Source organism: Hydra vulgaris, chromosome 01 (assembly GCF_038396675.1).
Source record: "Hydra vulgaris chromosome 01, alternate assembly HydraT2T_AEP".
Taxonomy (NCBI): Eukaryota; Metazoa; Cnidaria; class Hydrozoa; order Anthoathecata; family Hydridae; genus Hydra; species Hydra vulgaris.
The window spans coordinates 9715020-9775055 of NC_088920.1; the positions used below are offsets into that span (position 1 = coordinate 9715020).

Sequence of the window (60036 nt, forward strand, 5' to 3'; positions counted from 1 at the left end):
AATGACTTATTTAAAAACGAAGCTTTTCTCTTAAAAAAGGAATCATTAAATGCAATATCATAGATCATTTCCGATTTTTTTTCTCCATACCCCTATAACATTTTAAAGTTACGTTACGTCTTAATCGGTTACAATTGGTAACAAGGGTGCGGATTCACAACTTTTGCGTAACTCTTGCGTAGCTGAGCAAAAGTTACGAAAAACTTACGCAAAATATTTTTTGCGTAAATATTTGGTATTCACAACTTTTTCGCAGCATTTGCGTAAAGTTAAGGTTGCGCATGAGTTACGCAAAACTTACGCAAAAACTTTCGCAAAATTTAAGGCAAACATTTTATAACTATTTGTATAAAGGAAGTAGTTAGTATTACTAATTCTTTTTTTATTAAGACACACAGGGCAATGTGATCAAACACTGAATGTTTCTTTTTTAAAGTCAGGGCTTAAATTTACTTACAATTATTATTTTGTTGTTGTTGCTATATATAAAAATGTAGCAAAACCGTATAGGGGTTATTCAAATAATACGTGACATTCTTATATAGGGTGGAGGTGTTTGAAAGTGTCACCAAATATCACATGGGAGAGGGGGTGGTTAGCCACAGTAAGACATGACAAAATTTTTAAATTTTAAATTTTAATCACAGCAGAATAGTAAACCTTTAGCATAAAAGTATAAACTCAAAAATATATTTGTTTAAAAATAATGTCACGTCACAAATAGGGCGGGGAGAGATTGTTTAAAATGTTACATATACAAAGAAGGGAGTCTAGCAAAAAAGTGTTTCGTGTTATTTGAATAGCCCCATATAGCACATACGTGAAATTATTTTTAAAAGTAATAGCATATATAGCATAAACAATCTTTCAATCTATTTTGAGTATCTATTAGCAAAATAATTAAAATAATTAATAATTGGATTAAAATTGGAACAAATAGGAGTCGGTTGGTTTTTTAAATGAGATATCGATTATTGACAAAGTGCTACATCTATTATTTTAAATATAGATATTACAAGCACTCATTAACAATAATTCGGGCATATTTATTCAAATCCAAACGTGTAATATAAATTGTATTATCCTGGGCTTATATAAAATAATTATTCAGCTTCCTGTATCATGCCATCAGTGAATGCCCATTAGTTTTATTTAACCCTAACTCCAAACCTGGATCGAACCTTATTTGTAAACATTACTGGCTAAATAAACTAGCTAAAATATACAGAAAACTAGCTTATGAAAAGAACTTTTTTTTCTATTTTTAATATAAAAAGAAAAAGAAAAACAACATAAAATTAATATTTTGAGGCATTTTTTTGGCGCCCACAGCGGTCCTATAGTACGAAAAAAGGTACGGGTTCACCCTTGATCAGATCATGCAACTTGTCTTGCATTGCTTCAGGAAGTTAAAACAAAATACTTTAATTCAGCATAAAATTTTACGTTCATAAAATAATGGAAGTGCTAAACTAAAGTGTTTTTTTTTTACTTCTTGTTTTCATTCTTACTTCTCATACCCTAAGGTATTAGAAGTAAGAATGAAAAGGTTTTATCATATAATTGACTTGAATCAAAAACACTGTTATTTGCAATAATATATTCTATTTCAAATAAAGAAATTGCTTCAATAAAATCAAAAAATACATTTACTTGCATTCTAGTATATTTGAAACTATTTATAAACAAAATTTCTATAGTCAGAAATATAAGGAACATTTTGAAAACATAAGCAAAAGTTCAACAACTTTTCCATAACATACTATGAAAAGTACATTGTATTTTTCATAATATGTTAAGGAAAATGTTTCAATTATATTAATTAACAAAAGTTGAGTTTGAATTAAAATCCACTTGTTTTTTGTAATTTTTTTTGCAGTGATATTTCAGATTGAGAATTTATGGTACCATATTTGCACGAATAAAAACATGATTTTTATATTCGATGGATAGGGTAAAGTTAGTTCTGTGAATTAGGTACATGCAGTATAAAAAAGTTTGACTCTTTGACAGAGCAAGTATTGATTAAATCACAACAACAAGTATTGTAGTAGGTTTTCAAGACACCAAATACAGTACAATCTAATAGCCACAACCAGTGTGAACAATATGCTGTCATCTCAAGAGTTGTAATGCAATTTTTAACAGCAACAGATAATAATTCTACTGAATTGTGAAAAGCACTATCACTCCATTTGGAATAACTGGTGGATCAAGGAACTTTTTATGGAATTTCTGCTCTTTGCAATAACAAACTACAACCACGAGATTTCATTTAGACATACAAAAAAAATGATCTACCCAAACAATTTAAACTATTATAGAATATGTTTATTATTTGCAAATAACAATATTATTTAACAAGAAATTAGGCTTTAAAAAACAATGCTCTTTTTTTAATAATTTAAATTATCCATAGATATTAATAACATCTCCTGATAATTGAAATAATTAAAAACAGAGCATTATTATTCAAAATAATCTTTATATTGTTATACCTTTAATATCTTTGAATAATTGAAATTATCGAAAAACATAGCATCGTTATTTAAAGTAACTTTCACATTTAGGTTATAATACTTTTTTACTTCAATAGCCTTACTTTTTTACTTCAATAGCCAATTACTCAGAGATAATTTTTGCATTATTGTATTTTGAAATAGTCTTGTTCTCATTTATAAATAAAAAAATAGATATTTGAAAAACTCATGAATTGATTACATATTTTTGTGAATATTGTATCTATATTAGCACAAATATTTTCTCTTTCACACAGAGAGGGAGAAAATATTTTTTTTTAAGTTTATAAAATGAGAGAGAGACTCTCTCTCTCTCTCTCTCTCTCTCTCTCTCTCTCTCTCTCTCTCTCTCTCTCTCTCTCTCTCTCTCTCTCTATGCTAGTTATGCAAGTTAAAGTATATACTTCAATAATATTATTGTATATATTTTTGTATAATATAGTATAGATAGTATAGTATAGATACAACCATAAGTTAATATAGTATGGATACATCGTATAGTTTTGATGTGTGCCAATAACTGGTTATTAAGTTAACTTATTTAATAAGTTATTGGTATACTACAAAGCTATATAATATATATCCATACTATGGTCGCTCTCCTTGTTTTAGCTAGGCTATGAGAGAGTGAACCATCCATTATATAGATTGTGTGTATATTTTTTTAACCTTAATTTTAAGGTGAAAACAAGTTTTATAAAACAAGTTTATGTAGTACATCAAAATTTTTGGTAAATATACTGCTATTGTTGTCGTTGTTAAAAAAAAAACTATAGTTGTATTATTTAAATAAATAGCTGAACGTATAGCAGTATAAAATTAAGATAAAATTAAATTTTATTGGCAATAACAAACAAAATCTGAAACCTTTTATAATAATAAAAACGCCATTTTTAAATATTTTTAGATGATTCAAAGTTACGCCAAACTTAAGTCAGAAAATAGCGGACGTAACTTTTCTTGCGTAAAGTTTGCTGAGCACTTTTTAGGAAAATGTTGTGAATACCGTTTTTTAGACTTTTTGCGTAAGTATAACCTTAAGTAAAAACTTAGGAATTTCGTAAGTTTTTGTTTACGCAAGGTTTGTGAATACCACTTAGCGTAACTTTGAACTTAAGCAAAACTTACGCAAACTTTACGCAAATTTTGGACTTACGAAAGTGTTGTGAATCCGCACCAAGGTTACATTCTCTGACTTTTAATTAAATATTAGGTAAATAAACTTGATAATGCAATAAATGTTTGTTTTATATTGCCGTATTGCTAACAATCATCTTTTATTTTATTTTTATTGTAATTAAGCTTCGTCTCAATTGGTTACTTTGTCACGTAAAAAAAAATTCTCAATTCGCAACGTTACGTCTCAATTAGTTTTCTTTTTAACTATATAAAGTGTAACCAAATAAGACGTAATGTAACGTTACTAAATATAGATTCGAGACGTAACTAAACTACGTGACGTAAATAAATTTTTTTAACGTAACATTATGTCTTAATTGGTTACACTCTAACAAGTATCAAGATAGACGTAAGGTAACGTAAAATAAATTAAATTTGTTTTTTTGTTTTTTTTTTTTCTTTTATTACAAAATAATAAATATTTACAAGTTTTTATAACATTAACTAAGTTTTTATGTTTTTACAATATATGGTATTACAAAGCTAGCGTAAATATATACATTTTTTGTTTTTTTAAATTTTATTACATTATTTTTGTATTTTTAATTTTTTATTTTTTTGTGTTTTTTGATTTTATATTTTTTTGTGTTTTTTGGTTTTATATTTTTTTGTATTTTTTTGTTTTTAATTTTTTTTTGCCGTTGTGCGGAAAGAAATCAAGAGTTTAGATTAGGTAAAAAGAGAGAAGAAATTTCAAATTAGGTTAAGGAGAGGTTCATAAGGAAAAAGGAAGATTTATATCCAAAAAATTAAAAAAGGAATTACAGGACTTTTACATAAACATTACGTTACGAACACTATAGATAAAAAAATTAATGTGCTAAAATAATATTTCATATATTAAGGTCTGGCAGTGATTTGCTAATTTTATATAATAATAAGTTTGTTGTATAACATAAAAAAATTGCAAGAGGGAAGAAAGTCTTTACTAAACATACCACGAGCCGTTGTTTTATTTTAGCTCATATGTTTAGTTTCAGACTTCCATTCTCTACTTGACAGAAAACATTTTTTATACAAAAATACTCACAGAAAATGTCCGCGGTGTTTCTGCGGACATGATAATTATATTTTAAGGTAATAATATTCCTGATGTTCCTGATTATTACCCTGATCACTGCCATTGGGTCAATTTTTTTGTTACTAAACATGTGGTGGCATCTACTGTTCCATATTTCACTCATTATGGTTTGAGTGAGTGTCAACAGCAGCTGCGAAGTGGGGCTTTTCTCCGATAAACTCGCTGTTTCAATCGAGAAAATCGAATTTATCGGAGAAAAGTTGTTTCGGGATGTCAAGGAGTTATATACATGTTTAAAATACTCCCAAATTTCAACAGAAGGAGGACAGTAGGCAAAGATATGCATGTTGTCCTCGATTTTACCACAAGTTTTGCATTTGTTATTTTTGACGATCTGTTGCCTTGTGCTTTTAGCTAGCAAGGCCGCAGAAGGTAAACTGTTGTGTAAGAAACGAAAGAGGATGTTTTGAGTCGGTCCGCATGCGTGGGAGGTGAAGTTCTTTTTCCAAATTTGGGTCCACGGCATTGTTGTTTTTGTTGAACTGTTCCAAAAAAGTTCTGCTGGCACGACTGTCTTTTTGTTTTTTGCCACTTCTAAGTAAAAATTTTTCGTTGTTTTTAGGGGGATGTTAAAAAGGGACCCGTTTTTGCCTAATATTTCTATTGTTGTTTTGTAGTACTGAGACGTTTTGTTGTCACAGTGTTTCGGAAAATTGTTCTGCTTTAAAAAGTTCCAGCTTAGGTTTTGGTTCGTAAATTTTATAAGTGAACTCGCCAACCAATACTTTGAAAAGTTGTAAGAATCGTGAGCTTTGTCCTCTTCGCATTCTTTCAGTTGAAAGAGTGTTTTGAGGCGAAGTGCAAGACTTTACTCCTTCGGTGATAAAATTCCGAGACCCCCGCTTTTGACGGGTAAGAAAAGTGTCTCTCTCTTGACCGGATTGTAATTGGTCTTTTGCCACAGATTTTCGAAAATGGCTCTGTGCAGACGTTCTATTACCCATTCGGGAACGGGCAGCACGTTTGCCAGAAACCATACTTTTGACATTGCTAACGTATTTATCAACATAGTCTTTCCCCTAAGTAACAAAGTACGTAGTCCCAGAAACTTGAGTTTTTTCTCTATTTTGTTTAGAGTTACTAACCAGTTGAAATTGGTAGTATCGCTTAGTCTGGTATAAAAAGTAACACCTAAAATTTTGAAACCGGTGTTGTTGTTCCACTCTATGCTGTCCAATTCCGGGTACATTTTGGGATCAAAACCCCCAAGGGCGAGACCCTTGGTTTTTGAGGCATTGATCACTGAACCACTTGCTTTTTCAAACAGTTTTACTTTTTCGAAGAAACAACGGACTGATTTTACGTCCCTGTTCGAATCGTCTGCGTACTGCTGTATTTTGAGGGGTTTAGATGTACCTGGTAGCGGGAAACCCTCTATTCTGCTATCTGCTCTGATCACCAAAGCGAGAGCTTCGGCGACAAAGACATACAGCAATAGAGAGAGGGGATCACCCTGTCTAACTCCCCTTTCCGTATGGAAGGAGGCTGACAGGAAACCGCAATTCAGAACAGATGCCGAAACTTCTGAATATAAGGTGTTAACAAAAGATACAAAATTTTCTCCGAGATTGAATTTTCGGAGAATCTGAAGCAGAAACGCACGATCGACTTTATCAAACGCCTTTTCTTGGTCTATTGACAAAATGAACTAGGTAGATTTTTAAATTGCGCGTAATCTATAAGATCACGGACTAAATGTAAATTTGATAATATGGTTCTACCTGGGATTCTGCAAGTTTGATTTGTTTCTATAATTTTCCCCATTACTTTTGCAAGTCTTAGGGCCAGCGCTTTTGTGATTATTTTGTAATCAGCGCCGATCAGGGATATGGGCCTCCAGTTTTTGCGTTCGGTAAGATCTCCTTGTTTGGGGATCAGTGAAATAATAGATTTTTTCATAGAGTGGCTAGTGTTTTTTTCTACGAAAAGTATTTCGTAGCAAGTTCTTCAAAATCTTTTTCTAAAATGTGCCAAAAGGTTTTATAAAGTTCAGCTGGAAGTCCGTCATAGCCCAGAGATTTTCCGTTTTCAAATTTAAAAAGGGCTTCTTTTAGTTCGGCGACGGATAGGCGGGTGTTTAAAAATTGATTTTCATCATCACTTAAACGTTTAGTGATGTGTGACAAGACATAATTTTGGCTGTCTTTGCATAAACTAGTTTTGGTGTAAATATTTTTGTAATATGAAACTAGGGAGTTTAGTATTTCATTAGGTTCACTCGTCAATGTGCCGTCATTCTTGCGAATTTCGGTAATTGACTTGTTCCGCTGTTGAACTTTTTCCAAATTATACAAAAATTTTGAAGGTTTTTCACCCTCTTCGATTAGTTTTTGTTTCGTACAAATAAACGCTCCGGGAAACTGGAGTAAGAAAAGAGCATCGCGTTTTTCTTTGATGCTATCTAAATTCGGGTTAGCGTTTTGTCGCTCCCGTTGGATTTCGTTTTCAATCCTTTTGATATTTTTTTTGTTTTTCGCACTTTCCTGTATCGATATGTGTTGTAATTTATAGTTTATAATTAAATAAAGTATTTAAAAACGAGAACATTAGAAAGTAAAACAATTTATAAGAATTACGCTAAAAAATTTGAAATGCAAAGAAAAAATTTAAAAAAAAGATACTACATAAATTTACTAGAAAAATATAAAGATAATTCAAAGCAAACATGGCAAGTTTTAAGAGAAATTACAGGCAGTAAGAAATTGAACGCTAGCTCTTTACCTAAAGCTATTAAAATTGATAATAAAATATTTGATGATCCAGGAGTGGTAGCTAATAAAATGAATGAATTCTTTACTTCAGTTGGACCAAATTTAGCAAAAAAAATTTTGAACACAAACAAAATAATAAACAGATGTAGTTTTCCTTTAATATCTTATCTAAATTCTTTTGAATTGTCTTTTGATGAATTTGATAGAGCTTTTAAAATGCTAAAGTTAAATAGAGCAGTCGGTCCTGATGATATCAATGGAAACATTGTCATTGATTCATATGATATCATAAAAAATATCCTTTTTAAAATATTTAAATGTTCAATTCAACAAGGAATTTTTCCTGATAAATTAAAAATAGCTAGAGTTTCACCAATGTTTAAAGGTGGAGACTTACTTAATGTTAGTAATTACCGTCCAATATCTGTTCTCTCTGTTTTCTCAAAGATTATAGAGAGAATTCTTTATAATAAAATTTTTAATCATCTTTCTCAAAATAATATCCTATACAAAAATCAATATGGGTTTAAAAAAAATAACTCCACTGCACACGCTATACTCCAAATAACACAATATATTACTGAATCATTTGAAAGTTCCAAATTTACTTTAGGCATTTTTATTGACTTGTCTAAAGCCTTTGATACGATAGATCATAAAATTCTTTTTAAAAAACCTAAATATTATGGAATCTCTGGCAATGTTTTGAAGCTTTTAAAAAGTTATTTAAGTAATAGAAAGCCATTTGTCCACTATGACGTATCATCGAAATCAAACTTGTTAGATGTAACATGCGGAGTTCCTCAAGGGTCTGTCCTAGGACCTCTCCTATTTCTCATTTACATAAACGATCTTTATGAAGCATCTAATTTAATGACAATTATGTTTGCTGACGACACGAATTTTTTTCTATCTCATAGTAACATAATTACCCTATTTCAAAATTTAAACATAGAATTAATTAAAATTTCATAATGGTTTAAATTAAATAAGCTTTCTCTTAACATTGAAAAAACAAAATGGTCTCTTTTTCATCCATACTACAAAAAACCTCTTCTACCAAGTGAATTGCCTGCTCTTTTTATAGATGACATTCAAATTAAAAGAGTAACGGCTACAAATTTTTAAGGGGTTTTTATTGATGAAAATCTGACATGGAAAAAACACATTGAAAACTTATCCTCTAAAATTTCCAAAAGTATAGGAATACTATTTAAAATAAGAAGCATGCTAAATAAACATACTTTAATTCAGCTTTACCACTCTTTTATTCATTGCCATCTAAACTATGGTAATGCGGCTTGGGGTAGTGTAAGTAAAACTAAATTAGAACCACTTTATCGCCAACAGAAACATGTTGCACGACTTATTAATTTTAAACATCGGTTTTATCATGCTAAGCCTCTTTTAAACGAAATGAATATTCTTAATATATATCAACTTAATATTTTTAATGTATTGTGTGTTATGTTTAAATGTAAGTCTCGCACATCTCCAGTTTCTTTTCACATTTTATATTCTTTAAAAGTTAAAAATAAATACAATTTGCGTAATGAAAATTTTATTCTTAAACAAGTTTTCAAAACTAATTTTGGTAAATTTTGTATTTCATTTAGAGGAGCATTTTTATGGAACAAAATAGTGTTAAAACTTTTTGATTTCTCTCATGAATGGAACTTTTTCTTATTTAAAAGAAAATTGAAAGAAATTCTTTTCTCAGTTGAAAACATTCTGATATATTTTTAAGTTTGTTTTGTTTTTTATTAATACTCTTAGGAAATATTTTATCGTAATTTATATATACGAAATCTTTTATCTTAACTTATATATATATATATATATATATATATATATATATATATATATATATATATATATATATATATATATATATATATATATATATATATATATATATATATATATATATATATATATATATATATATATATATATGTATATATGTATATATATATATATATATATATATACGTATATATGTATGTGTATTTGTGCGTATTATTTGTATGTGTATATATATATATATTGATATGTAAGTATATTTATTTACATGTTTGTATGTTTAAATATGTATAAATAATTATATTTGTATTTATGTGTGAATATTTGTCTATGAATTATTAAAGGATTATTTATTATTTAAAATCTGTTTAGGCGGTTCTCGATGACAAGATCTTATGATCTTCTGCGAGTACCCGCGTTCTTGTTGTAACGTTAACAAAATTGTAATAGTGTGGGTTTTCCTCTTAAAAATACTCTGCCGCTATTGGTCACAAAGTAAAGTTCAAGTTGAACTTGACTCAAGTTCACTTCTTGCCTGACACCCTAAGTATCTGTATTTATGGAGAAAAAAAATTTATTTGGTTTAAACTATTGCTTTATTTGGTTTAAACCAAATAAAGCAATAGAATTCAACGGTATCAACGGAAATGTTTATATAAATTCATACAATATTCTATTTAAAATCTCTTCGTCTTGCGTTAGCCAAAGAGTTTTCCCCGATCAACTTAAAATTGCCAAAGTAACGGTAAAATTGCGAAAGTAAGCAAATTTTGATAGTTGTTGCAAACAACTATCAAAATTATAAACATATATATATACATATATATATATATATATATATATATATATATATATATATATATATATATATATATATATATATATATATATATATATATATATATATATATATATATATATATATATATATATATATATATTTGATAATAATAAAATAATCTTCAAAAGCTCCATGACTATGACATTTATTTATCATTCAATTGTTGTAATTAAAAATTGATTTACCCACAAACGATTAAGGTGGTAGTACCCTCTAAGAGGAAAATAATTTAAAACTTGTTATTTTATGGGAACATTTATGCTTTTCCGAAGTGTTAGATTAAATCATTTCAAAAAATAACAAACTTAATTTTTTTTTTCTCCCTGCTCAATAATTATGCGCATAAATTAGCAAAATTTAGGCCAAATAATGGACCTTTTTTTAACAAGAATATCTTGAGAACCATACATGTTCTACCAACCAAACTTTATGAGTGGTTTATAGATGTTCAAAAAATGTGCTGAATTAAAAATTATACAATAAACAACATTTAATAACTTTTAAATCATTAAATTCTATCAATAAAAAGAAAAAAGTAGAGGTACAGCTTACTAAAATTCAAATTTTAATAGTTTAATATAAAAAAAAGTTAACTTTCTTTGGTTCAGCACATCACAAATACACTCAAGAATAATTGCTGAAAATTTGAAAGAATTCCAATGAGTGGTTAAAAAGTTATCTTTGTTAAAAAATTTAAAGATACACAAAAAGTGTATCACTAGAAAAACACCATTTAATAAAATACTTAAGTTTTATACACAATTAAGTCTACTAAAAACCACCCACTATTGTATGCGACACCTTCTGCTTCGTTATGTTGGTCAATAAAGCCTTGTTTAATAGCTCTTAGCTTTTTCATCTTGTTTTTTGAGGTACCTGGACTTTTTAATACATTCTGTTTAACGCGTACATAATCTACATTTAGAGAACTTTTTGTTGTAAAATATCCAGCCACAATAATACATTTTTTAAACACTGGTAGTAAACCCTGAACTCCATTATTGAAGCTAATTATTGCAGAGTCCAAAGCAATCTCAATAATTGTTCTTTCCACTTGTACTCTTTTGGGTGCGCGAGTCCAAATCATCCCATTTAGCGATTCATTGGCATTTTGAGTATGGTTGTGTAAACATTTTTTGAGCAATTTATCACTGCCAAGATCTTTGTAAGAAAATATTGGTTTAATGTGCTCAATTATAGCTTTTGGGATACACTTTGATTTGTAATTTCTTTGGTCTGAATGATACTTACACCACGAACTTCAACCTTTAGGGAAAAACTGGTGTTGTTGCTCTAAGTTGTCAGATTGTGCGCAGTGAAAAAGTACTACAGCAACAGCCTTTTTCATCCCAGATAGACTATCAATATTTTGGCATATTGCTATTCCATAATAGTTTTGAAGAGAATTTATCCATTTATCAGTTAAACTTTCTTGCCTACTGATGTATTTTCCATCTGATAATGTATAACCTTTGTAACGATCTCGCCACATTCGTAGTCTTGCACCAACTCTCTTCTGAACATGTCCAATGCACTCTGCTTTCTCAATACCTTCTCCTGAGTATGGATTTGCATCACAAACTTGCATATAGAACTTGGTATCTCCATCTCCAATATATGTTAGGTACTTAAGTTTAAGCTCCTTGACAGATTGCTTGAATATTTGTACAGCGCCTACAGATTCCATACTTCCTGAGCTACCCTTATGATTGATCTTGCAGTTATGTGTGATCTTCCAGTTTTCGTAAGCCGGAGTACCTTTTCTTCTTAACCATATCTTGCAGGGATAACAGCTTTTTGTTTGGACAGCAGCATAAATACACTTTCCATGAGATATGGCTGTGACTACACCATTCATTGAGGAGTATCCTCTGCGCTGCCATGAACCATCTAAACTAACAACAACATTGACTATTGATAATTCATCATAATTTTCACCAAGTTTTTCCCTACGTATGTCCTCTGAGGCTTTTTTTGTACTCTATCTTGAGGTTTCAATGTAAGCAAGGTGAAGTTTGTCATTAATATTATGGTAACCACGTTTAGTTATATCAGGAGACATATTCATTAAATGACAAAAAGTATTAACTGCTATGTATCCTTGCCCCATTTCTCGAAAAGCTAACACAGTACGTAGATTAATTTCTTTCATTTTTTTACCTTTGATTACTTCATTTTTATTTTCTATTGATTTTGAAGTTAAAAAGTTCATCGTCTACGTACAATCTTGACAAGAAATTAGAAAGGTGTGAGAAAGACCCACTTTTTTATTAATGTCGTGTACAATATTGATTAACGAAAAGCATTCTGGGCATCTTCCAATTGTTTTCAACAAACTTGAAAATAAATTTGAGTTCATAATTATATTACACTCTTTTTCTATACGATCAAAGTTTTCTACATCTAAATAAGACAAGTTTATTTTTTTTCCAGATGCCGATCCACTTACATTGCTTGGTAAATGTGAAGAGAAAACAGCTTGTTGTAAAGCATTTGAATTATTTAGAGAATCTTTTTTTAATTTAAGAAACTTTTTTTTCTTTGTTCTTGTTTTAGCATATCTTTTTTTTGAACCCATTTATTAGATAACTAATCAAAAACATCCATCAATCAAAGAAAATTTTATGAAAGGGTAATTATCTATATCTTACAGAAACAAATATGAGTTTCAATTTATGGATATTAGATCGAAATCCAACCAGAGTTCTTAAGGAACAATTTAGTTATAAGCACACAAGAAAAAAATATAAATTGGACTTGTATTTTTCAAGATATAGCAAGAAATGTATCTCTAAGGGCCGTTGCTAAGGCGAATAATTTTCCAGTACCAAATCTATTAAGGATAATTTAGGCCTTTTAATTTTTTTTTTTTTTTTGAACTTTTTTTATTATTATAAGAATAGACATGATAAATGAATGAAAATTGTTAAAATTAAAATTTTGAAAAAAAATGTTAGCCTGTTTTTTGGGGTACTACTACCTTAAAACATCAATATAATTAGGAAATCCTCATGACCCCATATATCAAGTTAAAAAACAAAATTATTTTCCGCAAATGTTTCTTTTATATATACAAAACTTGTCATTTCTTAAATTAGGATTTTCTTAAAGCATAGGACATTGCTAGGTCACACCACGGTATGCTTTTATTTAAAAAACTAAACAGTTGGATTGTTCTCCTAACTGCCTGAGCCGTTTTTAACAATTTAATCTAAAAAATGGTATTCAAAATTAGGCGATTAATAACTTTTATCAATATTTTAATCAATAAATTGAGGAAATATATCGCAAAATAACTTAACTTAACATTTACCGGTTTTTACATCCATTTAAAACAAACGTGACATCCATTTTAAGCAACCATGATATTCATTTAAAACATCGTGCCAACCAATTAAAACAATCATGATTTTCAATTAAAACATTAAACGCATGCGCAATCTCAACATTCTATATTATTCAAAAAAAAGGTTTTATTTTAATATATAATATTTTTTTTTTTTATTCAATTTTTTAAAATTATTTAAAATTTTATTTTATTTCAATATAATGTTTATTTTCCAATTACTGTTGAGGTATGTCATCTGACCTAAGACACGCTTCAAAAAAGCTTTCGCAGAGTGTGTAATAGTTCGACAAGTTAACATTAGGAATAGATAAACATGCCTCACGCATTCTTGTAATAAGTTCATTTCCATGAAATTAAAATAAATTAATATAATATTAATAAAAAATAAATTTAAATAGATATATAAATAAAACCTTCTTTTTTTGAATAAGGTAGAATGTTGAGATTGCGCATACGTTAAATGTTTTAATTGAAAATCATGATTGTTTTAATTGATTGGCACGATGTTTTAAATGAATGTCATGGTTGTTTTAAATGGGTGTCATGTTTGTTTTAAATGGGTGTAAAAACCGGTAGTTATATCTAATACAAAATATTGTAAAATATCGAAACCAAACGATATTTTATCGGAACGTATCGAATCATATCGAAACTCAAAAATAATCGTTATACATTTTTTAGCGATAAATTATGCGATATTTATCGCTAAAAGCGATACTGATATCGTGCATATCGAAACCCAAACGATATTTTATAGGAATCATATCGAAACATATCGGATAATAGCAATTCATATCGAAACCCATTATCGTAAAAATAATCGGTGAGATTCGATATTTCGATAACGATACGCAGATGCTTAATAGAAATTGCTAAAACATAATTTCATTGAAAGCAGGGTTTACTTCTTTCTCAGAATTTTAATATTTTGTTGTAATATGTAAGGTTTAAAAAATGCAACGGTTAGGCGTACGCTTTTGCAAGATTTGGCTATAGTCAACTTGACTATAGTCAAGGTTTAAAAGAGCGTACGCCTCACCGCTGCGGTTTTTTGAACCTTGGTGATATGTATTGTTAGGTTTTTAACTATTTTTCTGTTTTTTATAAAGACTTAGTTAAAAATCTGTCAAAAGTTTTTTTACTTTTTAGTTTACATATAGACATAGTTTTGTAGAGTTTTTTTTTGCAATGTTTTGTTTGATTAATAAAGAATTTAAATTCTTTTAAACTTACATCAAAGTGGATGTTGAAACTTAGTTTCAACATCCACTTTTAATACGAAACTGTTAATATTTTTGTAGTATCTTCAAATTTTAGTCTTATAATCTAAAAGAGCATTATACGTGATTTTGTGTTTTAATGGAGTTTTTGTCGTGTTTTTTCTGCTTTTGTTTGTTCAACTTTTTGTCACATTTTAATCCATGTATTATTACCAAGGTCGTATTTACGTTGAAACCATGGCAAAGGGAGGAGAGTAGGGTGGCGAAACTAATTTTTCTTCTATACTTACTAAAAATAATTTACAGTCGATTACCTATAGCTTTGTTCCCGTTACTCATTCGCGTTTCGCGTAAATAAAAAAAAAAAAAAAAGTATCAAATTAAGTCGAATTAAATATATATTTAATATTTTGTAGAGGTTATATATATATATATATATATATATATATATATATATATATACACACACACACACACACACACACACACACACACACACACACACACACACACACACACACACACACACACACACACACACACACACACACACACACACACACACACACACACACACACACACACACACACACACACACACACACACACACACACACACACACAAAATATATACCAACGTAAGGTTGATAGTCAAATACTTAAATAACAAAGTCTATATTTCTCTTTTTCATTTTAGAAAATTTGTCGATTATATCATCAATGGATATAATAATATGCCTGTGAACATGCAGCAAAGCCAAACTGATTAATCGATTTTCGCTTATTCTCGATCTTAACCATGTTTTCAATCTACAAAAGTATGTTTTGGGCCAATATTAGCTAGTAATAGAAAAATGAAAATAAATATGAAAAAAAATGCATGCATTTGTGCACAAGATAGTAAAACGATTAAGGACTTATATAGCTATTTAAAGGCGTAGCCCATTCTTTTCCACCTTTATCAGAAAATAACACGCAGTATTTACAAAATAATCCGTTCTTATTTTCAGAAAAAGTAAGCCACTTAGGTTTTTCAAAGTGCAAATGATTTATGAATATCTTTTCTTTTTTATTTTTATTTTTTACGAGTACCGAAAATAATCACCAGGAATATTAGTCACTAAATCACTAGGAATATTAGTCATCTCTAATAATTTATATTTCATAGTAATTGAAAAGTAAGCTACTTATGTTTTTCAAAGTGCAATTGATTTAGGAATATCATCTCTAACAATTTATATTTCATAGTATCAGTGACTTTATTTGAATTTTATAGAGTTTCTTTTTTTATTACAAAGTAGTAACCAACGTCGATGATAAATTCATTACACACATTCATTGATATACTTAAGATAGGTGGTTGATTATTCTGATCTTTAATTGCTTTTAGACACTAAGGTAGATCTGGAAAATTTGATAGTTTTTTGATATCGACATTTGATTTACTCGAATTCGAAGAAATATCATAAGTAACTTCATTTTTCGCATTGCATTTACTTATACTAACATTAATAAGCTTTTATTAAAATTAAATACATATAAACTCAAAGCAAAACACAAAATATAATAAAGTTTTGTAATAAATAATAATACAATTTATATTTAGTCATTGTCATTATCTACTTTATATCATGGCTAAATATTTAGTATAAGTTAGTAGTATAAAAAGCGGGTTTTAGCTCATTTTTTTTCAACCATATCCCTATCCATATTCTCATATCATATTTCATCCATATCAACAATAATATATTAATATATTATGGTTACATCAATTTCATCAACTTACGCATAAAAGAAAACATGTCCTAATACATCAAAACTTCCAGATTGTCCCTCTTGAGCATCCCCAGAGTTTAATGTTACTACTAATCTTCTTCCAGTAGTAACACTAGGCATGGAATCAGTAAAGTTTCTGTAAAATGAGACAGTAGATGTAGATTCAATTGCACTATTTGATAGATATAATAGTCCAGATGATTCATTTCCAAATGAATTAATATTATTATTGTTCCACGAAGAAAGATAAAAGTCTTCTAAACCAGATGAGGCGTATATACATTTACTATCTGAATCAAATCCAGGATATCCTACTGTAGTACCATTTCCATCATAGGTTGTCCACGGTTGTATAACATAGGCAGTGCTTGTTGGAGAATTTTTTGCATCATACATGCGTACTCGAGATTCCCACCAATTTCCAGATAATCCAATAATATGTATTCTAATATACTTAAGATAAACACCTTGTTTAGCTTTGTCCGTAGTGTCTAATAAGATATATTCATTACCATAAGTTGTGTTCATAAATCTAAATGTTTCTGAGTATAATTTAATAGATGACAATGATTGAGGTATTGATGTTGTCATTGTAATATGGGGTTGAATCCAATATATAACGTTTTTACTAGTTTTATTGTATAATTGAATGACTAGACTTTCAGTAAATGACATATCAAGTATAAAGTAACCTCCTATTACATTAGCTGTATATGCATTACAACCTTGTAAAGAGTTTACATAAAATGGTCCACCAACTGGTGCAAATAACATATCACAAGCTAAAGCAATATTATTATCTCCAGAACTCTGTGTAGCAGTAGAAAGATTTCCTATGCAAAGTGCATGATCTGCAAATATTCTAAGTAATACATTACCTGGAGTATTGATAGTAGTATCTAATTCGTCTAATGCTAGCCATAGTTTTCGAAGAATACCAGGACCAGTAGATTGTGTAAAAATTGTTGTTGCATCAGCACCTGTATTTGGTGGAATAGTCATGTATTTTAATCCAAGGCAATTTAAACTTGAATTTGGTATTATCCCTAATTCATTAAGACTAAGTGAATTATTATCAACATAATTTTTTGTAGCAGCATCTTGTGAGTTTGTAGGATCTGCTACATTTATTAATTTATTAGAATTCATATTAATATTACAAGTTGCATTATTTTGTCCATCTCTACGAATGTACAAGTTATTAGCTTCAGATATTATTAAACCATTTAAATATACATCTGAGGTAGTAGCACCGAACATATCGACAGGCATTTTTATAAATAAAGAAAAAAATTACCATAGATTGTTAATAATATTCTGAAAATCATATCCTTCATCTAGTTTTTTCAAAACATATAAACACAAGTGTCCGCAGAATGAGTTATTTCCAAATTGAACTCTTTCACTGTTATAATAAACAGGACTTTTTAAATAATTCATAATTTCAACAGGAGGTGGTAACCCATAAGAGTCAAAACTTAGTTTTTTATCACTGTTTTTGTACCAGCAAATCCAGTGAAATCCCTGCGTACTTGAACCTCCTGTATTTAATATTCCACATTCTTTTATGTGTGTATTTTTTGGTAATTGATCTCTTACAAATACACCTCTAAAATGTTTTATTTTTAATTTTTTTGCTGCTTTAATTAATAGAAAATTTGTTTGTGGTTCATTAGGTAGAATTATTCCTTCAACATTGACAAGTTTATTTTCCATTTTTATTTGTAAATTATTTTTTTCTCAAAAAATAATTTTTGGATCCCCCTACCCCTTGGGTTCCTTAACCTATTTTCCTAATTGTCCTATTGTCTTATTGTCCTATTGTCTTGTCTTATTTTAGTTTGTAGTGTCCATATGCTAATGTGTGTATTCCATCTTCTAAAATAACTCTTTTATCGTCTTCTGCGCCTAATGCTATTTTATTGATCTCTTCCGTTTAAATTTCATGTGAATATGATCTTATTACATTCATTATCCTAATATGATCTCTTTTATTTAATAAACAATCTTTGTAATCTTCATGTGTTATATGCTTTTTAACAACATTTTTCTTTACTCCTTTACATTTTTTGTTATCTTTTTCGTGTACTTTGTAGAAATACAACTTTGATCTAAGTCCTACAAATTCTTCAATTTGTGCTCCTGCAGTCTCATCTTTAAACATTCCTATTACTTTCTTATTAAGACCAACTTTAAATCCTACATTACTAATTGCTGGATGATTTGGGTTAAACTCACTTGTATCAAATTTGTTTTCAATATCTTTAGAAATATCGTAATAAAAGTCTTCTGTTTTATTTTCGTATCTTAAAGAATCTGTATCTGTGAATAATAGTTTTGCTCGATCAGCATAGTTTTTCTTTATGTAATCATAATGAAATTCATACATTAGAGTTTTGCTCAAATCCAATATACACATTTCTAAGTAAATTGGTTTAGCATATTTTAATTTTGTTCTTTTCATATGTATTGCTATTAAGTTTTCATCAAATATTGTTCTACTTTCAAATTTTGGTTTTGATGCTAGTTTAATAGCTTCATTTCTGTCTGTTACTAATCTAATATCAACTCTGTTCTCAATGTTCTCCATTGTTTTTCCAAATACTGAGTTGTTCATGAGTTTAAAAAAGTCTTTTTCAAAATCATTTGTTGCTTTAGTTCTAAGGTTTGTATTTAGTTCGATGTATTCATTGAGCCATGCTCTTTCTTCAAACTTTATGCCACTGTGAATTTTAGTAATCTTTAATCCTAATCTTTCATATAGTTTTAGATTTTCATAATGTACTATATACTTTTTCTTATTATTCAAGTTGGGGACTAATTTTTCAACTTTATCCATGTTTAATCTATCAGGTGCGAGAGGATAATCATTATGTTCATCATGTAGATATTCAGGGTAATCTAAATCTACTTCTAGTATACATGTAATTGATTTCCAGTTTTCTATTTCATTTTCGTCCATCCATTTAAAACCATGTGTTGGAAGTGGTTTACTCATTGCCCATCCATATATATTATTAGCGTCTAGATATTGTATGAATGTTGATTCTTTGCTTTTGTCATATTCGTCATCCATGTACTTATTATTAGATGTTCCTAACCTATTGGATATCATGCTAATTCCACCTCTTATACCTTTCTTTATCATTAGGATCATATCGTAATCGCTCAACAGTTCTAATTTTACTTTTGTTTTCTTCAACGCTGCACCCCAAGCTAATCCTGGTGATGTATAATACCAAGCAGGATCTAATTTATAACAATTCATACAAACATCTCTAAAATTTTCAAAGACGTCAGCTAGTAAAAGCACATGTGAAACATTGTACAAGTCATGATAATCTCTAAATGTTTTGCAATGAAACTCATTCCATACAGTTTGTGCATGTGAGTAATCATCGTCACTTATATCTTCATCGTTCAATTTTGAAAAGAATAATTCTTTTGGTGGTAATTGTGTCTCATTAAATTTATCAACAGAGTCTACCCAATCATATGGATATACACCTTTTCTTAGTAACAAATCTAATTTTTTAAGATTCTTCGAATCCATAGAAAATTCTTCAAATTTTTTCATTGAATATAATTTTCCGATATTTTTACACTGGTCTTTTGATAAATTCTTTGATAAAGCATCTAAACTAGAAGGCATAAATCTATAACTATCTAAAAAACGAATCTCTCGTTTAACTTCAAATTTCTTACCCTCTTTAATATACTCATCGACTTTAATTTCTCTAGAAAAGCTAATATACTTTTCTTCATTGTTTGGTATGCAACTCAATTTCCCTCCTGATAATTTCTTTATAAATAAGTGAGAATCATAGCTAGATAAATTGTGAAATAGTACTGGAAAGAATTTTGGAATTTTATAATTTAAATTGCAATTTTGATGAGCAGCTCCTCTATGTTTTCCTGTAATATGACAATAGTCACGTACTTTATCTTTATTTAGTTTTTCTACACAAATGTGACATTCTGTTGCTGCATTAAAATCATCCTTGTTTTCAGAAGTAAATATCATCTCTTTTGGAAATTTAATCATATCACAAATTTTCTTAATATCTTCTTGTAAACTATCAACAAAAATTTGTGCAACATCATCTGTTTCACTACTTGCAGTAAATGTAACTGGACTGCTTTGATAAAAACTTTCATCAAAACATTTAATATAATAACAAAATGAACTTGGAATATGTTTCTGATATTTTTTAGTATAAGATTTATTCGGATTGGGTTCACAAGTGTCAATTTGTTTGATAAAACTTTCAAAGTCTGCATATACTACAAATGGAACTCTCATTGATTTGTTGTAATTAGTAAATTGCATTGTTGAATTTGGCGGTGGAAGTTCGATACGTACTGAATCATGTGTTTCACAATAAGATTTATGATTAGATAATGATTCTTCAGAATTAAACCCTAACAAACAATTTCTACAATAATACACTTTAGTATTATGTCTAGATGTTTGTGATGAAAGTAATCTGCTTAAATTTTTTATTAAACAGTAATGATTGGTTTCGCCATTTGAGATTAATAGTAAATCTATTAAATGTTTACGATCATTATTCTTTGATACGTGCAAAATATGAAATTCTGAATTTTCATAACCATATACATTGACACTGATATCTTGATTGTTCTTCTCAAATTGTGTGATTTGATTTAAGGATACTGGAAATTCTGTTTTATCCCAGTTTATTTTTTCAGCTTGATTTTTTATCTACTCTTTCAGAATTTTTAGCTGTTGGATTTAATGCTCTTGTGATGCACCACTTAAAACATTGATTATCTTCATTCTTTATATTAATTATTGCTTCTTTAGTTGCTAAATTTTTATCAAGTGGAATATATGATTTAGCTTTAATAGGATTATACTCAATAAAATTGATATCCATCTTTTCAATAGAAACAAATCTCCAACCTGATCCTGCTTGTTGATATAATGATAAAGATTCTGAAATTTTCTGCTTTGATGCTTCATAAAAATTGTCTAAATCTGTTGTTTCTAATACAACTTGATTACTCGTTCTAAATGGAGCAGATGTGATTTTAGTTTCTCCTGTTTTAATATCAGTACGCTTCATTTCACAAGTGAGAACTATATAAACCTTTGATTTTCTATTTTCGTTTAGTATTTTAATTGCACTGTTTTTAGCAGCATTCATGAAAGATATAGCATTGTATCCTTTTATTCCTTTAGCTGTAAATTGTTTTGTCACATTTTTAACAGCTGATCGTGATAATTTATGTGCAATCGGATTTCTAATTCCATATTTTTGATACAAATTTGAAACTGTAGATTTTAATTCACCAATCTTTTCATTAGCTGTTTTTTTAATTTTATCAGGAACATATGATAAAACCAATCTGCAAAAGAACTAATGTTTTTATTTCTTTCTTTTCTAATTTGTGTAATAGGCTGAAAAGGTGACGGAGCTAAAATTTTTGATGATATATCTGGAACAGGCTCATCAAGTAGATACTTTGTACTAATCTGTTCAACTGATTGCATCTGTGTATGCGATAACTCTGTCATGAGATCGCTTTTTCTCATATTATAATAATATTTAATTCCTCGCTCTTTCGCGATTTTTTTAATTCTTTCACCGTTTTATTTTCCATTTTTATATAGCAAGATAATTTTTTTTAATTTTCATTTTCTTTATATCATTTTTCAAAATATTTTTTCTTGTCAATATTTCATATGAATCTTTACATATGAAATATTAAACACATATATATTTTTTAAATCCTTATATTATTAAATATTTTACAACTCATCATCTGATTCACTTCCTAAATCTAAATCGTTCATTATACTAGTAAAATTAGAAATCTTTTTAACAATAACTACTTCTTGAGGTTTAACTTGTATTGATTCTATCATTGAACTAATAAAAATACCTTCAATCTTTAAGCATCCAATAGCTTCACATCTTTGTTTGATATAATCATAAGGTGAAGCTATAACAAGTGATTTTACAGTATCCTTCGGATTTACTTTGCATTGATCCGAAGGATCTACTTTGCATTGATCCGAAGGATTTACTTCACTTTTAGTTTTTCTACGACGGAAAACTGTAGTTATTTCTAAATCTTTATTACTTGTAAATAACTTTCCATATATTATTGGAGGTTTATCTGCATTATATCTTAAAATTTTTAAATTAGCAAGATTAACTTTAGATTTTTTTATCTTATTTTTATATACTTCAATTTGTTCTCTACGAAATTTTTCAATAGATTCAATCATTGCAATAAACTTTTCTTGTTCATCAGATTTTTCTTTATCGCATACAAATGACATTGAATAACCATTAAGCTTATCATTTTTAAAATCTCTATTTTCACACACACCATAGGAAAAAGAAGGTAACGTTTTAATGAGAACAGGACCAGAACCTGTTGGATATTTATATGCAAGTTGTAATTTTTTATATGGAACTGGCTTATCAGCTTTGAATATATCTTTTACAAATAAATTTTTAATATCAAATGATTCAATTGTTATAAATGCCATTATTTTTATATATAAAGATTTTTTTTTTAAGATATTCTAATTTTTTTTTAATTTTTCAGAATTTGATATTTCAATCTTATAGCCATTATCAATCTTACCATCACGCATTTCAAGATATCTATATCCATGACCAGTTTCACGCATTGCGCTATATAATGATTTATATACTGTTTCTTCTCCTGTTTCCATGTTTGTTAATTTAATAGTGACTGGTTTTTTCTTAAATGTTCTTAATCTTTCATATTTTGAATCTATTTCTTTTTTCTCTTCTTTTACTGGATGTATTCTAGGTCTTCCAACTGATCTTTTAATAGTTACTTCTTTCACTTGAGACATAATAGATTCTTTATCTACTAACCCATTTTCCATTGCAATCATTAGCAATGTAGCGATATTGTCAGATGTTTTTGAAATGTTATTTTCTTCTAATAAACTTTTTGAACTTTTCTTTGTATAATACATTTTTATTATATAAAGAAAAAAAAATTAAATAATTTTCAAAAAATTTATTTAACATCAAATTTATTACCATCTGATACAAGTTTCATCATCTTATCAGATATTACAATAGCATATGCTTGAGTATTTGCTGGTACAGTTGTATTAAAAAATGCTTTAATTTGTAGTTGTACTGTAGCTGATTTTAACTTTTCTGATTGTTTGCTAACATCAAAAACAAATATTGGGTATAAATCTTTATAGTCAGAAGGAGTTATATTGCTGTTTGCAATAATTTCATTCATTCCATAAAATCTTTCTTTAAATATTGATGCATCTCTATAAATTCTTGAAAATTGCTGATTTGGAAATGAGCAATAATAATCAAGGGCAGGATATTGGATAGTGCTATTATTATAAATAACGTAAATATTTTTCAAGTCACAATGATCAAATAATGCCGAATTGAGAGTTTGGTCTCTGGTATTTCTATTTGTTTGAAATCCGACAATAACATATCTTGGAAATTCAGCACAACTTAATTGCCAACCAAATATAGTAGCTTGTTGAACAGCTGTAGTATCACACTGACACATTCTAAAACTTAATGGGGCTTCTACTTTTCTTTTAATTTTATTATCAATTTTTTTCTCTTTTTCAAATGATGGTTTCACACTTGGAATAAACAATGATATTTTAGTAAGATTAACTTTTCCTGCAGCTGCAGCAGAAAGCCTAAAAATTGCAAGATTATCACTTTGTCTTGTAAGAATAATTGTATGTTTAAGTCCATAAAAAACTTTGTCGTAGTCATCACAGAATCCAAAAATGTGTCTTAAAGGTCCACAAAATGAAAATGTACCATTTTTAGTTGGACTTTTAATTATGTATTGTTGCCTTGTTGCAAACCCTGTGTTATCAGCAGCTACTGCTGTTGATGCTGTATCTTTATACCACAATTGATTTAATCCTTGCGCTGATTGAAAGTCATTTGAATAATTAAGCAATCCTAGCATTGTAGTTGCTTGATCTGGATTATAAATAGCTTCTATATCTTGGTTTCTTAATTGGTATGTTATTTTAGAAAATAATTGCATAATACCATTATTTGTAAGAGCTACTGGATCTGCATCAGCATAAGCTGATCCATTAGCTAGTTTAACAAGTTGTCCTTTAAATAAGAGATACGCTTTAGATGGAAGTGAAAACAAATTTTGTTCTGGAACGATAATTTCTATATCTCCAAAATTTAGATTTGTTCCAACAATGGGTTCATATTCACTATCTTCACATATTTCAATTCCATTATCTATTACTGGAATTTCTGTAAAATTAAATACTTCAGAAGTCGTCATTTTATTTTTTTATATACAATTGACAATTCTTAAAATACGATATATAAAAAATTTACAAAAGCTAAATTTACGCAAGTCGAAGTCCTCGTCCCATTTTAACTAGATCTTCTATTCTTACAGCATTTTTATTTGATACTTTGCATGAGCGACCTTTGCACGATACTTTTTTTACTTCATCTTCATTTGGATCCATGTAAAATCTTTGATTATTTAGATCATTAGACCCAGATGTTATCAAATTTGAAAGTACTTCTTTATTTATAACAGGTTGTGAATCTATTTTTGAAGATGCTTTTTCAATTAATTGTTTTCTTTTTTCAACTGCAGCATTTGTAGCAGCTTCTATCGCTGATTTTGAAAGTTCTTTTCCTGCTGATTTAGCAGCAATTATTGCAGTTTTTCCTAAATCAGTAGCAGCCATCTTTTTCAAAATACCTGATGACACTCTTGTTACACCTGATGATGCTGCTCGTTTAAATAAATTTTTTATTATGTCGAATATACCACTTCCTCCAACAACATATATTTTTTTATATCTCTTATTATTAACAATTAGTATTTTTATGTACTATATATTTTTTTTATATACAATGAGATATAATTATAAAAGAATTTGTATTGCTTTATACTGTTCATTATCTATTTCATTTTGACGTAATAATTCATCACAAATTGCAACACCTTCATTTCTTGCTCCAGTGTTACCTGCTTTCCATGCAGCTATACACAAATAAAGCCGATCAACTAATGCATTAGGGTCACTAGGAAGAATTATAGTTTGTACTCTACCTCCAATTCCTTTTCCTCTTGATTCACGCTTCCTATTTTCTTTTATGTCTTTCCAAATAGGAGCTATTATATCTCTGTATTTTACACTTCGAGAAGACTTTGGTTTGTATGGGTTTTCAGAAGTAATTGCATCTGTTTGTATTAATAAATCTTGATATTTTTTAAGATCGTCTTCACTATATACTCCTTTATTAGGATTAAACTTTACTATCAATTCCCAAAGACCAGGAGTACCATAATATTTTTCATCATCAATAATTATATCGTTATCATTAATATGTATTGGTTTTTTTCCAATATAAAATATACCATCTTCATCACGTATCCCAAATGTAGTATCTGTAGATTTTTTACTATTAGCATACATTCTTAGATAATCTTTTGTAATTTTTCCTAGACTCATACCATCTTGGCTATCAAGACTATCTAATCCTGACTGTACATTAGTTTCATTAAAATCATTCTGCTTTACTCTTTTTTTAGTATGTAAGTAATCTTTAACAATTTTATCCCTTATTTCAGGATCTTCAATTTTTAGAAATGGCATTTTGCGTTTTTTATAAATAAAGATAAAAAAACGTAAAACGTTATGTTTTGACGTTTACATTTTTTCTAAATCTGCTTTGGAGTATATTAATCGCTTCATCTCTTCCTTGATTAATGAATAATTCTTTAGTTTGTTCATTTATTAATTCTTTTGAATTTGGTCTAATTTGCTCAAGCATAGCTTTAAATTTTTCAAGTTCACTAAGTATTAGTTTAAATTCATTGTCATCTATATTTCCATCTACTAAAGCTTTAGAAATATAGTCACTTATTGTATTTAGTTTTGAGTCAGCAAGTATTTTAATCTTTTCATGCTTTTCTGCTTTTAAATTTAATTTTTTATTAACTTGTCCTCCTATTAATGATAAAACACCTGCTCCTAAAGCTGCACCTTCACATGCAATAGCTACTGGTGTCGCAACTATTGTTGCTAAAAAGCCAATTCCAATAGTTCCAAGTGCCATAGTGCTTGCTAGTAATGAATTATCAATAGCTGAAATTATTTTTACAGCTCTATGTTACTTTTTACTTAACCTATTTCTCTTTTGTCTCTCACTCTCTATTTCCTTTTGAATATCGCTAATTGTGTTTAGGCGATATAGATGTGCACTAATAATCTTATTTTCTTCATCAGGTGCACTTGGAAGATTTGGATATAACCGATTAATATTTTTAACATTTTGTATATCTGAATAAATATTATTACATAGCTTTTTGCAATTAAACTCCGTTTTAATAAGTAAAAATAGTTTTTTTAAAAAAATTTTTTAAAAAAATAATTGCAATAAATTCACAAAACATAAACTATCCCCTTTTTTAATCAATATATCAGAATCAGAGTTATTAACAATATTTATCATAATATCTTCAACAGTCTCTGATATTACAGAGTTTTGCAAACTTTACATTTTTCGTTTAAGTTCTTCTTTTAATGAAACTAACACAACACTTTCATTAACTACTACACCAAACTTTAAAAGAATATGTTGATGTGATAGATATTTTATTGTAATGTCTTGTTGCGCAAATATTTCATACTTATTATTATCTATTAATACTGAAGGATGCTCTAAATCTTTGAATATCTTTGCGTATACTTTAGAATAAATAAGTTGATTTGGAGGTTCACGTGGTATATTTCCTAAAATATGTAATGACATTTCTTTTTATCATATAAAGAAAATAAATTTAATAAATCATAAAAGTATATTCAAAAATGGAATATTAGCAAATGGTGAATTTGGTCCTAATAATAAACCTGATCCTGTTGATGTATATCCATTTGCACTACGTAAGTACAATCCATCACCAATAGAACTACCTTTACTCCATGGTCTCAAATATAAACCATTTCCTGCAGCAGTCATTTTAATTCCTTTTCCATTCTTTTTTAAGTACACAACACCCCATCCAGCAATTTTATCAACCATAGCTGATCCAGCTGCTGAACCTACTCCTGCTAATAAACCTGATGTAAGAGCTGGATGAACGCTTGATACTAAAAATCCTCCAGCACTGCCAAGGAAAGGTAATAGTGCTCCTAGAAATCCACCCTCTATTTTAGAATTGTGATTGAGTTGCGCTTTACTTAAATTAATTATCACACCAGTACCATTTTCATATGCTTTCGTAATTTTATTCAATTGCCTTTTTGTTACAGCTAATACATGATCACCATTAAGATCTGAATGAGCTAATTTAATACTAACTCTATAACCACCTTCATCAATTACTTTTTTAATTTTTTTCAATTGCCCTTCTGAAATATTTACTTTAATATTAGTTTAATTACTCATTTTTATATGTAAGTAAAATAATTTTTTAAAAAACTACGAAAATTTTTTTACGACTTATCTACTTCTCTTATATGAAATCTAATAGTTACTTGTTCTCCTCTTAAATCCAAAAGATTTCCATTTTGATCAACCATTCTAGTTTTCATTTTTGATATTTGTTTTAGTATTAGTTGTGAATAAATTACATAATTCGGCTTTTCAATAATTTTATATCCAGGACCTACATCTGGGAAAAATGAATATATAACGTTACTAGTTGCTCCATTTACATACGATGATTCTATTATATCGCTTGTTACTAGTATACTATTAACACTTAATATGTATATTAGTTGATATATAGTATCCTGCTGAATATACTCCACTGTTAAAACCAAAAATACTTCTAATTGAATTTGAAGGTGTAAAATCAACTTTATAACCAGCTGCAAGAGTTAAATTTGCATTTAATGTATTCTTATTTGCTACAATTGTAATATTTGCAACTGCTGAAGTTGCATCACCGTTTAATATCATCGTCGATTGGATGTAATTATTTATATCAACAACTTCATAAGATCCAACTGGAATGTTTATATCCTTCCAAGTTGATCCATTATCTTTGCTATATCTAAAATTATTGTTTGAAGAATTAATATTAGGAAAACTGTAAGATGTATCTACTAGAGCCATTTCATATTCTCTGTCTTCTCTAAATTTAATAACAGGGCTAAAAATAGTTCTTAATAAACTACTATTTCCGCTCACTAATAAACATGTCATTTTTATATAAGGTTATATTTTTTTCAAAAATTAGGTATATAAAAATTATCAAATCCACTTCTATATTTTCCATCAACTTTTTCAGAAGATAAATCTATTACAACAAATCCATGCTTTTTCTTCCATGCAGTTCTACATAACTTTTTAAACTCATCCTCTGACATATCACTCAATACATGATCTTTATAAATATGATTTAAATTCTTTGAATCTTGTGGAAATAAACAAATAAAATTTGCATTTTCTCTTTTAGTCTGTCTAGGCAACATAAAATAATTTTGTGCAAGATAGAAACAATCTACATTACTATGCCTCCCTCTTATATAATACTTCTCACATTTATTTTGCTTCGTCAGTTGCAAATCATCAAATATCATTAAATTATTATTACTAGCATCGAGATCTTCAGGATCTGGTACATCATCTGCTGTTTCAAAAAATTTACACTCCATATCAACTTTACTATTTTTCTCATTAAACGTTTTTGAAACTTCTTCAATAACTTCTTCAGGATTTTCTATTTTGTCCTGATACTTAAACAAATTAAGAATAACTTCTTTTGGTAATTTTTTTCAAAAGATTGCTCTAATATTTTGTATTCTGGTTGAAAAAGAGACTTTCCAAAAACTTGTAAATTATTATAATCTAACCAACCAGGTCTTAAAAGTAGATTTAATAATAAAGTAGTTTTTCCACAACCCGACTTTCCAACAATAATTCCTCTTATACTCCTAGGAAACAGCTTATTAATATTTCTCTTATTGCTACTCTCATTCCATGGCAAATCTATAATATCCATTTTTTATATATCAAGATTTTTTATAAAAAAAAAATTTTTATATATATTAAATGTTGTACTGCGTTAAATGTAGAAAAAAAACAAATACACTAAACTTGCAAAATGTCGTGAGTAAAAACAATAGAAATATGCAACGTGGAAATTGCGCTATTTGTGGAAGATTAAAAACTCAATTTGTATCCTCAAAAAAAGGAGGAGATTTAGTGAGTTCGATTAATTCAGCAACACGTAAAATAAAACTACCATGGTCGAAGTTTCCAGGTGAAATGCATTTACCGGGAATGAACTTTGCAGGTCCTGGTACTAATTTAGATGAACGATTAACTTCTACTGACGCATATAAAGAATGGAGTAAACCTATAGATAGAGTTGATAATGCAGCTTACCATCACGATCTTGCTTATAAATACTTCAATGACACAGCAAATAGAAATTTAGCTGATAAAATTATGATCGAAGAAATGGATTCTATTAAAAATCCAACAATACGTGAAAGAATTGAACGAGGTATTATAAAACCTATTATATCATCTAAAGCAAAATTTGAATTGGGTTTTGAAACTACTCAAAAAAACTACAAACGATCAAAGAAAAAAATTTGAAATGGACTGAAGAACTTGCAAACGAACTTCATAAATTAGCTGTAAAACATTTCTGAAAAAGAAAAGTGATTGTAAATGGAATCGATGAAATATGGGCTGCTGATTTAGTTGACATGCAATCTTTGTCCAAATTCAATGACGGTATAAAATACTTATTAATGGTAATAGATGTTTTTTCTAAGTATGGATGGATTGTTCCATTGAAGAGTAAAACTGGAGTTGATGTTGCTAATGCTTTAAATAAAATCTTCCACGAAAGAAAGTGTCAAAAAACATGGGTAAATAAAGGCTTAGAATTTTATTATAAGCATGTTAAAGCTCTAGGTGTTCAGTTATACTCAACTGAAAATGAAGAAAAAAGTTGTGTAGTTGAACGTTGGAATAGAGCAATTAAAGATAAAATGTTTAAGTACTTTTCTGCTAATTCTACTAGAAAATATATTGACGTCTTAAATGAAATGGTAAATAAATGCAACAACACAAAGCATTCTTTCATTAAAATGACACCAGTTGAAGCTAGCAATAAAAAGAATGAAAATATTGCTTAGTTTAATCTAAATAGAAATGTACGATCAAAGTCTGTAAGACCAAAGTTTTCAATTGGTGTTAGAGTTAGGATAACTAAAAAGAAAGGAACGTTTGAAAAAGGATACACACCGAGATGGACTGAAGAAGTTTTTACAGTGTCACAAGTTCAGTTCACAGATCCACCAACTTAAAAATTAACTGACGATAATGGTGAAGAAATACAAGTTACTTTTTATGAACAAGAAATGCAATAAACGGATCAAAGCATATTTAGGATTGAATAAGTTATTCGCACACTTAAAAACAAATCATTAGTAAAGTGGTATGGATATCCTGATTCGTTCAACTCATGGGTTGATAATAAAGAATTGATAAGTCTGATGTATTAGAACATGTTTTCTTTTATGCGTAAGTTGATGAAATTGATGTAACCATAATATATTAATATATTATTGTTGATATGGATGAAATATGATATGAGAATATGGATAGGGATATGGTTGAAAAAACCCGCTTTTTATACTACTTAAGTTAATTGGTAATACCACAAATTATATGATACTACTCTGGAGTCCTTAATACAAAGAAGGGGGGGAAGGGAACTTTATTAATTTTTGGAAACATTCCCACTCATTCTAAGCTTATTTAGACCCCGGCCCCGTTTATTAGTTTTTAATTGTTAACAACAAAAAATTATTATCTCAAAACTATAAAAAAATATTATTTTTATAAGATATTGACTAAAATTACCACCACCCCGTTTATTCCCACCCACCCTTGTATTAAGGACTCGAGAGTAGCTCTGTTCTCTCGGGATGTAAACAAAAACCACAGTAATACGGTTCAGTAGTAATATGGGTGAATATTTTATATAACTAACGTATTATACGTTATAGAAGATTATCTTCTATACGGTGCAAAAGCTATGAATACTATTACCACGACAAAATCAGTGTAACCACAGTGCAGGCATAAAATTCTTATTAAGTATGATATCATTACAATTTCCGATCTTTATCAAACAGACTATTTTTTAAATCAATTATTAATTGATGAAGTATTTAGAAAAAAATTTTAGCTTTGGTTGGGAGGGGGGCAATGCGCCCTTCGTTGGTTTAAGAATATTTTTGTAGAAGTCTTATAAACGATAGTTTTGTTATACTGTGAAAAACATGCTACAAAAATGTGTTGTTTTTTTTCCTTTTTGTCAAGTTACTTTTTACATATCCTTATTTTGAAATGACTGACTATCTAATAACGTACAATGTCCAGATTTTTATTATCCTCCAAAGCTTTTAGACCTTTTAGAGGTGTACGTTATTAAAAATAAATTTTTGATAATTAATCTTTTTTTTTTTTCCTAAGGGCATAGGAATTTTTTATTGGCTTTAAGAGCTAGTTCATATTGAGTTTTTCCTGACGTGATTTAGTCTGCGCTCAAAATCCGCGCTGACTATATTGGCTGTACAATTTAGAATCGGGCATAATTTATTGCGGTAAATAGTTGAACGCTTCTGTTTTCATGTTTTTTGTAAACTGGCGGTAACTGTCTTTGGCAATTTAGAAATGGGCTTTTCATTACGATTTGTAAAATTTATATGAAGCTGAAACTCGCATCGAGTTGAAGGACGTGCTCAAAGAGCAATGTGGCTAATAAAGCTTAAAGTGTTGTTGCAATTTAAAATGAAAGAAGTCATGCAATGTTGAAAACTGTTTCGAATCAGTAAAAGATCAAGATTATTTAAATCTGTGCTTAAGTGCATAAATAATTTGAAAGGTTTTAATGAAAAGTCTTGAAACATGTTTAATAGAAGTCATTTGTTGCATTCATAAATAAAAAACGAAATAATAAGTGAACGCCTGAACGTGTTCTTTGAAATCGATTTATGATGACTCGAATCTTGGTTATTCTATTGTAATTGCTTATCTAATTTAAGTTCTTTACATATTAGGAAGTTTAAATTGTTGAATTTTTTTGTACTTGGTCATTAATGTTGTATGTTAAAAGTAATTACCTTTTAACTTATATGATTAACTGAATAATATAGGATAATCTATTATTGGTTCGAAACAGGGGCTGATTGAGCATTTTTATAGTGTTTGGGGATAAAAAGCTAAACTTTCAGACATAAAACAAACTCCAAAGCATTTACAAGCATTTACATGTGTATAGTTATGTTAAATAAGGAATTAACAATAGTTTGTTGCTGGATAGCTCAGTTGGTTAGAGCGTCAAATGTTGGTCAATAACGGGCGCTATTTAGGATTAGTCTTAATGATTATTTGTGGCTATTCCTATGCTAAGCCAACAATATCTTTGGATATAACATTGTATAGCAAAGCATAGCATGAAAATTAAAATGAATAAAAAAATAAAGGCTTTTCTAAAAATTGCGATAATGTAATAAATAAATTGAAGTCTCGGAACAAACTTTCCCCTTTCTGCAGCAAAACACAGTTGAACAGAATTGCCAATTTTGAGACAAAATAAATAGTTATTTTATTATTTATGCTATATTCAGTAAAATAGGCATGAATTTAAGGTTTGAGCTTATTATTAAGGTTTATTTGGTTGCTATGGATACCAATATTTTTGCAGAGCAGCAACCTACTTTTTGTAGTCGTTTGGTTGCTATAGATACCTTATTATGCATAGCAACCAGAGTTGGGACTTACTTTGCAACTTCGCTTCATGCGGACATTCCACTTGGTAGCAAAGTTGCGAAAGCGCTTTCACCGTTGCGGACCAGGTCGCTACAAAAAACAAATCTTAAACGCTACTCGGCTACCATTTAAATTTAGGCACCATTTAAAGTTGTTTAAGTTGCAGACTTTCACATTTACTGCAAAAAAAAAAATTAAAAAAAATGAATCTTTTAAAGTATCAAGAGTTTCCTGTGTTATCAAAATAATCTCAGATGTGTGCAATTTGATTTTAAAACATTGAAAACGCGCTTTATATAAATGTCTGAAACTAACAGTATTAATTATATACATGCAATCGCGTTATTCTAGACTCATTAAAATAATCTTTATCTAAAGTTGAACAATAACTTTTAAAAATGCAATTGCACAAGGACTGCTATCTTTTTATAGTGACAAATTATAAAAAATTTAATGTATTCAATTTTCTTTACACTTTTAACGGTTTTAACGGTAAGGTTCTTTCAACTGTAGTTTTTGTCCTCAAATACAGTTTCAATAAGTTAAGATGGCCATGTGGGATAAATACCAAAATGCCAAAACCCAAATATATATATATATATATATATATATATATATTATATTATATTTTTAAATGAGCAACTTATATCATGATATGTTATTGTAGATACGGGTAAATGGCAAAAATGCGGAAATTTTCAAAGTGTAAAATGTTTATTGTAAATTTCTCCTAATCCATAAGCTTACCGGTGCCCCAACAAAACATATAAGTTCATTTTGTTGCTTTGTGCAAAATAGATTTAACCAAGGTTTTATCAGTTTTAAATAAGAAGCCCAAATTTTTTTTTTTTTTTTTTTGTTATTCACCTCCTCAAGGCCGATAAAGCCACTACAGATGAGGAGGTTACTTAATAGTGGTTATAACCCTCTCTCAACTCTATAACTCCGAAACACAAACCTTGACAAACAAGGCCGCTGCGCGGAGAAACAAGTTGAGCGCGGTACTACCAGGGACGTGGTGGGGATCGAACTCGGAACCTCCCGCTTATGAAGCGAGCGCTTTACCACTACACCACTACCGCATATAAATAGACAATGTATACTTATGGTGTGGTCTGATAAACACTTTACATGACTTGAGAGCCATTTTTTCATCAATAAAAGTGAATGTCTTTTTGCATACAAAGAATTTGTAAGGACTTTGAGAAAACTGTTCGAAAATGTGTGCATCACTTAGGGTTACATAAAACAATGACTCCTAAATTACGCATTTTAGTAGAGTTAATAATGCCTTAAACAAAAAAACCCAAGTTTTTATTTTTTTAATTAACATTAACATTATAAGTTCATTCAGGTTAGTATCACTTTTTTAACGATGAAAATTATTAAGAAGAATATTAATATTGTTTCTTTTTTATGTGCTCTTTTTATTTAAAGGTTATTTAAAGTTTATCATTCTTTCATTTTGTTAAGCAGTTGATATACAAAGCGGATTTTTTTGCTCGGATTAGGTTTTTTTATAGTCGCCCAAGGATTATACTTTTTCTTTGTTTTATTAATCTTGGAGATAAAATATTCGTAATCAGTACAATTGTTAGAAATTAATAAAATGAACATTTGATCTTCGGTTATATGCAGAAATAAAATATTCCAGTTGATTGATGCAATAAAGTTTGAAATTAAATCATAGTCACCTTTGCTGTAACTAAACAACTGAGACTCACTTTCGGTTAACGATTTTTAAACTAAAATTCCTCAAGTGATACTAAAGCGGCCCTTAGTATTATTACCTAATAAAGCATTAGGAAACAATTTTTAAAATAGAGTTACTGCAAACTTATCAGATGAATATTTTAATTTTTTTTTAATCTCTCATTCTAAAGTCTATATCTCTGCTTTTACATTTATTTTAGTTTATATAGTGAACAAAATTTATTATTATTATTTTTTTAATTTACGAAATTTACCAAGAGGCTTGACGATAACGGGGCTTCTTCTTACCTCTGCTATCAGTGTTGCTAATCATGTAAATACTGTCAGCAATATATGAAGCTTGCTTTTATCAAAGAATGAATAGAGATTTAAAGATTTTTATATTAAGTTATTTTTTGTGTAATGTCTCTCAATATACTTTCCGTGAATGAGAATTGATGAGTTAATAAACTTAATAAATTTACTATCGACACCGTGCTCTCTGCATATACGAAGATTGATTACCCGTGTTTCAAAAAAGTGTTATTAATAGGCAAATAATTCATAAGAATTTCAATAGTTTACGCACTGAAGTTTTTAAAATAAAACAAACTTAATATAAAATTTTTTGCAAAAATACAAACATTCGTCATAAGTAGACCAGCAGGATAACCGTCATCAGGTAGTGTATAATTAATGACTGGTTATCTACAATAACACACAATTAGTATCAAATAAAAATAAATTTCAACTTAACCCGGGGCGGGGTAAACAACATAAAAAAAGTAATAATATAAAAGTGATTCTTTTAATAATAGTAGATGCCGAATTCCTATATTTTATTTATTCAAATAATTTGTGCACGTTTTTTTTACATACATACATTTAAAAATATAAATACAAATCAAGCTTACATAAACATACAAGCATATATTTTTTTATTTTTATTTGTTTCTTAAAACATTACTCAAATTTCAACTACAATGTTTAGACAACTTTAATTTCTCTTAAGTTTCAACGACAGACAGCTTTGTACTCAGCTGTAAATTAGTCAAACATTAAAAATAAAAACAAAAATGAAACCAAGAAAAACAAAGAAAATAGAATTTAACAGAAATAATAATAATAATTTAAGTATCAATTAAAAGAAACATTTGAATAAAATGTTTCTTTTTCGTTTTTTATGGGTAATGTCATTTACTTATTTAAAAATGAAATTACATAAAATTTGAGGCAATATTTTACAACCAGTCCGATTCTTACGTTATCCATTTTTCCAAATCAGGATTGAGTATTTTTATGTATATATATATATATGTATGTATATATATATCATTTGCTTTTTTCAGCTTCTTATTTTACTCAGGGTAATTGCTTGTTAGCAACTGCTTTTTTTCTTATTCACCCAGCGTAAAGTATCTAAGTTAACAACAAATAAAAATTAAAAAGTAGAAGGAGGGGGGAGTCTAATGAGCTAGAGATGGGTGGGAAAATATTTCAAAAATTAAGGTGGTTCCTACATAATCAAAAGTTAAAATTTTTTCAAAAATTGGTTTTTTGGCAAATTTGATATTTAAGTGTAAAATTTAACGTGCTTTCTCGTGGTATATATTTTTTTTAAGTTTGTTTATGCTTTTTACAATATTTACTATTTTATACAGGTAGGTATAATTTTAGTGCCTAGCAACGGCCATAGCAACCGTTTTGTTTTTTTAGTTATTATGTTAAATGTACCTTGAAACTTAAACTAGTACATCTCTTTTGCTATTCTAATGTTGCCTTTGTATGTCCAAGTTGTTAAATATTTAATAATTATAAGTTATGCTGTTGCAAACTGCAAACAGCAGGCAGGCTTTTTTATAATAACTTTTTTCCTTTTTACTGTATTCTAATGTGTTTGTTGAAATTAATTATCATTTTAGTTAGATTCTTGTAAAATTTTAAAGATTTAATAAGGGAAACCTTCGAAATAACAAAAGAAAGTCATCAAGAAAGGGTGTTGGTGGTCGTGGTTGTAAAAAACCTGTTAATAATAAATTTGGTATCAATGGAAATAAAAAAAATGTAAATATTGAAAATATCACTAAAAAAAATGTACCATTAAACCAGCTGAACATTCTGGAAGTAGTGATGATTATTTTTTATTTATAAATTTTAAAATACTTATGGAAATGATAGCAGTTGGAAAAAAGTGTTGATAATTTGGGGAAGCTAATGTCACAATATCTAATAGTTTGGATGATAAAAAGGGATTTTCTCATAAAATTGTTTATTTTACACTTTTGAAAAAATGAATGGTTGTAAGCCAAGTGAAATTAATATTCATTTGGTTATGCCTTTTCGAGAAATTGGTAAAGGGCACGAATCAATTAAAACATTTGCACGATGTATGATATGCTCTTAATATCTAATACTGCCTTTAGAAATATTAATAATAAGTTATTTTCTGCATACGAAAATTCTGCACTAGAAAGTATGCAAAATGCTGCAAATGAAGCAAAAATGGAAGAAATTATCCCAGGTATACATTCTTGTTGTGTATCAATTGATGGAACTTGGCAAAAAAGAGGACACTCTTTGTTGAACGGTGTAGTGACAGCAGTAAGCAAAGGAAAGTGTTTGGATGTTATTTTTTTATCAAAACATTGTAGACAGTGTATATATGGGGTGGAAAAAAAGGGACGACATAATACACAAATTGGAAAGTTGTACATAATTGTAAAATTAACCATCAAAAGTCATCAGGAGCAATGGAATCCTCAGGTGCTATTGATATATTTCAGCAATCTGGAAGTCGAAATAAACTAGTTTATAATGAGTATCTCGGAGATGGGGACACAGCTTCTTACAAAGAAGTTGTTAAATCCAAACCCTACGAAGCACAGTTTGGTATTACACCTGTTAAACTTGAATGTATTGGACAAGTAAACAAACGAATAGGTTCTCGTCTTACGACACTAGTACAAGAATATAAAAATACCTCTACACCATTTGGTGAAAAAGGAAAATTGACAAACAGTTCCATCAATTCAATAACAAATTATTATGGTATTGCCATTCGAAGAAATCTAAAATTAAATTGCACTAACGATGAAAAAATTTATAAAAAATTTAACGATGAAAAAGTGGATAGGTGCTATCCTTCATCATTGTATCAACTTTTCTAACTTAGATAAGCGCCACATGTTTTGTCCACCAGGAGAAGAATCACGGTGTAGTTACAAGAATAAAAAACTAAAAAAACACAAAGAGAGGATTAATTTACCAGAGTGGATGTTTCCAATCTTGTCAAAGATTTTCCAAGATCTTTTAAATGATGACCTTCTTTGCAAGTGCATCCACGAGGAAACTCAAAATGCTAACGAGTTCCTGAATAATATTATCCGGATGAAATGTCCTAAGCAAGTCTTTGTAGAATGATCAATTCTACAGTTAGGTGTATGTAGTGCTATTCTACAATTTAACGAAGGTCCATTTGGATGTGTTAAAGTGTATGAAAAACTTGAAATACAGACCGGTGTCTGTTTTAATATTATATTTAAAAAAATGAACCAACGCAGCATCCAAAATTTACTTATTAAAACATCAGATAAGACTAAAGCAAAAAGAAAAAAACTAAAAGCCATCAAGAAGGGTTTGGATAAAGACTTATATAAAGAGGGAGGAGAAACTTATTTAAAAGGAGGATTTTAGCTTTAAAAACAAATTTTTTTTCTTGTTTTTTGATTTTCTACCATATCGTTTTTCAAGAAAATTGTCTCACGGAAATATCATAACTTTTAAATTAATAGCGATAACTACTTGAAATTTTCAAAGCTTATTCATCCAGTGTACTGCTATTGCCTGAGTTTTTTTCAAATAAATTTATTTTTTGTAAGTTGTGGTTAGGGAACTAAGATTGGAGGCCGAGTCGCAGATTTTTTGAAAATACAGTTGTTTTGAAGTATAACTTTTAGTAGAAACAAGATCTTTTAATAAAAAAAACTCACGCACTAAATACAGGTAGCTCGCACAAGTATACCAAGTTTGAAAGTAAAATAAGCTTTTACTCATGAGTAATGGTGTTTCTAGTAAACTCTATTTTTTGGGGTTATTTTGACTCTTATAGGCTTCTATGTGATCATCAATATATCTTTGGAGTTCAAAAATAGATTTTTTTTTTACACATTCTGTACCTACTTTTGAAAAAATTAATGCTTCATGATTAAAAAGAAATTTTTTTTGATTACTTAAGAACCACCTTAATAAACGTCTATTTCTGTCTATTAAGCATCAGAGAGTAATCAAATAATAATGTAAAAGTAAAATTAAGCGAGAGTCTTTCCATTAATTATTTGTTGCAATAAACTAAGACATAGAAGTTGTAAACTTTATTTGGCTATGAGACTTGGAGATCTGAAAACCAGTTGTGGCATCTTAAAACTATATGGTAGTGAGGTTGGTATCTTGTGATCTAATTAAGAAGTTACAACTATTTTTTGGCGTAATTATAGCGAAACAGAATATTAGACTTAATGTTTTTAATACAAAAAAATTTAAATTTATAATTATTATAAAAAATGTAATTTTAATTAATGGTAAATTTAGCTGTTAAGCATAAAAGGTTTGTTTCAGTGCTAAACATTACGAAAATAAATCGTAAAGAACGTTTAAATTGGCAATAAAAACTCATAAAAAACTAATAATTATCGTGTCTAATAGATTTATTAATGCAATAGAAGTAATTATATTGAGAATAAATAGGAAAATGATTCTAAAAACTATGTTGTTGGCGTTCTAGAAGTTTAGATTTTCATTATTACGACATTAGTTTATTTTTTAAATGAGTTCAAAAATGTTAGATAGGATTATGTTGGTTGATAGTGAGTGCAGTGAGTATTTGAAGAGTAAATATTTTATTAATCTATCTTAATAATTAGGCATGAGTGTGGATGTTGTATATATAGAAGGACGCATTATTTTTTTTTTTTTTATCGTATTACAATATTTAGAAATAAGAACTTGTATATATTGCTCTATCTTTTTAAGGATTGGGATTTAAATCCGACGAGAAGATAATGTTGATTGAAAACATTACAATGACAGAGATTTTTTCTATTAATAGTTCTTTATTAGTAGGAATAATCTCTGTCATTGTATGCTTTTTTTCATCGAGCACTGCTCAGAACAGCTATTGATGAGTATTTAGCAAGAGTTTACGTGTATATTATATATCATTATAAATTTTTGTCAATAAATAAAAAAAGTTTGTATTTTATATTGAGCATAAATTTATTCCTCAGAGTTACTTAACATTTTTATTTAAGTTAAATTAAGAAAAAAGTTTATTATAGCAATATCTTAAGATTTTTTACTCAATGTCATGTGTGACTAGTTGATATAATGGTCGTGATTTTTTTTATTTATTTTGAAATTTTAATTTAGGAAAAAGCTGCTGCAGGTGATTCAAAAGTTATGGTCAGTTTACATTTAAACTTAATTTTTTTTATCATAATATGTAATAAATAAAAAAATTTTCAAATAATGTAACTTCAACTAAGCTCAAAAGATGAATGTAAACATAGGGCTTTCCTTTGGATTTGCTGCGCACGGGGTCAATCTAATTGTGACGCCCCTCTCTCTAGTAATTGTAGCGCACATAGGCTTTTTGTATTGCCACCAATACTAAATAAAATTTGTCCCAATTACCACCCTTTTAGGAACAGCCCTACGTATAAACTTGTATAGATATATATTTATATACGTACTTATGCACATATGTATATACATATTCAAATACATATACACTAGATAAAATCATTCAGTTTAGAATGTATACACTAGTATACGCACAACCATATACATACGTGTATGTATATATAAGTAAACATATTATAAATATATTTACTTACATGGATATATATACATATATATATACATGTATATATATATATATATATATATATATATATATATATATATATATATATATATATATATATATATATATATATATATATATATATATATATATATATATATATATATATATATATATATATATATATATATTCCTTTATGCCTGAAATATTTTATTTATAGACTTGTATACATATACATACATGCATGTATATGAATATCAGAAACTTGCATTTATATACAAAAGCGAGTATTTACAAAATATAGCAACATTTAATTAAAAATACAACCTTATCCCAATCTACATCATCAGTCGGTGGTGTAGGTTTATAAACAAAATTGTTTCCACAAACGTTTATTCTCCTATCTGCTTTTTCAAAAGATTTATATATTTTTAAAACCTTTTGAGTAGTTAAAATTAAATTTTTTTTAATTTACTGCATTTTTAATTAAGTTAGATCTTTTGGGAAAAACTTAAAACGCGGATTATTTTTCGTGTTCAGAAACAAAAAAATCACTTTGAATAAATAAAGTTTCGGTAAAATGCAGATTTAAATAACTAAATGATATTTGCATGAGTTTGTTGATAAAATTTCACGGGGAATAAAATCTAATTCGAATAATTGGGAACTTCTCAATTGTTTATTTTGTTTGCGCTCGCTTCCCTAGGTGCTTGCTCATAAAAAGTAAACGTGTGGGGACCTTTCTCACTTCGTGTAGATTGGTTTTCACTCAGTTAAGTAGTGCCAAAGGCCTCGTGGTGTGCTGTGGAGACCACCAAAATGTGAAAAAACGGATAAGAGTGAACAAGCTGGACAAGTTTTATTCATTTTTTATGTTCAATTCGTCGAGATAGTGATTGGCACTAGCATTTTATGCAAAAGGCTTTGAAAACATTCTCTAACATCTTCATTTGATAGCGAAAGACCTAGTTTTGCCCTTAGAGTTGCTGTTGAGGCTAGGAAAGAACAGCAGGACACTTTTATTATTTTTTTCATCAAAGATTTATATAGAATACGATCTTTACTACACAATTGCCTTGCCTTTGCAAATGCAAAGCGAGCCACCTCTAAGCTGCGATTGTCTGAACAAAGTCATCCTCTTTTTTTTTTGATAAAAAAAAAAACATTTTTTGTTTTCTTTTTCTCCATTTTGTCTCATTTTGTTAAATTTGATTTCAAAAGTTTCTTTGCTTTTACAAATGTTTGATTTGCTCGATTTGTTTTGTACTGGTATCTGTCGAATATATTGAACACAAACTTCACCAAACAATTGTACTCATGTGTATCTAAATGAGAGGTGCGTAGAACCTAACTTAGTTTGTAGAGAACTGCACAAAGTTTTGTTTAAACTCAAAAATTTGTTTCCTTTTCATCCCGGCAAATTAGTTTGGCTCAAGGGCGCACTGCAAAGTCAAAAGTGTACAGACTTCCACGTACAAAGTTGCACAACGTAAAAGTGCAAAATAGACGTGCACTTAGAGAATTGCAAATAAACTTGTTGGTCGGCTCTATTATAACTTATTATCCAAGTTGTTAGCATGTCCTTTATTTGAAATAAATCAGTCGAGTTACATCCAGACAATTGTAATGATGCTTTATCGTTTATTAAAAATCTACTAAAGTGTATTAATGAAAATAAATACTTTTTATCGTCCGAGCCTTTAAACCTTTCTCTTCAAGCTTGGCAATGTATACTTTTCTAATTGTGTCAATTTCAAAATAAATGGAAATCTCTTGCGTAGCACCAACAATTTGAAAAAACCGTTTTACATCAGATACTGTTGTATCAGCTGATATAGACTCTTTTTTTGTCTGGACCAATCAAAAAATTTTTGAACTCGTCAAGTAGAATTTCTATGCTTTGATGTAGAGTTGTTGGAGAACAATCCTTCGGAAAAAATAGTTCAACCTCAGTGTCACTTGATTCATTTTCTGAATAAGAAAACTCACTGCTTGTTTTGTCAATATTCGATTCATCATTATATTTATTTATATACTTCTCGATATTGTCCAGATTTTTTGTTAACATTAGTGTTGACAGATCGTCGGTGTTTTTGGTTTTGGCTTTATAACTTAGTTTTTTTGCAGTTATTTATTATACATTCCTTTAGTAAGAAAACTCACGATATTGTCCAATTTTTTTGTTAACATTGACGATGGCAAAAAAATGGTTTTTGCTGTATAACTATCAAGCATGGTAGTAACGAGCTGGTTATTGCTGTATAACTACCAAACATGTTTGTAACAAACTTAGCTAGAATCCTTGGATTAGATTATGTAATTTCTTAATAATAATAAATATTTTACATCATTTTAACTAGGGAATATGGCAGAATAACATCTTTTTTTTTAAATAATAAAAGTGGCGAACTCTCCCCGGTCTACCCTACAAACATGTCAGTAACTTTCATAGACTGATATAACATTGGCTTCTTGTTGATTTATTAAATTAATAATTATAAGATTTAATTAAATTTAATTTGGTTGAAAATATAAGTCTCTAAAATCGGTTGAGTTAAAAATTGATCGAAAATGAAAACGTCATAAATAGGTCGAATTAAAAAAAAGGACTATAATCGGTTGAAAACAATTTAGACCTCAGTTGGACATCTAAATATTGTTTCCACTTTTTTGTAGATGTTTAATTTTGTAGATCAAGTTTGTAGGTGCAGGTTTTTGTACGTTGAGGTACGACTCTTTCCGTTTGGCGCCCCAATATATCCCCTTGGATATCCCCTTGGATATCTGCCCCAGATATCCCCCTGGATATCTGCCGGGCGGCAGATTATTGGACAGCTTTCAAAAGCTTTCTCTTGAAACCCCTTCCCCCTCCCTCCTCATTTAGGCGGCCCTTGATAAAACAAACAAAATAAAATAAAAAAAAGAGGAACTAAAAAGTTTTTAAAAAATGCGATTAATGATAATGATAAATGTCAGTAATTATTTAATTTAGTTTTTGAACTTACAGGGTCATTAAATTTAAGATTAACTTAAATTAATTACATTATTTTTTAGTTGATGTAGTGTTTTAGATGATTTTATTTAACACTATTGATCTGTTTTAAAAGAGAAATTTGAAACAAGATAAATTTAAATCTGTGTGTAATAAACACCGCTTTGATTTAATGATATAGTAATTAAGTGAAATATTCTTCTCGGCAACAATGTTTGGAAAACTTTTACTCAAAAATGGCTCACGATTCTGAATGGAATGAGCACTCAGTTTTGAATAAGATTTTGGCACAACAAAATTATTTATGGAAAATCTTGTACAATACTTATGGTGTATTTCTTTAAAATAAGTTTTCAAAATTTTTGGAGCCAGTCTTCATTTTTTTTTTCATAACCTTTTATTTTATTTTATTTTACTTTGCCATTTAATAAAATTTACAACGAGAAAGATTGTACATATATAATAAATGGCCGGAGCAAGAAGAAGACGCATATTGTCTTATCGCCGAGCCCCATTTACATTGTCGTCTTCAGTTTATAAAACAAATTAAAAATTAAAAGTTTTAGAGGTTTTTTATTTAGAGGTTGAAAATTATTTAGTAAAACACAGTATATTACAAATAGTAAATCATTTAGATGCATATTTTTTTCTTTTAGCTATTTATTTATTTTTTTTTTATGAGAAGAAAGTAAGAAACAAATCAAAATAAAAATAAGTGAGTAATGCAGACTTTTTTCAGTTTAATTATTTTAAGTACTAATATAAAAAAAAGTTTTTAAGATCAAAGTTATTTTCTAATAGAAATCATTTAGATTCTCTTTTGAATTGTTCTGGAGAGACGTTTAGAAGAATTTTATTTTTAATAATACTTTTCAAAAAACTTTTCCATATAAATGGTCTACGGTATTGAATTTGAAATGAACTGAGTTTTAAATAATTATATTTAAATTAATTAGATATATAATATTTAAATTAATAAGATCTTGGAACAACGGAATCATTATTTGAAAATTTTGTGGGGTATTTATGAGTTATTTCGGTGAAGTAAGAGTGAAATATGAGGAGGTAATATGTGAAATATGAAGTTGGTTATTACACTTAAGTACAAAAAATTAAAAAAAAGTTGCTTATAAATGAAGATATGCGGACTTTTTTTTTTTTTTAAAGACCTTACTTTTTAGCCCCCTCCTTGGCGAGTGACAAAACCTACCCCTACCAAGTTTACGTTGAAAAGGTTCATAAGGAACAGCTTTACTAGCTCTAAATACAATTCTAACTAGGGCTGTACCGGATTCAATTTTTCCAAATCCGGCCGGAGCCTGATTTGCCGGATTTAAATTGACAAATCCGGCCGGAACCGGAGCCTGAGCCGAATTTCGAAAGCAAATTACAGGAGCCGAAATCCTGTAAATCAAACAATGTTTGAAATGATAAACAATGTTGACCATTTTCAATACCAAGTGACAACTTTTTTCTATTAAACTTCATTTTTTTTATCAAAATAAAAGGAAAAATTTTCAAGCAGTATAAATAAAACAATATAATAGAACAATATAACAGAACAAATAGTTGATAAACGATTTTTTTCTATTTACTAAATTAATCTATATGCATAAGACTAAATAGTATTTAGTCTTTGATCAGTTTCGAATTGTACTTAAGAAATATTAGACGAGCTGCATTATGTGGAAGGAGTGAGCTGCGGTGATCATTGAAGAAAATATAAAAATATCCAGAGCTGGCAATCTCTGCATATTTTTACTCCACCACTGTAGTGGATCAGCGAGTCTATTTATTTCTGGTTCTACCAGATACTGGCTCAGCTGAGCTTCAATGCTTGTTGGCAATTGTTGTTCAGGTGCTGACGTAGATTAAACAATTTCATCAATACATCGCCAGAGTAATGATAATGATGTTGAAGAATTATCCAGCCGGATTTTTTTTGCTGGAACTTCTTCAATTTTGTTAATCTGCTGCTTAGCATGCTCAGATTGACTTTCATCTTGCATCGATACCCTCTGCACTGTAACTTTATTGAATGCAAGCAGAACCGCTGCCTTTGCAGCTGTCAGTGTTGCCTGTGATGAAAAGAATTTAGTTTTAAATCGTGGATCAACCAACGTCGCCACTGTATAAAGAGGTTTCTCCTCAATGTCTTTAAAACGCTCATCCAATGACTTAAGTAGTGTTGACTTCATAGTCTTTACACCTGCATCATTGCCTTCGTTTTTCAACAGGTTCCGCAGAGCTGTTACAATAAGGATAACCAGTGATATATGTGCTGTTTCATAGCTAACTTCACGAGTAGCCTCTTCAAACGGAGCCAGCACACAAACTTCATTCTCCGCCACAGACCATTGATATACAGTTCGGCAATAAGTCCCATCAACTTCTGAACAGTAGACAGTTAATGCAGTTAATGCTGTTCACATAGTCGGCGCAGCATGTAAAACGTTGAATTCTACCTTGTACTCACGTCTTGTATCAGCTGGTAGTCTGGTAAACAAAGTTCAGCCTACAGCTCCTTGAACCGACCAGTCGCAGACGAAGAATGCCTAAAATGACTAACTAATTTCTTAGCAATACTTATTATATCTGATACTGCCCGCTGGTTGAGCAAACCATCATGTACTCATAACTGAATAGTATGTGCAAAGCACCCAAGGCTATCTATGTTGGCATCACAGAAACATTTCGATATGTTTGCCGCATTATCGCGAAGTACGACATGACAGCGTCCAACGTCAATATTCCATTTGTCAAGCATCTGCTGAAAGGCAGTCATCAGTGCAGGGGCAGTATGATGTCCAATGAATGGCTTACAATCCAACACAAAGCTCATGTTTTCAAAGTGCTCTGTTAGCCAGTGGGCAGTTAAACCCATGAATAATTGCCCAGTATTGCCTGATGTCCATGAATCAGTGGTAAATGACAGAAATGGAGAAGTTGCTAGATCTAGTATTACCAATAGTTGAGTATACACTTCATCGTTTATTTCAGGAATTAATCGCTCTGAAAAATATTTCCGTGATGGAACAGTGTACCGCCTCTCTAAAACTCTCATCAGTTCAACGAAGCCTGTCTTCTGAACAACCTGAATCGGTTCCATATCAGTTATAATCATCTTAGCAATGGCACGATGAATTCTAACTGCTGTTGTTGATATCCCATATTTTCATGCGTGCAACTTGTTCTGGAATTGTGTACTGAACCATGGCTTTACTTGTTGCGGCAGTTGCACCAGGCTTAGCATTTGACAGTGCTACAGTTTCAGCTTTCTTCTGTGAGTCAGCAATTTTTATTTGCATTTCGTTGTATTCTTTAGGATGTTTTGAACGAAGATGTGTTATCATAGACGAAGTTGAAAACTTTTTAGGTTCACCAGCTTTACCACGTGACAAGATGCTGGGACACAGCAAGCATTGGCATTTTGAGCTGTCGCTATCCTTTAGTTTGAAGTTTTTCCCAAACTGGACTGCTTTTATCATTTTATCCTTTGCCTGCCATCTAGTTAAAAAAAGTTAAAACAAATCTTATGAATGACTATACAATTTTTGCAAAGTAGTTGAATGTAATATCTCAACATAAATATAACTAAACGTTAGAAAATTATTTATATTATATTCTTAATTATGTTTGAAATAAACAACTTTAAAAATTTGATATTTTGAATAAGCGTGAATGATAAGAAATTACTTAAGCGTGAAAGTAAGAAATTACTTCTAAAGATTGTTTGTAATAAATAAATTTTATTTAAATTATCAAAGAAAATTACGTTAATAACCCAGTGGGCACAGTATGTTTTTAAAACGTTCTTTGGACGTTTTTATTAGGTTTAAACCTTATAAAAACATCTAAAAAACGTTTTGAAAACGTTTTAAAAACGTACCGTGCCCGCTAGGAAGGTAGTTTTATTAATTAAATACTTTAAATAATTTAATTTTTAATTAAGTATGTATTTTTATAAATTTAAATCTTTCAGAAATATTTCAACGACTAATTTTTTCGAATTTCGAATTTTTTTTTGCTCTGAAGTTACCAATTTTAATTATCGCAATGAATGGAATCAATAACTTCAAAGGGGAAAAGAATTGTAAAGAAATGTAAATACAGATACCTTTACAAACATGGAGTACATAGAATATAGAATTACAAAGAACATTGATTTGTATAAATAAAAGCAAAAAAGATGTAATAAATAACTGACCAAAATTCAGAAATCCGGCTAAAATGTGGCCGGATTTCAAAACTTTTTGCCGGAGCCGGATTTAGGCCGGATTTGCAAAAATGGCCGGATTTCGGCCGGAGCCGGAATCCGGTACAGCCCTAATTCTAACAGCATGTTTTTGCTTGCTGTTCAGTTTTTTTCAACTTAACGTGATTTGTACTTGCTCAAAGGAAATTGCTGTAAAGTTAAATAACTATGTATAAAAGAAAAATATAAGTTTGTAAGGACCCAAAAAAAAATGTCTTTACTCTATAGATCATGCGAATGTTTTTAAAGATTTTTTTTTTTAATAGAGTTTATAGAAAATTAACTTAAGTTTGCTTTTAAATTTTATTTTAATTTATTTGGATATTGGTTAGAATAAGAGGTATTTCTTTAAATTTGCTTGATTTGTGAAAAAAAGTAAAACTTTGTTCTTTGAACATTCAAAGACAGTTTGTTGCATATAAACCATTCATTTAATTTATTTAGTTCTTCATTGACTACTTTAAATAGTGTTTCGTTATTTTTATGAGAATAAAAAAGATTAGAAGCTTCTGCAAATAAAATAAAATTTATTAAGTTTGATGTTGAAGAAAAATCATTAAACTGTAGTAAGAAAGGTAAAGGTTCTAATATAGAACCTTGTGGAACTCTATAAGTTAAATCATTTTTGGTTGTTTCCATATTGTCACATTATACGAACTGTTTTCTGTTCAACAATTAATTTTTTAACCAAAGTTTAAACCTTTTATTCTACTTTTTTAATTAGAATGGAAAAACGATAAAACGAAAAAACGATAGTTAATGGATAGTTAATGGATAGAAACGATGTTAAAAACTTTGGACAGATTAATGAAAACTCCTAATGTAAAACAGTCTTCTTCAAAGACATTAAATAAATGGTAAACTAATTCTACTATTGCGTGATCAGTTAAATGTTTTTTTTTTGAAACCAAATTGCTTACTGTACAACATTTTTAATTAAATAACTATATAGTCTATTGTACATTATACGTTCAAGCAATTTAGAAAAACAATTTAGAAAAAGACAGAAATCGGAAATAGGCCTGTAATTTGAGGAGTCTGGCTTATCGCCAGCCTTAAAAAAAGGAGTGACTCTTGCAATTTTCAAATTATCCGGAACTATACCTGATCTAAAGAATAGATTGAAAATATGAAATCAGAATGGTTCAACTATATCATAGACTAATTTTAATTTATTGACACTAACTATATCTGATCCTGCACTTTTGTTATTTTTTAGACTTAATAAGGCAGTTCCCAACTGAATTATATCTTACTTAGATTCTTTCATTTTTTTTTTATTAGAAGTCGTTAGGTAGGAATGAAATGTTAGTAAAGTTGAAGGAATATTTTGTGCCAAATCAGAGCTAACATTAGCTAAAAAGCTATTTTTTGTTAATGTTAGCTTCTAGGCAAAACGTTATTTTTATATTTATTTTAACCACTTATTTCTTTAATTGCATTCCATATTTGTTGTCAATTATTTTTAGATTTTTCTATTAGTTAAGAACAATATATTATTATTGAGTTTTTTTTTTTATTTTTTCTTATACTTTATATATATTATATTTTTATAATATATATTGCTTTATATATTTATATATATATAAAATATTTTTATAGTTTTTATATTTAATTTAATTTAAATAAGTTTTATCTTACTCGCAAAGTTTCTGTTTTTTCCTCGAGATTTTAATAATCCATTTGTTAGCCGTGGAGATAAAAGTGATTTTGAATTTATAGATGACTTTTCCGTGCAACGTCACATCTTTTTGTAAACATGTGCGCACATACATGAAGGCAGAAAACATTAAAACTTTACAAATATAAATTCATAATAATAAATACACTTTACAAGTGTTTTTTTGCATTTTTTTTATATCCTTAAATCAAATTTTGTCTTCTTTTTGAAAATTGATTGAAGTAATGAGTTATATTTAAATTCTGTTTTCTTTTTGAAAAATAATTAAAATAACCCAGACAGCAAGGATATAATGGTCCCGCACTGGCCCTGTGTATGCTACCGCACTAGACCAGCAACGGCTGCCGACGTTGGCGATGCTCCGTTTTGCTCTAAGGATTTTTCATTGACCAGCCGTGGCTAGCCAGTGATAACAAAACAAAAAAAAGGTATTAGACACGTGACTATTGACAATTTTAATTTGTATGAACAAATTTGAGAAACAGGCTTAAATTTCAAAATATATTTACGCGACAAAAAACAATTGTTATACAATGATATGATTCATAACCATTCGACAATGGTGCTTTTTTGCAATTCGTATCCAATCGTCAACATGATTTGTTATAAATTCTGATTCTATTTAAAACGTTATTTTCTTCTTTAGTGCTTGCATCCATTTTAACTTAAATTAAATAAAAATAAACATAAGCGCAACTTAATAATTTATTACATGCATACTTATACAACATAGTAACAACATATATAAAAAATGGTCACAACATTTTGTATATATGCTGCTACAACATGGTTATCATATTACAATTATTTTTATTATGATCGAAAAAGTTTAATCCATTAACATCAAAACATAGTTACATAGACTTAAGTTAAGAAGCTTTTTATAACTTTGAGTACTAAAATGAAATTTACAATTAAAACCAAGTGCAGGACGCACTTGGTTTTAATTGTAAATTTTGTGGTACATGTGGTACTTTTACAAAACATGTAGTACTTGGGATATTATGGACCAAAACTCCATTCCCAATTTCATGTCTTGAGATAATTTTTACGATTGAATATTTTATTTAGTTCACAGCAGATTCTAAATAAAATATAGCACGCTGTGAAAAACTAATTTATCATTTTATTACAATCTATTTATAATAAAATGATAAAATAATTTTTCAAATTGTTTGACTTTGAGATGTTCCCACAGTATGATTACAATTTAAAGCATCTTAAACATTTAAAAAAAGATGAACATTATTATTATACCATTAAAATATTTAAGATTGAGCATATAAAATTTAACATCATTAACATATATTTAAAATATTTAAATTGAAACTAGAATATGTTTTTCATTATTGGCAATATTCAGATGAAATCTGTTATCTAACGGCAACACAAACTTGTCAGCAAGGGAACAGAAAATGATTTAATTTACTACCTGTCTGGTATAAGGTGCTGAGGAGCACTTAAAATGTTAGGAGACTTATAAGCTACATTGAGAAAAAAATTCATCAAATTTGAATAAATAAGACAATTGTGCAAACTTTGACAAATATATGTTCACATGTGCGTATGTGTAAGTATATATATTTATATGTTTGCATGTTTATATGAGTAAATAATTATATATTTATTTATGGGTGAATATTTATATATGTAACATTAAACAATTATTTTTTATTTAAAATCTGTTTAGACGGTTCTCGATGACAAGATCTCATAATCTTCTGCGAGTATCCGCGTTCTTATTTTAAAGTTAACAAAATTTGTAATTCTTATTGTATATATTTTATGAATTTTATTCATTCTTTTATTGTAAAACTTATTTTGAATAAATAATAATAAAAAAAAAAGGTAAACAAACTAAAATGCCTCTCAATCTTTTTAAATATTTTTATGCACAAAAACAACTTTACAAAACACAGTAAATCTAGTCATTAGTAATAGTAAAAACAAAAATGAAAAACTTTTCCTTCACTTAAACACTGAAAGCAGAAATAATAATAACTTACCAGATTTAGATGAACCATTTAACTTTTGGCATTTTTGTGTCATCATTACGTTTATTGCCACAGCTTTATTTATATTTGCTACATTTATGTGGTGGAACATTAATCATCAAATAAACTCTAAAAATGAAGCTAAAACATACTAAAACAATAATCAGTTCAATAGCATTTAAAAAATAAAATTATAGAGAAAAAATGACTTTGAAATTTTAACACTAGGACAAATCAAACACTTATTGAAATATTTAGATAAAAGAAATATAACATTAGTATTTACATCATTATTTAAACCTCACCTTAAATATTAAACCCCATTAAGGAGCTTACATATATGGAAATATGTTATTATGATTTAACAGCTCCAACTTAGAGCAATTCGTGTTTATAGTTTAAAATATTTATCAAAACTCACTGATAAACCTTTTTCTCCGCATTAGATTTTAGAAGATCAAAAGGTGTTGAGATACAATTATACAGGTTTATTAATGACTTGGATATCATATATAGGTATAATGCTCCAATATTTATAGAAAACTCTATTACAAAAGACAACAATAAATGATATATAAACAACAATCTATTTAACAACATATTTTTTTCATAAATAGAATAGCCATCAAATGGAACCAACTAGAAGTTGTAAAAGCGAAAAAAATTTTTAAACACTCTACAATAAAAAAAAAAAAAAAAAAAAAAAAATATATATATATATATATATATATATATATATATATATATATATATATATATATATATATACAAAGCTGTTATAGTCTGACATCTACTTTTGTTAGACTATACACTAATAATGTGTATCACAGCTCTGTTGGTTTAATTATATTTGTTTATTGTATTTATAAGTAAACAAATTAGCAAATATATTTAGAAAAAATTATTAAATAATAATTAAACTGCTAGAAAAAATAAAAAACAAAGTCAAGAACAAATTTTTTAAATTATTTTGCTAAAAACACTTGAATGTATGTCCAAATCTAGATATGTAGTAACTTTTTTCATCTTGTGCCTCATATGTTAATATTACTCAGGTATCCTTTTTTTTTTTTTGACAACTTCTTATACTATATTTATAAAGAAGATTTTATCTTTATATTATTCCTACTAAATTATAAGAATATAAAAGATAAATGTGTTAATAACACTCAAATTAAATTTACAAAAAGTTATGATTATGACAACAAAAAGATAATAAAATAAGGCACAAAATTATAAGAACAAAATTGTTCAAATAATCTACACAATAATATAAGTTTATTTTATATATTTCTTTTTCTATCAAACCAACATTACTACCAATTTTTTTCTATCAATACCTTTCATTCTTCAGTTGCCATTGTTTCCATAAATTAGGTTTTAAGTTTCTTTAACCAGTTTAGCTTGGTGAACAAAATTTAATTTAAACATTAAACCAATTTAATGGTTAATGTTTGATGTAAATAATTACGTTTATAGTCCTAACAACTCCTCCTATAAATAACCTTTTATGAGTTACATAAAAACCATTTATGTCTAATATAAAAAAATTTAGCAATATGTTTGCTAAGGTTGAATTCCGTTGCAGAAATCTAACTATTAAAAGTGCCGTGTTAACTTGAATGATCCGCCCCGCTGATCCGCCCCGCCCCGCCGATTGTACCTACTCGAAAATCTGCGCTGTAAACGCAAATGCTCCTGATTATATCATAATAAATTTGATTTTACCACTGATGGGCCAGTGTCGGTTCTATGTCTGTTGTTCTGCTTCGGCAAATATTTGTTGGACCGTTGGAACTGGCAATCCAAGAACGGAACTTTATCGGAACTTTAATGAATTCGCTGGCTAGTCATTATCGGACCAGTATATTCTTGCTGTCTGTGAATTAGTTACATAAAAAATGTAACTAATTACATAAATATTCAGTTACATTTTTTTTTTATAATGTAAAAAATTTTTTTATAAACTTTGATTGCTATTAAAAACGTTTATGTATATATTTTATGTTCTGCAAATTTTTATGTTTTGCAAATTTTATATTTTAATTGATCTCGTAAAACAACAACAACAAAAATTCTTATAAGCTTTTTCTATTCATATTGGTTTTAAAAATCTTTTAAAATTTAATAAATAACAACATTATATTGAATATTTTTAAGTAGTAATAATTTAGCATCCAACGTGCAGCGGTTAGTCAATCTAATATTTCCAATTGTAACCAGAAGGAGTAACAAATCAACAGAAAATGATAGGAAAGTTAGCAGCAAATGATAAAAACTACTTTTATAAAAATTATAGCATTGTTAAAAAATTAGATAATTTTAAAAACTTTACACTTAAGTTGGAACAAAAGGAGTTTAGTAAATTATAAAATGGTGATTAAAAGATTTGTAAATCAGACAATCGACAAATTAAAACTAATACCCTCATTTAAAATGTATTTAGATTTATAATCTGTGAATAATAATATAATACTTCTTTATAGATTTAATCTTATTATTTATAAATAAACAACCAGCAACTTGGATATCCTGCTCAAGTCAGGAAATTAAATAAATTATGCAAAATTCAGGGAATTTTGATTGATTTAGTTGCAAACTATAAGGTATAATTAGAATCGACAATCAAAATAAGATTGCAAAAAAAGAATTTTAGAAGTCTCATAACAACTTCATTATTTAAAATTTTAAATAATGTAATGTTAAATTTGTAAATAATTACGTTTGTAGTCTAACAACTCCTCCAAAGTTTAAACATAAACTTGCTTCAAAAGTACTCCCAATGACTTTTAAAAGTCAATGAGAGCACTTTTGAAGCAAGTTTATGTTTTTGGGTAAAAGTAAAAGGCGATGTGAAATTTTTTGTTGCTTTGTATGTTTTAGGGAAAAGTCATGGATAATGGACAAGAAAATTTCATATATTAAACAATTACCAGAGATCAACCAAAATTGAAAAATTTAATTTATTAAATAGCGACCGATTCTAACAGCAGTTTTTTTTCTGTCGAAAGTTATTTTATATTAAAGATAATTTCATTTAGGCAAACCCACCCATCGAAGTATTTTAACTTATTGAAAGTATATAGGTATATAAATCATTTTCAAAAAACTGTAATTCAATAGCTTTTTGGCACATAGATCTTTTGTTTCTCAAAGTTGGCATAAATTTTATCGTTTTTAAAGCATGTGAGATTTTGTGACATGATTTTTAGACTAAGATTGAGTTTTAAATCAGTTCGACTGTATTTGCAGTAAAAAAAAAAGCAGTTTTTCTTTCTTAAAAGCCTATAACATACTATTATAAGCTTTGATTAACCAGAGGCTTGGTACAAAAGTACAGAATTTGCTTTATAGAACGCTCCTGGGGTAGATTTGGGTAACAAGAAAAAGTATGTTGGAGATATTTTAAAAACTCATTTTTTTTCCTTAATGTATAAAACTTGATATTATATTTGTTTATAAAAACTCAGCACGTCCTCTCATTTCAAACAACTTTTTTAACTGTATGAAGTTACTACTACGTAACATGGAAAACTTAAAAAAAATGACCAAGTCAAGGTTTCATGAAACTTTGATCCGCAAAAACTTTTAAACCGCTTCGAATTATGGGCTCAAACTTTCAGGTTTTTCTTATGAAATGATTTAAAGATATCCCTGGATTTTTCAAGAAAATTCAAACTCAACTATTTCAACTTGCCTCATTTTTATAAAAAACGACTCTTATAGAAGAAGTTTTGCTATGCTTTTATTTTTTTTTTTTTTTTTTTTTTTTATTTATTACATTTTAAACTACATGCCGTTATAAAATATAAAGTTTACAAGATTACAAGATAACAATAATAGGTAAACGACAAAAAAAAATTTACAAAATTAGATCGATAAAAAAAAATAAAAGAACGCGGAGACTCGTAGTAGACCGTTAGGTCTTGTCGTCGAGAATCGCAAACATAAACGTGATAATTTCTCGTAATATTCGTAAAAGATAAACAAGATATTTACAAATTTTTTCTTTACAGAAAAATTCGCTAAAATTATTAAAATCTGATGTGTATACTATATATCCAAAAAAAAAAAAAAAGAAAGAAAAAAAAAGCATAAAAATCTTGGTATATATATAAATTTTAAAATTTTTTCGATGAATAGAAAGTAAAAAGGGGATATACAAATATATATATATATATATATATATATATATATATATATATATATATATATATATATATATATATATATATATATATATATATATACACACATATATATATATATATACGCACATATACATATATACACATACATACATATATATACAAACATATATATATATATGTATATATATATATATATATACATATATATATACATATATATATATATATATATATACATATACATATACATACATATACATACACACATACATATACACATACATACATATACACATACATACACACATACATACATACATACATACATACATACATACATACATACATACATACATACATACATACATACATACATACATACATACATACATACATACATACATACATACATACATACATACATACATACACACATATATACATTCACATACACACGCACATATATATATATATATATATATATATATATATATATATATATATATATATATATATATATATATATATATACATGTGTGTGTATATAAATTAAAAGTATATTACCAAATCATCAATTGTAAAAATTAATTCTTTAAGTTTTCGTTTAAATGAGTTGTAGTTACATTGTTCTATAAAAACTTTTGAAAACTATTTTGTTCCATAAAAATGGTCCACGAAAAACAATTCAAAATGCGAAAAGCAATGCAAAACTTACTATAATTTGTTTGAAAATATGGCTGTTTAACAAAATTATCAATGTAGTGTAGGGATGTTATTATGTGATAAAAATAGGTTTGTATCATCGGCAAACATTATTGTCTTTAATCTGGATACTTTATGAAGATCGTTAAAATATATGAGAAAAAGAAGAGGTCCGAGAATGAATCCTTGTGGAACACACAGGTAATTTTTAGCAATATATATATTTTTATACAAATTTAGCAATATATATATTATTTAATTTAGCAATATATATATATATACATATATATATATATATATATATATATATTATTATACTAATTCAGATTCAAAAAAATATTCGCTCATAATATACGATAAGTTTATTTTTTATTTGTCGTGTAAAGTCTTTATAAGCAATTACTGAAAACAAAACAAAACAAAAAACCGGATCAAAAAAAGAGATTGGTTATTGCACCTTATAAAATGCTCTGTGACTACGCCACAAATGTCTTGATTTTACAGCATAGGCTGATTTAATTTTTTTTTTAAGTGATATGTTTTTATTGTAAAGTCAACACTCAAAGGCTAGATTGCTTTTTGCCCTGCGGCTATACTTATTTTTATTGATTTTTTTTTTGACATCTTTACTTCCAACAAGGCTGCAAGCAACCACTATTAGAGTCAGAAGTTACTGGAAGAAAAAAAGATGAAGTTTATAGAGCAAGATAACAATTGGCAGAAGACTAAAAAGATTGCAAATTATATGAAAACAAGATGAAGGAAGCGAATTCCAAAGAAAATATGTTCGAGGAAAAGCACTAGACGAATAAGAATTTTTGGAGCACTTAAGAACAGTCACAGTAAAAGAATGAGACTTAATTAAACGTTTATAAACTTAACTCGTATAATACTTTATGTTTTACGTTTTTTTATATGAACAACCCTTTATTAAATGTTTTTAAGGATCTGTTTACATTTAAAGTAAAGAATAAATATAGTTTGCGGAATAGTAACTATTTAAAAGAACCTTTTTGTCAAGCAAAGTTTAATCAACTTTGTGTAGATTATCGAGCACCTTATCTCTGGAATAAAATTGTCAAGCCTAATTTAGATTCATCTATCTCTTTTTCAGTTTTTAAAAACATGTTAAAGAATATTATTTTTTCAACGGATAATATATATTTATATTGTAATTTTTATATGGTTGTGGCGACGAGATCGATATGATTTTCATCCAGATTCCAAGTTTATATGTTTATATAACATGTAAATCACGACATGTAATTGCATGCCGAGAAACATGAGAATGAATTTTAGTTGATGACACAAGAGACACTAGCTCTTTAGAGCAGTGCCCATTATAGTATTTGTAAAAAAGAAAGAGAGAAGCAAAATTACGACAATGTGATAATGGTTGAAGGCTGGCTGAAAGAGCAAGTCTAACTTTGTTTACAATGCGTTTTTTCACCTTGTCTCAAAGAGAAAGGGTATCATTTGAAGATCCACCCCAGATACGACAACAGTATTTCATACAAGAACGGATTTGAGATTTAAAAAGATAATAAATAGAATCTTGAGTAAGAAAGTGGCAAGCAGGATAAGGAGATGCAACCTTAGCAGATGTTAATTTTGCAATGTATTTGATATATGGTTTTCAAGAAAGATCGGAAGTATGAGTTAATCCTAGGGGATGAAAGGTAGATGACTCATCAAGCACATTACTATTCATAAATATAGAAAGATCCAGATTATTGCGATAATGATTAGCTGAAAATTTTTTAGTTTTATCAGTGTTAAAGTTAACTAGCGATTGTGAAACCCATACTGTAGCAGAAGTGAGATCTTTTTCAAGAACAAATGGCCCCTCTAAGCAATCAGAGAGTGTTGATTTTTTATCAAGACAAGAATAAATGGTAGTGTCATCAGCGAACAATGCCACCTTAGATGTGAGAATTTCTGGAAGATTGTTACTGTAAATTAGAAAGAGTTTAGGGCCAAGTATAGACCCTTGAGGAACCCCTAAAATTATAGAATATGAAGAAGAGTGCTGTCCATTGATGACAGCTTTTATACAAATAACCCAATTTCAAATAACCCGAGCACCTTTATCAATTTCTTAGTAACTTGGTAATTATGGCGGATATGTTTTGAAAGAATAATGATCTAATTGCAATAGATACTTCTCACATTCAAAGTATAAAATGTTGCAAAAAAAAAATTTACAAAACCAAATGATTTAAATAACTCCATCAGTTTTATCTATTGTTAAACTTTTGACCAGAAGATGCCCTAATATGAATGTTTTTATACCGTCTTTTAAAATGAATCAAGGTTTTATAGTTTTAAGGTGTATTTTTTATCTTTGTTTTTACAAACTATATTTATAATATTAAGATAACATGCTTTTTATAACTGTAACTATGGTTACTTATATACAATTGTTTATGTGCTTATTGTTTAAACATTCATACAGGGTCGGACTGGCGAGGAGGTTGGAGGTTTTCCCCCCGGGCCCCTCCTATGTGTAAAGGTCCTAAGCCCCTCTTAAAAACAAGATACACAAATAATTTTAATTTTTCTATATTATTTTTAAGAAGAAACTATGTAATTAAGGGTTAAACATAAAAAAAGGTTCCAAAAAAAAAAAAAAAAGAAAAAAACAAGGTCCTCGATATATAATATAAGCTAATTTTTATATATAAGGCGGCCCTGCATCTATGTCTTCCCCAGGCTCCGAAATGCCATTCCGACTCTGCATTCTTATGTCATTTAACTATAACATTCTTATTTTATTTAACAGGTTAATACAACTAATACTAGTTCTGCCACACCTATATAAACAGTTTCTATTGTCATTTGCTATAAATGTAAACAATTGAAGTTTTACATTTTTTCAATATATACAGTTGTGTGGTTAATTCAAAAAGTGGTCAAGCATAGCTAATAGATGTCTGTTGTTTTGTTGAAAAATTTAATGTACTTTATTTGGAACCTTGGAAAATAAAATTTTAACTTATGGTTTTGAGTTAGAAGATTTTAAAAATCGCGTACGAGCTTTCCTTAATTACATTGAGTATTTAGATGACTTTCTAAATATTTTTAACATTTTAGGTGACGAAAATTCGAAATTTAGACTTTGTTTCGTAGTCTTGTGGAAATCTTCAAAATCAAGATAAACACATGAAAATATATACATATATTTGTCATTGGCTTTTAAATTCTTAAATAAAATTATCAAATAATGACAAATTGATTCAATTTTTTGAATTATATAATTCAGAAATTATTTTAAAATCTTTGATATATTTATTAAAAAAAAAAAAAAAACATTTTGAACTAGTCTTAATTTAATGGATATTTTTAGTTTTGTCGCGTTGCACAATTTCCAACTTATATATTATCTTATTTTTGTTTCAGGATAGACAAGCGCCACAAAACCCAG

At 28.4% G+C, this 60036-nt stretch overlaps 3 protein-coding genes and 1 long non-coding RNA gene across 5 annotated transcripts; 1 reads left to right on the plus strand and 3 right to left on the minus strand.

The window, feature by feature from the left end:
* Window positions 1-18415: 18415 nt before the first annotated feature.
* Window positions 18416-22039, minus strand: LOC136074066 (uncharacterized). The gene is made up of 3 exons (XM_065786365.1): window positions 21969-22039; window positions 21210-21852; window positions 18416-21124 (listed from the first exon to the last, which is right to left on the minus strand). The coding sequence occupies exons 1-3, from the start codon at window positions 22037-22039 to the stop codon at window positions 18416-18418; spliced, it is 3423 nt and encodes a 1140-aa protein (XP_065642437.1).
* Window positions 22040-23511: 1472 nt separating this feature from the next.
* LOC136074067 (uncharacterized) lies at window positions 23512-24798 on the minus strand. The gene has a single exon (XM_065786366.1). It carries the CDS (start codon window positions 24796-24798, stop codon window positions 23512-23514), a length of 1287 nt encoding a protein of 428 aa, XP_065642438.1.
* A 5452-nt stretch (window positions 24799-30250) lies between these two features.
* Window positions 30251-30640, plus strand: LOC136074068 (uncharacterized). Its single transcript, XM_065786367.1, has one exon. The coding sequence runs from the start codon at window positions 30251-30253 to the stop codon at window positions 30638-30640; it is 390 nt and encodes a 129-aa protein (XP_065642439.1).
* Window positions 30641-50252: 19612 nt separating this feature from the next.
* On the minus strand, window positions 50253-53422 carry LOC136074773 (uncharacterized). 2 transcript variants are annotated; one of them, XR_010635416.1, is made up of 3 exons: window positions 53100-53422; window positions 51772-51888; window positions 50253-50429 (listed from the first exon to the last, which is right to left on the minus strand). It is a non-coding gene; the product is annotated as an uncharacterized LOC136074773 (long non-coding RNA). The 2 variants fall into 2 exon arrangements; XR_010635417.1 differs by lacking the exon at window positions 53100-53422 and adding an exon at window positions 52065-52431.
* Between the last annotated feature and the right edge of the window lie 6614 nt (window positions 53423-60036).

Bases quoted from the DNA above. Each gene is read 5' to 3' on its own strand.
- LOC136074068 (XM_065786367.1), top strand. From the start codon at position 30,251: ATGGTAATAGATGTTTTTTCTAAGTATGGATGGATTGTTCCATTGAAG.
- LOC136074066 (XM_065786365.1), bottom strand. From the start codon at position 22,039: ATGAGAAAAAGCGATCTCATGACAGAGTTATCGCATACACAGATGCAA. The intron at 21,853-21,968 runs GTATCTACTTGA...GTTCTTTTGCAG, and splicing joins GTTGAACAGATTAGTACAAA to ATTGGTTTTATCATATGTTC. The intron at 21,125-21,209 runs GTAGATAAAAAA...CAATTTGAGAAG, and splicing joins CAGCTAAAAATTCTGAAAGA to AACAATCAAGATATCAGTGT.
- LOC136074067 (XM_065786366.1), bottom strand. From the start codon at position 24,798: ATGACGACTTCTGAAGTATTTAATTTTACAGAAATTCCAGTAATAGAT.